The sequence below is a fragment of the Aegilops tauschii genome, chromosome 7, assembly GCF_002575655.3.
Source record: "Aegilops tauschii subsp. strangulata cultivar AL8/78 chromosome 7, Aet v6.0, whole genome shotgun sequence".
Lineage (NCBI taxonomy): Eukaryota > Viridiplantae > Streptophyta > Magnoliopsida > Poales > Poaceae > Aegilops > Aegilops tauschii.
Genome location: NC_053041.3, coordinates 612,318,743 through 612,390,831, shown reverse-complemented (window position 1 = coordinate 612,390,831; position 72,089 = coordinate 612,318,743). Strand labels below are relative to the sequence as shown.

Here is a 72,089-nt window from a genome sequence, read left to right as displayed (position 1 = left end):
AATCTCAACTTAATGAAGTTGTGATTAAGGGAGGGTGTTAAGTGTGTTATGATGCACCGCACCTGGAGGTAGTTAGGATAGATAGAGATAGGTTATTTCTTTCTCTCCATGTTCTATCTTCTCCTTGAATATCTCCCTCTCTCGTGTGTAATCTAAACCGCATTGTATGAGCTATGTGGGAGGTGCGCCCCACTATATTAACACGAATCCGTCGGCGTCAACAGGCCAAGACATTTCCAGCTATCGCACATGCAGTTTTCTCCACGCATGTCGGGCTGAACATCTAGACCTGCTAATTCGCAAATAGATATATTTTTTCTTCTCGTTTCCAGTAACAAGCTGTTAACCTTACCACTCACAGTATCATACGGATCACCACATCGTGCAGTTTTGATTCAAGTGATTCATCGATCAATTGCAAGGCAACGGGGGGCAAACTCTAGCATGCCGATGCCAATGAAGAATAAAACACAATCGTGGTCTATTTTGGTCTTCCGTTTCTGAAAATGCCCACAAGCACTAAACTTGGTAAAGTGGCAGAATATGATCTGAAATGCAACACTCATTGCTTGCTCTTTTAGCCTCTTGTTTTCATTTTTTTTCTTGCAGAATATAAGTTATCTTATTTGTGCGAGCATTAAGGTGTGTACGTAGGTGTAAATGTTGAATGCTTTTTTGGAATCGATGAGCCCAAAGTTTATGGGGTCTGCAATTGAAAATTAATGGAAAGCTGCACAACTAAAATGCCTTTAGCAAATGCATTCACGAAATGCTTAGAAGCTGTTAGGCTCAATGATTGCCTCTAAGATCAGCACAAAATTTGTCGGCTGCTTTGAGTTTTTCAGTTTGGCCTCTATGATGAATTTCATGTGATATACATATACATTTTCTCAAAAAGGAGGATAAACCTCTGCCTGCATTGAAGGATGCACACAACCATCTTTATTATATTACTCAACAAAGCCTTTCGCAAACACAGCCGCCATACCTAGAAAGTCGATGATTTCTCACAAAAAAAATCCTACAAAGTTAATGATGTGCACTGACATATACCTAGCACACACCATGTAATCCGCTGGCTTGACCAAGCCACCCGCTTGCGAGCAGGGAGCGACAACCGGTGTAGCGGAAACTCAGCACGCACTACATGCGTGCACTTTAGAATCTCCCACTGCCATCTTCTATCGTGCAATTTCAAAGAGTGATCAATGCATTAACCTTGCCAGGACCTTGTGTCGTTGACACCCCCAACCAGACAACACCATCCTCCTGCGCACGCCCATCAAATGCGTCCAACACCGAGACCCCTACTCCACCACACCATCGAGACCTGTTGCCTCGAAGCTGAAGTTGCAAAACCACTCCATCTCTTGCCCCATCTAGCTAGCACTTGCTCCAAAATGATGCCCCCACGAGGGAGAATGACACCAAAGGTGTCGTCATCGTTTGATCCAAGAGACACAGATCTTGGGTTTCCCCCGGGACAACCCGAGCATGGTGACGCAACCTGCAACTCCGATGCCTCGACAAGTAACCAACGTCGGAGACGCCGCCATCGTCTGCTATGACCGTAGTCGACACGATTTTTACTGGCAGTTGTGTGACCCCGATCTCGCCGTTGACTAGGTCCGCGCAGAGCCTCACCATAAAGACGTATGCCATCACTGTTGGTCCCTTCGGCCGGAGGTAACTCCACAAACGACGCGCGCCCTCAAGAGGGAATACGACACAAAAGCACCGCCATCGCTCGATACTAAGGAGATCTAGGTTTCCACCAGAGTTTCCCGCGTGTTCATGGACACCAGCACCTCGCCCCACACCACACGCGGGCCACCAAAGACAAATCCAGCCGGATCTAGACGTGGACCAGCTTGTACGCATCCACCCTGTGCAACAGAACATGCCTACCACGGCTCTCCTGCCACCACCGGACACCACCACACCGCTGCCGCCGGGAGCGAACTGCCGTGCAATGGAGGCCCAGATCCGGGGGGGGGGGGGCAATGGCCAGGATGCTCCGCACCACCCCTACGCAGCGAAAAGGAGGAAATCTACCGCCATCGTCGTCCGCCGTCCGAGCTTAGCCTGGTGACCTCCTCCAGCGGTGGCTTGGGTGATGGGGGGATGTGCGGCCTGGCGGATAGGGCTGGGTTCTGCTCGAGTCGCCCGAGACGGTAGGCGACGTGGGGGCCTAAACGTCGTATGAAATGCATATACATATACATATACACAAAGATGCTTCACAGATTCTCTCGGCTGAAAAGGAAAATAAATCGTATACTTCTATTCGTATTTTTTGTATCGTGTCATTCTCTATGATTCGCGTGCCATTAATATAGAGACGGGGACATGTATATTGACAACACAGAACCCACTACTGGTGAAGACAAGGTTGGAAGGTTATAGTCTTGGGTACATTGCTGGGGTACGGGTAGTTTGCGTTCGAGAAATTGGATCTTTTGCCCCACTTTACTTCTCCATTTGATAATCCCCCCCCCCCCCCCCCCCCCCCCGAGAGGCTACAAGGTGAGGCCGGGGCTATTGTCATTGAAACAACCCTGGGGCAAATCATCAAACCCCTTATAAAGTGGGGAAAATCATCCAATTCCCCGTTTGCGTTCAAGCATAAGTAGAAGATTATGCGCAGTGTCAGCGATAGTCAAGAGATGCCCCCATGACTAGCGACACCATTGTTGGGCAAGATAGGGCGGCCAGGCCCCGTGAATAAGGAGCAACGGTGCATCAATCGTCTAGAATAAAATTAGGTGTTAGTCGATGTCCCCACTTCTATCGCAACCATTGGATTGAAATTAAAGGGCTGACACTTCGTCTTTTTACCTTCAATCTGCATGGACTTTTATTTCCCCCCACCCCCCAAATTTAAATGTGTCGACCATTTGCTACAACACAAACCACCCTTGCTCGCTTCCGATGAGTTCATCCAAACCTCGTTGAAAACTACCCGCCTTGGTACCACTCGCCCCGCATTCCCCGTCTCGAGCTCGTGCTTCGTCTAATCAATTGGGGGTGAGCGAAAAGCCTCCTCCCCTCTTGCACTTTGCAGGCCTTGGACTTGCCTCCAAGCCGCGTCATCGCCGGCTTTGTTCGGCCTCGGAACTCCATCGCTATTCCTCTTACCTTCGAGGAGGCTGCACTTGGAGAAGGTGATTGAAGTCTGAAAAAATTATATATGGGTAGGGAAGACGACATGCTCGGAATGGGAGAGAGAGAGGTGTTTCAAGTTGGTTGCTGGAGGGGAAAAGCCTGATTTTATACGCCCAAAAAATTATAGTCCAAATGCAAAGAAAGAAAAAAAAAAGACCCAGCCGCCGTTCAAACAATAGAGAAGGACTCGGCCGAGTCAATCTCCTCCCTCTCTACGAAAAATTCCCCATCCCTCTCCTTTGGAAGACCTAATTTTTCCTCACTCCTCTCCCCGCGGCCGTCCTGCCGCGTGGATTCCAGATCGAGGTCGCTGCGCTGTCCACACCTCGCGCAATGGTCTCCTGGTCGAGCTCCCCTCCCTGACTGGGTGCGGGGGAGCACGGCCCCTCTAGGGTTTGACCCGCCGCCCTCGGTCACTTCCCGCCTCCGTCGACCTTCTCCGCCGCCTTCCTCCACGACGAAGGTGAGCAGCTTCGCCGCCCAAACTTGTCGCCGTCCCTATCTCTTGTCCGATGTTTTCTCTTGCCCTGCGCCATCTGCAGATTGCGCTGAAATCTCGCTTGTATTCGTGTCAACAGGCGACGGAGCACACTGACGCTGCCGATATTGCTTGTCGCCGCCGACGCTAGACTCGTCTCGCCTGGGCGGCCTATCTCTTAGGGTTATTCCTCGTGTATTTTACTTGTCTTTTTAATTGGAGCTGGTCTGAAGGAGTTATCCATAGAGGCGCGTCTTTTCAGTTGACCTTTTGTCTGATATTTTCTCCTGCAGATCGAGCTCAAATCTCACTTGTATTTGTGTCTACAGGCGAGGGAACACACCGACGCTGCCGATTTTGCTTGCCGGCGCCTCCACTGGACTTTCCTGCTCGTGGCGGCCTGTCTCCTAGGGTAAGCTCGTCTCGCCTTCCTTGTGTATTTTACTTGCTTGTCTTTTTAATTTGAACTGGTCCGAAGGAGTTAATAGTGGAGGCGGGTTTTCAGCTTGCACTAAAGCTCGGCTTGTCTTTTCAGTTGACTGGACTCGACGGAGGACGATGCCAGACAAGAAAGGCGCAACCATGCTTGAGGACCTGCCAGGGGAGATTATGGACATGATACTCATCCGATTGCCCTCCAAAGACGTCGGCCGCTGTCGAGTTGTCAACACGTCATGGCGCAGTGCCACATCCACCCCCAAATTCATGCTCAAACACCACCGCCGACAGCCGTTGGTTCCCATTGTCGATGCGCATGGGCGGGCTGTCAGTCATGTCGTCTTTGGTGACGTCGGTGGTGGCACCTCCAGTCAAGAGCTCTGGCCGTTGGTCCGGGAAGGCAATCTCAGTTTCACTCTCAAAGGCTCCTGCGATGGCTTCTTGATTATCTACCATCACACGCAACCCAGTTTCTTCATCCGCAACCCGGTCACCCGCAAGTATGTTATCCTACCGCAGCCTCAAGGGCAATTCAACTTCGTAATTGGTTTCTACCGCCACCATCCAACTGGAGAATATAGGGTGCTCTGGTTCTCTCTGTCACATGACTCGTCTAAATCCAGCGTATATGTCCTCACAGTGGGATCTGACAAGCCAAGGCGCATCATAGTAAAAATTCCAACGGTCTCATCGCCTTCTGTGGAAAATAGGTTAATGAATGAGGTGCACTTTTCATCCGGCTTTTCACCACCAGTCCACCACCGTGGCAGCCTGCACTGGTGGCTTTCTGGTTCCAGTGACATCACAGGAGGATGTGCAGACACTATTGTGTTTGACACAGAAGCCGAGTCATTCCGGTGGATGCGCAGTCCTGGCCAGCATTGCCCTAATAGCATGCTGTTTGATATGAAAGGGACGCTTGCATTCTGGGCCGGCTCGACTCCTGCTAGTTTCTCCACTATGGATGTCTGGGTGATGCAAGATTACGAGGCCCAAATCTGGGCTTTCAAGTATCGGATCGAACTGTCAACGGTGGAGGCATCACGTCAACTTTATTTAACTTCTTACAAAAAGAAAAAGAGAACACCAATTGATTCAATGGTGCAGTCGTTCAATGATATGGCTGTGTTAAATGAGCGTGAGCTACTGGTCAGGTTCAATGGCAAACATGTGTTGCACTGTGACGTTGATGGCAAATTCTTAGGTTTGGTTAAAATTGGTAAGAATCAACATTGTATGCGGCTTGCTCATTACCGCCTCCAGGAGAGCATTCTTCCAATTCCGTCCCATGAGATGCATCAAGGTTAAGACGAGGAGGCTCCGTTCTCCACAGGGCGCATCTGAATGTTCAAGGCTCCTGGTTTGCTTTGACCTGATATTTAGAGCATGTCTTTTGTTCTTAGCTCTTCTCACTTGTCATAACTACTAATAGAATATGTCATTTTGGATGGATGCTGTAGCACCTGCGATGTCATCACTTGGTGGTTGTTATTATGTCTTGAACTTTTTCATACTATTCTGGACTATGGTGTATGAATCTATGGTATTAAAACTCCTTATTACCGTTCCTCCCTACCTCCCGTATATACTTAGTTTTGGCATGGTTAAGACATGGCTATGTGCTCGTTGGCTGTTAGTTTGATCTCTGAGTTTCAGTGTGCGATCTCCCTCCAGGCTGGACCTGCTCTTTGTGTGCATATAGCTATGTGTATTACGACGTTTCACTCAGCACAGTTTTTTGCCTGACTGTCACTTCAGTGCTGTCGTGATTGGAGAATTAAACTTAGTGCTCTGGTCATGTGTTGTGGGTACTACTGCTGTATGTTGTTTGTTTCCAGATTTTATGTTTTCTTAGTGGAAGCGAATACTAAGATAAGGTATGCAAACTGAAAGATATATAACTTAATTACAAGTCACTTTGGCAGATTTAAGATAAGAACGGTCACCTTTCTTTCCATGTGGAAAACCTAGTGAACTTCACTGGCTATACTATTATGCCATCTGGATTGCTTTTATCCACTCAAACTGCAGCTCTGCTTCCAAAATTTAAGCAAATTACCTTACAGCAAATGTGATCATTCAACTAAGGAGGTGCGCCTATTTAAAGAAAAATTCAAGACATTCATTTTTTTGCACACATGAGCATAGGATTGCTTCAATCCGTCTTACAAAACTAAGTAAAATTGTGCGCAATAGGTGCAAACCTCCAATTCCATTTGCATGAAAACTGATCTCAACCGTACTTAACTATTAGCAAACAAACTACGGACCAGCTTGAACTTACTAACTAGGGAAACAGCTCTTTGCATAGAGCTAAATAGAAAGTCTAAAGCAAAAAAAAAAAAACAGCTTATAAGTTACTCATTCTAGCAGCTTCTGTCTCTCATCAGGTGGTAAATTCAGACACCTCTTGCTGCACATTTGTTTGGCGGTAGATGCTGCATTTTTCTGTACTTTGGTTTATGAGTTCCAGACCGAGAAAGTTATCAATGAGGAATCTAGAAAAATTTATCCTGAAAATGGATACTATATCTGGTTTTCCATAATGACCTGATGGCTAAAAGTTCCTACTTCTACCATCGAACTTAGCACCCATCTAAATAACTCAGCCGTGTTTGTGCCTTAAATTCAATTAGGAAACACATTTTATTGTACACCAGTCAATCTTTGCCACCGCACGGTACAAAAACAGATGACCTAAAAATTCGTTTTTCTGCATGTAACAGACATTTGTCACTCCCTATTCAGCTCCTTTTGTGCTATCTCTAGTTAAAATAATATTTTGGAATGATAGCGATGCAAACACACCTTACCTGTTGGAGTTACATAGGGACACCACATTTCATAAAAGTATATTTTACATGATTAGCTTTAAGAATTGCATATAAAGAGTTAACTGTAAGAACACCATAACTAGTTAGCTGCTAGCTTCTTGATGTAGACATCCGAAATGCACCTATATTGGTCATCTATTTATGAAAATACACATCTACACTAAATTTGGTAACAAAAAAAAGGTACTCCAATCCAATATGATCTGAAATGCATTATGTTGGTAGTTGTCTGTCCAATTTACCAAAAAGCGCCAACGTGGCAACCTCAATTATTACTATTTTATCCCCTCATCTTTGTCTCATTATATTTTTTTTTCAAAGCAACGTGCAAGTATACATGTGTTAGTCGATATATTAAATATTTCTTCCCGAATCAAGGCTGAAAATCTACATGGCAAGAGTGATACATTGAATTCTACATGTGCAGCCTGGTCATCCGCAAGCTGCTCACATGCCGATTCCTCGATTGTATAATTTCATATGTGGCCTCTACCACCATAGGTTAACTGGGGAATGTCTTAACAGTGGGATATAAGGAATGGAGGAGCGTCGAAGTCATACTGTCGTCGACTAAACTGGACCGTCCGGGTTTGTTAGCCGGTAGACTGTGGTGTCCGACGTTCCACAACCAGTAGCTCATTCTAGTGGTTTTAGTTCAAATTTGAACTAAATAAAACTAAAACCACTACACTTATTTTGGGATGGAGGGAGTACTAGATTAAAGGTTTAGTCTTAGATATGAGCTACTGGGATGCACTTATTCAGCTGGAAAGGTTTAATTTTTGATAGGCGACCAAGAGAGGCTTTTATATACAAATGGAAAAAGTGACTGACATCCAATTTCTTAGCTATGAAGTGCAACTTAGATTTGAGCACACATACACACTCTGACATGCTATCACACGATTGTGGACTCATGCAACACCTATTCAAATCATGAGTTACGGCATCGGGATTCACAAAGTCAATGTTGCCGCATGGTTAACGATAGTGCATCCCCTACCACGGTACCACCGATATGATAATCCAGTCTAGCGAGACACAACCATCCCACTAACAAATTAACCAACGGACTGTATCCTATATTATAGGGCATGAAGTATTGCTAGTACTCAGGTGTGTTTTGGCCGGCGCATTGCTGCCGCATATTAGAAAATTTTAAGTTGACTGGTGTTGATAAATTCTGATGGGCTTGACATGAAAAATAGAAGCAAAGCAACGTCTTGTTGCTTCAATGCAACATCATCAAAGAAAACAAACGAACAAGCCGTCCAACCATCAACATACACAATATGAAATGCCATGGGAAAGTTCAAGGTGAATTGTCAGTCATCAACACACACAATGTGATATGCCATGAGAAAGCTGAAGATGCATTAGTAGAGGGCAGAGCGACCATTGGGGCCCATATAGAAATTAGTTTGCAGGGACTCATGGACCTACTTTTTACTAGCCTACCCCCCTACCTACCAGCACCATGAATAATCTGGGTCATTTTTCAATGCACCCTTCCCAATATAAGACCCCTCATGAGGACGTAAATCATTCCACCCTCACTTTTGAATGAAAGACCGGGATCTCTTGAGGTGAGTCCAAGGAGTCGCAGACGACTGGGACCGATGTTGATTAGGGATCATGGGAGAGGATACCGAGGTAGTCGCAAACGATTCAGACATGTGACCAAACCCATGTTGACTCATTCCTAACATAGGATTAGGTCATGCTCCATCAAGATGACTAACCTTTTTAGAAAACATCAATGTGTCACTTTAGTACTCCAAGTAGACAACGCCCCAGGTGGGCCAACTTCCGGCCCGGTGGGCTGACTTTCGGTCTGCCGGTGTACCCCTGGTACATGGCACCATCACCACTGTTAACTTTACTTATGACAATGTTACCAAGGATACCCCTTAGTTGAACTTGTTCTCGTAACAACAACATGAGACATATGGGAATTTTTTTGGATTGGCTTCTCTATCTTCTTCGTTTACCTCAAGAGCGAATTGGCCCTGTGTATCCTTAATTATGTGAGAACCCTTGTAATCAAAGAGAATACTTAGCACCTTCCATCTTCTCTTCCCCCAACGGGTCATTTCCCAAATGCCAACACCACATTCGTTCTCTCAACCCCTTACTACCATCTCCTGTGACCAGTGGCAACATCACACTACGGCTTTGGCCCTCCCTTTCTGCTATATAATGGAGTCACCGCTCCTTTTTAACTATCAGTTGTGTATGCAATATGAGTCATACGGGAGCCAACAACTTCCACCGAAGAGTGCCCATCGACAAGTCAGCCGACAGATCTAGTAGGCCGGTCCACTCTAGAGAGATCATTGCCCTTCATCTTCATGGCCATTTCCGTCGTGAGGTCGCTGGTCATGATGGTTGTCCATTGCATCCGTCAGTGGAAGAGGAAGCTGATTCAATTCCACCTGCTATCACTCGACACGAGCATCTCCTGGTCGAGACAGTTATCGCCCACACCGAAGAATGCGACATTAGAGAGGGAATCAGTGTCAAGTCACCAATCCTTAAACGAAAGAAACAGATACCTTTCAGGAACGCTCCCACCCCTCACCGTCAGTACACTAACATGCTGTTTACGGGCACCAGAAAAGCTTGATTGCAACCACATTTTCCATCAACGGTGCATCAAGCGGTGGCTCACCATGGACATGTTGTGCCCTATTTGCAACGCCACTCACATCCAGCTTTACAGGGCTAGAGAAATACTTACTGGAAATCAAAATTTAAAATCTGAAGATTTGAGGGGCAAAACACTATTTATTCCATCTGAGCCCTCCGGATGACTCTCTAGGCTTTGTCGAAAAATATGATTTTCTAGGATAGGGGGGCACCGCCCCCTGGCTTGTATCGCTACACCACAGGATATACTTGGTGAGTTGCCGAGCATAGCTCCACCCCAGGATACATTCGGTGAGTTGTTGAGTTCTTGGATGAACACCACTTTGATTATGACGATACTTAATTATGACATACCTTTTCTTCCATTTTTAGGTGAGGCCAGTGCACTGCGGCATCGGTGCTCATCGAGCAAGGACACCGATAGCTCGGTTGCCACATGACATCGCCATCTGCAGCTCTAGCTTCCGAGTACAAGTCTAGGATCACGTTTCCTCGGACTAAAAATCCAGGGTCGAGTTGTTGTCTTATTTATTTTATTATTTTGAACAGGATCATTATGTTGTTGATTAGCATCAGTAGAGAAGCTTCTTCCTGGGTCAGTTGTAGCGAAAATTGACTATGTGTAATTACATGATGTTTTTGTATACATGCAGCTTCTCGTACATGAATCTCTCTCGGCGAAAACTCTTCACAACAACTCGTGATCAGCTAAATGCACGTGTAGTACCTTCAAAGTTTTTTTCTCTCAATGTTTGCTGATGCACAAAAGCAACTTCCGCAGGTGCTTATACACACGTTCATATATACATGACTTGGGAGTTGATCAACAAAAGTTTATATCATGGGTCAACTGAAGTACTTGAATTTAGTAATGAGCTATTTTGGTAATAAGCTTAAAGCATCATCAACAGACAAACATGCACATATTTTATAGGATTGGTCAAGTGCATGCACATGTCTTGATTACACACGCCCAAGTTGATTACACATGTCCAGGTTACACACATGGCCTGATTACACACTGGTAAAAAGAACTCATATGGCCTGCACACCTAAGACCTTTCCTCCCGGTATCAGCCAACTTCTTTTCGCATGGGAGCTTATGGAGGCATCGAGCTGACACATCCGTTGCTAGTCCACTTCAATCCCTGTACGAAATCGTGTACAACATCTAAACATCAACCAAATCGATTCAATATAGGGAAACGGCAAATCCCCAAATTTTGAAAAGCCAGAGCAACACCATTCTACTCGTCGAATCATCAGAGGATGAACCTCGGTCATTCACCAACGGCATGGTCACGCCACGCAGCCGGCACCGGCCGTGGCGGCGGATCTACTGTGCGAGGAAGAGGGCGAGAGCGAGAGCGGTGGCAGAGCAGTATGAACACGCAACACAACATTCGCTGCAGAGACACCAAATGAGTGACTAAAGGTGTGAATGGCATAGACCGCGGGGGTATGAACAACATTGTAAAAGCCATTAACTGTGTGGCCAGCTCGACAAACAAATCTGATGTGGCTGCCAGCAGGCGCAGCCGTTAACCTTATCGTCGTTGGCGTGCCAAGTTTGGGACTGCAACGCACACTTTGAAAGCTCTCGTATCAAATCGCAGCATGCGTTTCAAGTTTGGGAGCTCCATAATATAACTTTTTTTTCCTTCCTGAGCGTGTTCACAAAATCCTCCTGTTGTACGGCCAATGTTCGGGAAAAAAAGGCTAGGAGCCGTATGTTGCCCCGTCAACCGACGTACATCACATGTTTCGATAGGCGGATCTCTCGCTTCTGCTTTATTGTGGACAAAAGTTGATTTGCTGCTCTTTTATTTTACACATTAGCTACACGTAAGTTGCCTGAAAAACCACTTTTCGTCAGTAGATTTTTCTGGCCATTGATTTTTTGCTTTCAGTCACTTCCCTATAGATTTTTCTGGCCATTGAGTACTATGAGCTGGCTTAGATTTTGTTTTTTGACTGACCACATATTTGGGTCAGTCAACTTCCTACTGGGCTGAAGCCCACGTATTCCACCCAGCCCTCCCCTTTGCCACATTGTTTTTCTTTAAAAGAAATATGTTTTATGTGTTTCTTCTTTTGTTTTTTGTTATTCTTTATTAGTTAGATTATATTATTTTCTTTTGTAGGTATTTTTGGGTGTTGGGCGAGTCTAAATATATATATTCAAATGCTATACAATACAATATGCGCGAAAATTACACTGTCATATGATTGTTGTTGGTATACTACAAAAAAAAAATGCAATTTTAGTGTGAAGTTGTGTGCAAGTTTTTTTTAAATTCATTATTTTTCTTCTTAAAAAGGAATACCAATGCCACTATTTCATTTTTCTTATAAAAGTTTATTATTTTGATTTTGATATAGTTATAATTTTATTTTGTTTCTTCATTAAGGGTAATATCAATGCCATTGATCATTCTTGCGTAGGATTTTCTGGCGAAAATTTCCGCAGTACATGCTTATTCTTGCATATTTTAAACAAGCGCAATTTTGGGTATATTGTGTGCAAATTTTGTCATTGTTTATTTCAGATAATTTTTCATTTTCTTTTTACTAAAGGGTAAAACTAACCCACCAATTCATTCATTCTTAAAAAACCACATCGTCTGATTTTGTAATAGTTTGAATTCATTTTCTTTCTTCTTGAAGGGCAATACCAAAGCCAGTAATTCATTCTTTCCTAGAAAACCTCATTATTTTGATTTTGTTTTAGTATTTATTTCTTTTCATATTTCTTAAAGAGTAATACCATGCCACTAATTCATTCTTCCTTAAAAACCTTCATTATTTTGATTTTATTTCAGTTTTTGTTTCAGTTTCTGTCTAATCTAATTCATTCGTACTTAGGAAACTTCTTTTTGCGAAAATTCCACTATTATATGCTTATTTTTGCATACTATAGAAAATTGCAATTTATGTGTCAATTGTGTGCAAAATTTGTCATTATTTGCTTTACATATTTTTTCCATTTTCTTTTTGCTAAAGGGTAATACCAATGCAACAAATTCATTCTTTCTTAGGAAACCTCATTGTTTGATTTTGTTTTAGTTTGATTTCATTTTCTTTCTTCTTGAAGGGTAATACAAAAGCCACTAATTATTTTGATTTTGTTTTAGTATTTATTTCTTTTTTGTTTTTCTTAAAGTGTAATACCATGCCACTAATTCATTCTTCCTTAGAAAACTTCATTATTTTGATTTAGTTTTAGTTTGTGTTTCAATTTTTGTCTGCTCTAATGGTAATACGAATGCCATTAATTCATTCGTTTTGAGGAAACTTTTATTTTATGAAAACTCCACTATTATATGCTTGTTTTTGCATACTATAGAAAAGTGCAATTTCTGTGTAAATTGTGTGCAAAATTTCTATTTTTTTTCATTTTCTTTTTCTTAAAGGTTTATACGAATGCCACTAATTCATTCTTTAGAAAACTTCCTTATTTTGACTTTTTTATTTTTTATTTTATTGCTTTCTCCTTTAAGGGTAATAGCAATGTCGTTGATTCATTCGTTTTTAGATAACTTCCATCTTGTGAGAATCCCACCATTATATGCTTATCTTTCATATTGTGGAAAAGCGTAATTTCTGTTTAAATTATGTGTTGTCCTTATTAGTTTAATTTTGTTTAAAGGCTAATACCAATGCCACTAATTTTTTTCTTAGGAAACTTTATTATTTTGTTTTTTTGTTTTTAATTTTTACGTTACTATATTAGTATAGAGGATGAGAACACTAGAGAAAGTAGAAGTTTTTATGTTGTATTATGCTATACATAGGTGCATAATATTATTCGTCCTTTAAATTTGTGTTTTTCTAATTTAGAATTAAGAATGTGATTACGTACAACCATGTGATTGATCATTAGCACTAAGATATAAGTATTGTTGTCGTTGTGTGGGAGCATTAAGTACAGAGCTTTCACCATGCCCATGTAGTGCAAAAGCCCTGCCCCACCTATGAACTAGCCTAGTTGGAGGAACGACACAGCACGCACGTCCAGCTCCGTGAGCTGCGCGGCCTGCGTTGCAAAAAGAAAAAGAAAAATGACTGACCCAAGTTTTAAAATCAGTCACCTGACCACTAGCCGCTCCCTTTATTTTAGCTGATCACGGGAACCGACGGAGCGCCTGCAATGACGAACAGGAGAGGTGCGACCGTGCTCGACGACCTGCCCGAGGAGATCGTCATCGACCAGATCCTCATCCTGCTGCCACCCAAAGACATCGGCCGCTGCCGCGCCGTCCGCGCGTCGTGGCGTGCTGCAACCTCAACGCCGAGTTCACCCTCAAACACCGCCGCCGCCAACCGTCGTTCCCCATAGTTGACGACCGTGGACGGCCTGCTGGTATCATCGTCTTCCGCGATGCCGCCTCGCTCGCCGGCGCCGCCAATCAACTGGTCATTCGTCCCGGGCGTCCGTTTCTAGATGCACCTGCTTGGCGCCTGCGATGGCTTTGTTGTCTTCTCCGGGGAATCCCAGTTTTACATGTGCAACCCGACCACCCGCAAGCAGGCTCTCCTGCCGCAGCCTAAGATCGAGCGAGGCTTGTACAACACCATAATCGGTTTCTTCCGGCACCATCCAACTGGAGAATACAGGGTGCTCTCGGTCTCAGGGTCGCAGCACCCATGAATTACAGTTTATATGTTCTCACTGTGGGATCCGACGAACCGAGTCATGTGAAAGTCAAACTCCCAACAAAGTCATTGCCTTCAGTGGAACAGACGTTACTCCATGAGCTGTTTAGGTTCTCCTATGAGTGTCCTTCTGTCTACCACCACAATAATCTGCACTGGAATCCTCGTTACGGTGCCGAAGACATGACGGGCGGTGGCAGAGACATTATTATGTTCGACACAGAAGCCGAATCATTCTGGTGGATGCGTAGTCTGACACCCACCCAGCTGGGTTCTCATAACAGTACCATGAAGTTGTTTGACATGAACGGGACACTTGCTTTTGGGATTAGCCCGCCTCCTTTGACCACTGTGGATGTCTGGGTGATGCAGGATTACGAGGCCGGAATCTGGGCCTTCAAGTACCAGATTGACTTGCGAGTGCTGGAGGCATCAGAAGAACTTTATTTAGCTTCCTGCAAACAGAAAAAGAAGAAAGCACTACCAGGTTCAATGTTGAATTGGGTCAATAATATGGTTGTTCTCAATGACCGTGAGCTGCTGGTGGATTTTAATGAGAGACATGCATTGCGCTGTGACATTGATGAAAGAGTCCACAATGGCTTTTTTTGTGTCTTTACATCATTACTTTCCACTGATGAACTAGTTTTAAACTTAAGAATCAATCTACATAAAGAAATAAGCCCATTAGTACACATTATTGGACATTGCAAAATAAAATTATTTTGCTACTTATATCAGATGAGACCATGCAAAAATAAATGCATTTCTCTTGAGCATTAATTTACATTATGTTCACTCAAAACTGACTCTCATGATTCCTTTACAAAATTTCTTCGGAAGGTTGAATAAAGACATCTACATATTTCATTTGCACTTCTTTACCTACCATCGATATTATTTTTTCCCTTCCATCCACTAATTCTCAACACTGTCTTTACTTGATGAATAAAACAGTCACTTCCCTATGTCCCCCACCATCGTGGGAAGTCCCAAATATTTATCTAAAATTTCTTCGGTCATATTCTCCAAAATAGTGCAAACTTCTTCCTTCTTTCCAACACTTTTTTAGGGTTGCAAACACTGTGATTTTTCCACACTAATAAGCTATCATAAGACTTAGAATAGCGGTCCAACGCCCCTTTAAAGCTAGCTGCATTTTCCGTGTGAGCATTCATAAGAAATAATGAGTAGTCATCGAAGAGCGTTTGTGAGTTCTACGGGACATCGCGATATGCTTTCATGGCTATGCAAGGAACCCTCCGCTTCCCCATGTGATAATAGGCTGGAAAGTTCTTCTGTGCAAATGAGAAAGAGGTAGGGTTGAGACCCCCACCCCCACCCCCACTGCAATCCGTAGTTGGCAAAAAAACGTTCAATTTCAATGGAATTAAAATGAACCAAATAGCTTAGCGACGAGACACATCCAATTATCATATTAATTCATCCATCATCAAAGCCTATTATCTTCATCATTGGTCATAAAAGCACAACTCAGCTCTATCATATGTGTTGTGCATATCAAATTTTACCCGACATCAACCCTTCTTGCCATTCTTCTTCTTTATTCAGTCCAAGGAATCATAAGCAACAGGAATATCATCTGCTATAATTTGCCACAGGAAAAAAGCACTTTGGCATTCTACAATGATCTCTCACAAAATAGTTTTGAGTCTGTTTGCCCAATGTTAGTTTATAACTATATAGATTACGTTACAGAGACAAATTGGGCAGTACTCTGTACATTACGTATATTTTCATCCTTTGGAATCATAAAAATTATGGTATCATTCTGTTCAAAGCTAAGAAATCTTCATTGATAATTATGTTTCCAAACATTGAAGAGATTCTTTTATAAAATATTTTGTGCAACCCATCGGATCCTGACAGTTTCATGGCTCTGATGCTAAACCAAGTGTTTTTTTTACTTCTTCAACTGTATATGGCGCTAAGAGTATTTCCTTCATACCCATAGTTACACTGACATGTACTTTGTCTAGCACATCATTATTAGGTTCATTTAATTTGGAAGTACACAATTTGTTAAAATTCAAAATCATGTTTGGCAATTCATCATAGGTTCAACAACATTCCCATTTGCATCCTAAAAGCTAAGATGGTGTTCCTTCTCTGTCGCTCGCATGCATGATGCTAGAAAAACTTGTATTTCAGTCATTGTGCCTAAGCTAGTTGGTACGCCCCCGCTACCGTCACGCTTTATCTTCCTGCTCGAACAAGGATACAAGTAGTTTTTGATCTGCCAGATGCATCTTGCAGGACATCCCTTCCGCCATGTAAAACCCTCCCGAGCTGCACATAGGATTACTTCAACCTGTCTTGCAAAACTGGTTAATATTGCGATCAAGACAGTTTATGTGACCACTGAATTTATTTACCTCAATTTTGAAAGTTAAGACAACAAGGTCGCAACTTCTTTCTTTTTTAATTTGGTGCATGCCTCCCAATTTCCATTCACATGAAAACAATACTACAATGTATCCTACTTAATTATTAGCAAAGCAACTCCAGACCAGATACTTTTAAAGAAACCAAGAATTTCCCAAAGCTTAGTTGCCTTCCTGATGGTGCGGTTCTATACATGGTTCTTGCGGTAGTTGTTGAAGAGATGAGGCAGTGATGATGTGGAGCGGCTGCCCGAGGAGACGGTATTGTAATGTTAGGTTTTGTTTTCAAGGTGGCGAGACTAGACCAGGGTGAGTGCTCTTATATATCATAACAAAGCCATACACCCCTACAAGTACAGAGCGGTGTATGTTGGTGCAAGACAATGCAATGTGGCGGAGCGGCGCGCTAGCGAATCGGCAATTACAATTACCAGTTGGCCCCCGAAAGGATGAAGGAGTGCATCCACGAGTTGGCATCCTCTCAGTGTGTTGACCTGAATATGCACGTGCAGCTTCTCTAATCGAAGGTCTAATTGACCTGAACATGCACGTGCAGCTTCCCTAATCAAAGGTCCACTAGATCTTTGCCGCTCAACACACGTGAATATGATGTCATTATCGCTAACCCAACAATCCTGCTACATCGTGGGAGATAAAACAGGAAGAGGAGGTTGGGATTCCCATGAAGACAACAACATAAGCCTAGAGAAAATTTGATAGAAATTGAGAGAACTGTTGGAAATGTGCCCTAGAGGCAATAATAAATGGTTATTATTATATTTCTTTGTTCATGATAATTGTCTATTGTTCATGCTATAATTGTGTTATCCGGAAATCGTAATACATGTGTGAATACATAGACCACAACGTGTCCCTAGTAAGCCTCTAGTTGACTAGCTCGTTGATCAACAGATAGTCATGGTTTCCTGACTATGGACATTGGATGTCATTGATAACGGGGTCACATCATTAGGAGAATGATGTGATGGACAAGACCCAATCCTAAGCATAGCACAAAAGATCGTGTAGTTCGTTTGCTAGAGCTTTTCCAATGTCAAGTATCATTTCCTTAGACCATGAGATCGTGCAACTCCCGGATACCGTAGGAGTGCTTTGGATGTACCAAACTTCACAACGTAACTGGGTGACTATAAAGGTGCACTACGGGTATCTCCAAAAGTGTCTGTTGGGTTGGCACGGATCAAGACTGGGATTTGTCACTCCGTATGACGGAGAGGTATCTCTGGGCCCACTCGGTAATGCATCATCATAATGAGCTCAATGTGACTAAGGATTTAGCCACGGGATCATGCATTACGGTACGAGTAAAGTGACTTGCTGGTAACGAGATTGAACAAGGTATTGGGATACCGACGATCGAATCTCGGGCAAGTAACGTACCGATTGACAAAGGGAATTGTATACGGGATTTATTGAATCCTCGACATCGTTGTTCATCCGATGAGATCATCGTGGAACATGTGGGAGCCAACATGGGTATCCAGATCCCGCTGTTGGTTATTGACCGGAGAGGCGTCTCGGTCATGTCTGCATGTCTCCCGAACCCGTAGGGTCTACACACTTAAGGTTCGGTGACGCTAGGGTTGTAGAGATATTAGTATGCGGAAACCCGAAAGTTGTTCGGAGTCCCGGATGAGATCCCGGACGTCACGAGGAGTTCCGGAATGGACCGGAGGTGAAGAATTATATATAGGAAGTCAAGTTTCGGCCACCGGGAAAGTTTCGGGGGTTATCGGTATTGTACCGGGACCACCGGAAGGGTCCCGGGGGTCCACCGGGTGGGGCCACCTGTCCCGGAGGGCCCCATGGGCTGAAGTGGGAGGGGAACCAGCCCTTAGTGGGCTGGGGCGCCCCCATGGGCCTCCCCCTGCGGCTAGGGTTGGAAACCCTAGGGGTGGGGGGCGCCCCACTTGCCTTGGGGGGCAAGTTTCCCCCCAGGCCGCCCCCCCCTTGTAGATGGGATCCAGGGCCGGCGCCCCCCTCCCAGGGGCCTATATATAGTGGGGGAAGGGAGGGCAGCAGTACTACAGCCCCTGGCGCCTCCCTCTCCCCCTGCAACACCTCTCCCTCTCGCAGAAGCTTGGCGAAGCCCTGCCGAGTTACCCGCTACTTCCACCACCACGCCGTCGTGCTGCTGGATCTCCATCAACCTCTCCTTCCCCCTTGCTGGATCAAGAAGGAGGAGACGTCGCTGCTCCGTACGTGTGTTGAACGCGGAGGTGCCGTCCGTTCGGCACTCGGTCATCGGTGATTTGGATCACGACGAGTACGACTCCATCAACCTCGTTCACTTGAACGCTTCCGCTCGCGATCTACAAGGGTATGTAGATGCACTCCTTTTCCCTCGTTGCTAGTATACTCCATAGATGGATCTTGGTGATGCGTAGAATTTTTTTAAAATTCTGCTACGATCCCCAACAGTGGTATCAGAACCAGGTTTATGCGTAGTTACTATGCACGAGTAGAACACAAAGCAGTTGTGGGCGTAGATGTTACCAATTCTTCTTGCCGCTACTAGTCTTATCTTGTTTCGGCGGTATTGTGGGATGAAGCGGCCCGGACCGACCTTACACGTACGCTTACGTGAGACAGGTTCCACCGACTGACATGCACTAGTTGCATAAGATGGCTAGCGGGTATCTGTCTCTCCCACTTTAGTCGGAACGGATTCGATGAAAAGGGTCCTTATGAAGGGTAAATAGAAATTGCCATATCACGTTGTGGTTTTACGTAGGTAAGAAACGTTCTTGCTAGAAACCTATAGAAGCCACGTAAAAACTTGCAACAACAATTAGAGGACGTCTAACTTGTTTTTGCAGCATGTGCCTTGTGATGTGATATGGCCAGAAGATGTGATGAATGATATATGTGATGTATGAGATTGATCATATTCTTGTAATAGGAATCACGACTTGCATGTCGATGAGTATGACAACCGGCAGGAGCCATAGGAGTTGTCTTTATTTTTTGTATGACCTGCGTGTCATTGAATAACGCCATGTAAATTACTTTACTTTATTGCTAAACGCGTTAGCCATAGAAGTAGAAGTAATCGTTGGCGTGACAACTTCATGAAGACACAATGATGGAGATCATGGTGTCATGCCGGTGACGAAGATGATCATGGCGCCCCGAAGATGGAGATCAAAGGAGCAAAATGATATTGGCCATATCATGTCACTATTTGATTGCATGTGATGTTTATCATGTTTTGCATCTTATTTGCTTAGAACGACGGTAGTAAGTAAGATGATCCCTTATAATAATTTCAAGAAAGTGTTTCCCCTAACTGTGCACCGTTGCGAAGGTTCGTTGTTTCGAAGCACCACGTGATGATCGGGTGTGATAGATTCTAACGTTCGCATACAATGGGTGTTGACGAGCCTAGCATGTACAGACATGGCCTCGGAACACATGCAATACACTTAGGTTGACTTGACGAGCCTAGCATGTACAGACATGGCCTCGGAATAAGGAGGACCGAAAGGTCGAGCATGAGTCGTATAGAAGATACGATAACCATGGAGATGTTCACCGATCTTGACTAGTCCGTCTCACGTGATGATCGGACACGGCCTAGTTAACTCGGATCATGTTTCACTTAGATGACTAGATGGATGTCTATCTGAGTGGGAGTTCATTGAATAATTTGATTAGATGAACTTAATTATCATGAACTTAGTCTAAAATCTTTACAATATGTCTTGTAGATCAAATGGCCCACGTTGTCCTCAACTTCAACGCGTTCCTAGAGAAAACCAAGCTGAAAGATGATGGCAGCAACTATACGGACTGGGTCCGGAACCTGAGGATCATCCTCATAGCTGCCAAGAAAGATTATGTCCTAGAAGCACCGCTAGGTGATGCACCAATCCCAGAGAACCAAGATGTTATGAACGCTTGGCAATCACGTGCTGATGATTACTCCCTCGTTCAGTGCGGCATGCTTTACAGCTTAGAACCGGGCCTCCAAAAGCGTTTTGAGAAACATGGAGCATATGAGATGTTCAAAGAGCTGAAATGGTTTTCCAAGCTCATGCCCGGGTCGAGAGATATGAAGTCTCCGACAAGTTCTTCAGCTGTAAAATGGAGGAAAATAGTTCTGTTAGTGAGCACATACTCAGAATGTCTGGGTTACACAACCGCTTGTCTCAGCTGGGAGTTAATCTTCCGGATGAGGCGGTCATTGACAGAATCCTTCAGTCGCTTCCACCAAGCTACAAGAGCTTTGTGATGAACTTCAACATGCAGGGGATGGAAAAGACCATTCCTGAGGTATATTCGATGCTGAAATCAGCGGAGGTGGAGATCAGAAAGGAACACCAAGTGTTGATGGTAAATAAAACCACTAAGTTCAAGAAAGGCAAGGGTAAGAAGAACTTCAAGAAGGACGGCAAGGGAGTTGCCGCGCCCGGTAAGCCAGTTGCCGGGAAGAAGTCGAAGAATGGACCCAAGCCTGAGACTGAGTGCTTTTATTGCAAGGGAAGTGGTCACTGGAAGCGGAACTGCCCCAAATACTTAGCGGACAAGAAGGCCCGCAACACCAAAGGTATATATGATATACATGTAATTGATGTGTACCTTACCAGTACTCGTAGTAGCTCCTGGGTATTTAATACTGGTGCGGTTGCTCATATTTGTAACTCAAAACAGGAACTGCGGAATAAACGGAGAATGGCGAAGGACGAGGTGACGATGCGCGTCGGGAATGGTTCCAAGGTCGATGTGATCGCCGTCGGCACGCTGCCTCTACATTTACCTACGGGATTAGTTTTAAACCTCAATAATTGTTATTTAGTGCCAGTTTTGAGCATGAACATTGTATCAGGATCTCGTTTAATTCGAGATGGCTACTCATTTAAATCCGAGAATAATGGTTGTTCTATTTATATGAGAGATATGTTTTATGGTCATGCTCCGCTGGTCAATGGTTTATTCTTGATGAATCTCGAACGTGATGTTACACATATTCATAGTGTGAATACCAAAAGATGTAAAGTTGATAACGATAGTCCCACATACTTGTGGCACTGCCGCCTTGGTCACATTGATGTCAAGCGCATGAAGAAGCTCCATGCAGATGGACTTTTGGAGTCTCTTGATTACGAATCATTTGACACGTGCGAACCATGCCTCATGGGTAAGATGACCAAGACTCCGTTCTCCGGAACAATGGAGCGAGCAACCAACTTATTGGAAATCATACATACCGATGTGTGCGGTCCAATGAGTGTTGAGGCTCGCGGAGGATATCGTTATGTTCTCACTCTCACTGATGACTTAAGTAGATATGGGTATGTCTACCTAATGAAACACAAGTCTGAAACCTTTGAAAAGTTCAAGGAATTTCAGAGTGAGGTTGAGAATCAACATGACAGAAAAATAAAATTCTTACGATCAGATCATGGTGGAGAATATTTAAGTCACGAATTTGGTACGCACTTAAAGAAATGTGGAATCGTTTCACAACTCACGCCGCCTGGAACACCTCAGCGAAACGGTGTGTCCGAACGTCGTAATCGCACTCTATTGGATATGGTGCGATCTATGATGTCTCTTACCGATCTACCGCTCTCATTTTGGGGCTATGCTTTAGAGACTGCCGCATTCACTTTAAATAGGGCTCCGTCGAAATCCGTTGAGACGACACCGTATGAATTATGGTTTGGGAAGAAACCTAAGCTGTCGTTTCTAAAAGTTTGGGGATGCGATGCTTATGTCAAGAAACTTCAACCTGAAAAGCTCGAACCCAAGTCGGAAAAATGCGTCTTCATAGGATACCCTAAGGAAACCATTGGGTATACCTTCTACCTCAGATCCGAAGGCAAGATCTTTGTTGCCAAGAATCGGTCCTTTCTGGAGAAAGAGTTTCTCTCAAAAGAATTAAGTGGGAGGAAAGTGGAACTTGATGAGGTGATAGTCACCCCTTCCGAACCGGAAAGTAGCGCAGCGCGGGAAGATGTTCCTGTGGTGCCTACACCGACTGGGGAGGAAGTTAATGATGATGATCATGAAGCTTCGGATCAAGTTACTGCCGAACTTCGTAGGTCCACAAGGACACGTTCCGCACCAGAGTGGTACGGCAACCCTGTCCTGGAAATCATGTTGTTAGACAACGGTGAACCTTCGAACTATGAAGAAGTGATGGCGGGCCCGGATTCCGACAAATGGCTAGAAGCCATGAAATCCGAGATAGGATCCATGTATGAAAACAAAGTATGGACTTTGACTGACTTGCCCGATGATCGGCGAGCCATAGAAAATAAATGGATCTTTAAGAAGAAGACAGAGGCGGATGATAATGTGACCATCTATAAGGCTCGACTTGTCGCTAAGGGTTATCGACAAGTTCAAGGGGTTGACTACGATGAGACTTTCTCACCCGTAGCGAAGCTGAAGTCCGTCCGAATCATGTTAGCAATTGCCGCATTCTATGATTATGAGATATGGCAAATGGATGTCAAAACGGCATTCCTTAATGGCTTTCTTAAGGAATAATTGTATATGATGCAGCCGGAAGGTTTTGTCGATCCTAAGAATGCTAACAAGGTATGCAAGCTCCAGCGCTCTATCTATGGGCTGGTGCAAGCATCTCGGAGTTGGAACATTCGTTTTGATGAGATGATCAAAGCGTTTGGGTTTACACAGACTTATGGAGAATCCCGTGTTTACAAGAAAGTGAGTGGGAGCTCTGTAGCATTTCTCTTATTATATGTGGATGACATACTATTGATGGGAAATGATATAGAATTCTTGGAAAGTATAAAGGCCTATTTGAATAAGTGTTTTTCAATGAAGGACCTTGGAGAAGCTGCTTATATATTAGGCATCAAGATCTATAGAGATAGATCAAGACGCCTCATTGGTCTTTCACAGAGTACGTACCTTGACAAGATATTGAAGAAGTTCAATATGGATCAGTCCAAGAAGGGGTTCTTGCCTGTATTGCAAGGTGTGCAATTGAGCACGGCTCAATGCCCGACCACGGCAGAAGATAGAGAAAAGATGAGTGTCATCCCCTATGCCTCGGCCATAGGGTCTATTATGTATGCCATGCTGTGTACCAGACCTGATGTAAACCTTGCCGTAAGTTTGGTAGGAAGGTACCAAAGTAATCCCGGCATGGAACACTGGACAGCGGTTAAGAATATCCTGAAGTACCTGAAGAGGACTAAGGATATGTTTCTCGTTTATGGAGGTGACGAAGAGCTCGTCGTAAAGGGTTACGTCGAGCTAGCTTCGACACAGATCTGGATGACTCGAAGTCACAAACCGGATACGTGTATATTTTGAATGGAGGGGCAGTAAGCTAGTGCAGTTGCAAGCAAAGCGTCGTGGCGGGATCTACATGTGAAGCGGAGTACATGGCAGCCTCAGAGGCAGCGCAAGAAGCAATCTGGATGAAGGAGTTCATTACCGACCTAGGGGTGATTCCCAATGCGTCGGGCCCGATGACTCTCTTCTGTGACAACACTGGAGCTATTGCCCTTGCGAAGGAGCCCAGATTTCACAGGAAGACCAGGCATATCAAGCGTCGCTTCAACTCCATTCGTGAAAGTGTTCAAAATGGAGACATGGATATTTGTAAAGTACATACGGACCTGAATGTAGCAGATCCATTGACTAAACCTCTCCCTAGAGCAAAACATGATCAACACCAGAACGCTATGGGTGTTCGATTCATCACAATGTAACTAGATTATTGACTCTAGTGCAAGTGGGAGACTGTTGGAAATAAGCCCTAGAGGCAATAATAAATGGTTATTATTATATTTCTTTGTTCATGATAATTGTCTATTGTTCATGCTATAATTGTGTTATCCGGAAATCGTAATAAATGTGTGAATACATAGACCACAACGTGTCCCTAGTGAGCCTCTAGTTGACTAGCTCGTTGATCAACAGATAGTCATGGTTTCCTGACTATGGACATTGGATGTCATTGATAACGGGATCACATCATTAGGAGAATGATGTGATGGACAAGACCCAATCCTAAGCATAGCACAAAAGATCGTGTAGTTCGTTTGCTAGAGCTTTTCCAATGTCAAGTATCATTTCCTTAGACCATGAGATCGTGCAACTCCCGGATACCGTAGGAGTGCTTTGGGTGTACCAAACGTCACAACGTAACTGGGTGACTATAAAGGTGCACTACGGGTATCTCCGAAAGTGTCTGTTGGGCTGGCACGGATCAAAACTGGGATTTGTCACTCCGTATGACGGAGAGGTATCTCTGGGCCCACTCGATAATGCATCATCATAATGAGCTCAATGTGATTGAGGAGTTAGCCACGGGATCATGCATTACGGTACGAGTAAAGTGACTTGCCGGTAACGAGATTGAACAAGGTATTGGGATACCGACGATCGAATCTCGGGCAAGTAACGTACCGATTGACAAAGGGAATTGTATACGGGATTGATTGAATCCTCGACATCGTGGTTCATCCGATGAGATCATCGTGGAACATGTGGGAGCCAACATGGGTATCCAGATCCCGCTGTTGGTTATTGACCGGAGAGGCGTCTCGGTCATGTCTGCATGTCTCCCGAACCCGTAGGGTCTACACACTTAAGGTTCGGTGATGCTAAGGTTGTAGAGATATTAGTATGCGGAAACCCGAAAGTTGTTCGGAGTCCCGAATGAGATCCCGGACGTCACGAGGAATTCCGGAATGGTCCGGAGGTGAAGAATTATATATAGGAAGTCAAGTTTCGGCCACCGGGAAAGTTTTGGGGGTTATCGGTATTGTACCGGGACCACCGGAAGGGTCCCAGGGGTCCACCGGGTGGGGCCACCTGTCCTGGAGGGCCCCATGGGCTGAAGTGGGAGGGGAACCAGCCCTTAGTGGGCTGGGGCGCCCACCCATGGGCCTCCCCCTGCTCCTAGGGTTGGAAGCCCTAGGGGTGGGGGGCGCCCCACTTGCCTTGGGGGGCAAGTTTCCCCCCTGGCCGCCGCCCCCCCTTGTAGATGGGATCTAGGGCCGGCGCCCCCCCCCCTCCCTGGGGCCTATATATAGTGGGGGGAAGGGAGGGCAGCAGTACTACAGCCCCTGGCGCCTCCCTCTCCCCCTGCAACACCTCTCCCTCTCGCAGAAGCTTGGCGAAGCCCTGCCGAGATACCCGCTACTTCCACCACCACGCCGTCGTGCTGCTGGATCTCCATCAACCTCTCCTTCCCCCTTGCTGGATCAAGAAGGAGGAGACGTCGCTGCTCCGTACGTGTGTTGAACGTGGAGGTGCCGTTCGTTCGGCACTCGATCATCGGTGATTTGGATCACGGCGAGTACGACTCCATCAACCTCGTTCACTTGAACGCTTCCGCTCGCGATCTACAAGGGTATGTAGATGCACTCCTTTTCCCTTGTTGCTTGTATACTCCATAGATGGATCTTGGTGATGCGTAGAATTTTTTTAAAATTCTGCTACGATCCCCAACAAGGACGACATCCACGTGACTTGAAGAGAGAAAGAAGAGAGGTCAGGACATATTGGTAATTTGATAGCATTCTGAAATATAGGGGTAAATTAGGGTGAAAGGAGTCATCTGGGTTAATCTCTACTGTAATAACTCAGTCCCACGAGATGAACTGCTCCTAATTACTAATTCACGTGGCAATTTCTAGGAAGACTTCAATTAGTAGAGTTATAGATAGATAGGTATGGATAGATATAGATTTATAGATAGATATATAGATAGACTGTGAGCAATACTGTTTATATGACGGCTGAGTTTATTTAACTCAAACTTTGAAAAACAAGGTGACAAGGTCGTAGCTTCTTTCTTTTTTAATTTAAGTGCATGCCTCCAATTTCATTCACATGAAAACGATAATACAGTGTATCCTTCCAAGGGCGTGGTACTCTCGTCTCTGTCACAAGATGCAAACACTTAGATTTGTTCCTTCTAAGTCAGACACATCATTATTTATTTATAACAGATCCAATACATGCATAGTTGTTCTCATCTATGTTGATGATATCATTGTGACTAGCTCATCTGATGAGGCAATCAGAGGACTCTTAAAAGACTTGAGTGCAGATTTTGCATTAAAGGATCTTGGAGACTTGCACTATTTCCTTGGGATTGAGGTAAAGAATCATCAGGATGGACTTCACCTCTCTCAAGCAAAGTATGCAGCTGATCTGGTTAAAAAGGAAGGACTGCAAGGTTGTAAACCCTCACTCACTCCATTATCCAGCTCAGAAAAATTTTCTCTTGCAGAAGGTAAACCCTTGAGTCAGGAAATAGCACAAAATATAGAAGTCTAGTAGGAGCTCTTCTGTATCTAACTCTTACCAGGCCTGATCTTTCCTTTGCTATTAACAAAGTCTGCCAGTTTTTGCATGCACCTACCAATGTTCACTTGACAGCTGCCAAGCGCATAGTCAGATATGTTAAACATACTCTTAGTATAGGTCTTAATTTCAGCAAGTCATCCTCTACTCTTGTCAGTGCCTTTTCTGACTCCGATTGGGCAGGCTGCCTGGATGACAGGCACTCAACAGTTGGCTTTGCAGTATTTTTTTGACCTAACTTAATATCATGGTGTGCACGCAAACAGGCTACCGTATCCAGGTCAAGCACTGAGGCAGAGTACAAAGCATTGGCAAATGCTACAGCTGAAATCATATGGGTTCAGTCTATGTTGAAAGAGCTTGGTGTGAAGAGCAAACAAGCTCCGTGCTTGTGGTGTGACAACCTTGGTGCTACTTAGCTTTCTGCTAATCCTGTATTCCATGCTAGGACAAAGCATATAGAGATAGACTTTCATTTTGTCAGAGAGAGAGTTGCTCAAAGGCAACTTGACATTTAGTTTGTGCATTCAAAGGATCAGATTGCAGATGGATTCACAAAGCCTTTGCCCACACGGAGTTTTGAAGTCTTCAAGCATAATCTCAATTTAATGAAGTTGTGATTAAGGGAGTGTGTTAAATGTGTTATGATGCACCGCACCTGGAGATAGTTAGGGTAGATAGAGATAGGTTATTTCTTTCTCTCCAAGTTCTATCTTATCCTTGAATATCTCCCTCTCTCGTGTGTAATCTAAACCGCATTGTATGCGCTATGTGGGAGGTGCGCTCCACTATATTAACAAGAACCCGTCGGCCTCAACAGGCCAAGACATTTCCAGCTATGGCACATGCAGTTTTCTCCACGCATGTCGGGCTAAACATCTAGCACTGCTAATTCGCAAATAGATATATTTTTTCTTCTCGTTTCCAGTAACAAGCTGTTAACCTTACCACTCACAGTATCATACGGATCACCACATCGTGCAGTTTTGATTCAAGTGATTCGTCGATCAATTATAAGGCAACGAGGGGCAAATCTCTAGCATGCCGATGCCAATGAAGAATAAAACACAATCGTGGTCTATTTTGGTCTTCCGTTTCTGAAAATGCCCACAAGCACTAAACTTGGTAAAGTGGCAGAATATGATCTGAAATGCAGCATTCATTGCTTGCTCTTTTAGCCTCTTGTTTTCATTTTTTTTCTTGCAGAATATAAGTTATCTTATTTGTGCGAGCATTAAGGTGTGTACGTAGGTGTAAATGTTGAATGCTTTTTTCGAATCGATGAGCCCAAAGTTTATGGGGTCTGCAATTGAAAATTAATGGAAAGCTTCACAAATAAAATGCCTTTAGCAAATGCATTCACGAAATGCTTAGAAGCTGTTAGGCTCAATGATTGCCTCTAAGATCAGCACAAGATTTGTCGGCTGCTTGAGTTTTTCAGCTTGGCCTCTATGATGAATTTCATGTGATATACATATACATTTTCTCAAAAAGGAGGATAAACCCCTGCCTGCATCGAAGGATGCACACAACCATCTTTGTTATATTACTCAACAAAGCCTTTCGCAAACACAGCCGCCATACCTAGAAAGTTGATGGTTTCTCACAAAAAAAATCTACAAAGTTAATGATGTGCACTGACATAGACCTAGCACACACCATGTAATCCGCTGGCTTGACCAAGCCACCCGCTTGCGAGCAGGGAGCACCAACCGGTGTAGCGGAAACTCAGCACGCACTGCATGCGTGCACTTTAGAATCTGCCATCTTCTGTCGTGCAATTTCAAAGAGTGATCAATGCATTGACCTTGCTAGGACCTTGTGTCGTTGACTCCCCCAACCAGACAACGCCATCCTCCTGCGCACGCCCATCAAATGCGTCCAACACCGAGACCCCTGCTGCACCACACCATCGAGACCCGTTGCCTCGAAGCTGAAGATGCAAAACCACTCCATCTCTTGCCCCCTCTAGCTAGCACTTGCCCCAAAATGATGCCCCCAGGAGGGAGAATGACACCAAAGGTGTCGTCATCGTCTGATCCAAGAGACACAGATCTTGGGTTTCCCCCGGGACAACCCGAGCATGGTGACGCAACCTGCAACTACGATGCCTCGACAAGTAACCAACGTCGGAGACGCCGCCATCATCTTCCACGACCGTAGTCGACACGATTTTTACTGCCAGTTGTGTGACCCCGATCTTGCCGTTGACTGGGTCCGCGCGGAGGCTCACCATAAAGATGTATGCCATCACTGTTGGTCCCTTCGGCCGGAGGTAACTCCACAAACGACACGCGCCCTCAAGAGGGAATACGACACAAAAGCACCGTCATCGCTCGATACTAAAGAGATCTAGGTTTCCCCCAGAGTTTCCCGCTTCTTCATGGACACCAGCACCTCGCCCCACACCACATGCGGGCCACCAAAGACAAATCCAGCCGGATCTAGACGTGGACCAGCTTGTACGCATCCACCCTGTGCAACAGAACATGCCTACCATGGCCCTCCTGCCGCCACCGAACACCACCACACCGGTGCCGCCGGGAGCGAACCGCCGTGCAATGGAGGCCCAGATCCCGGGGGGGGGGGGGCACCCAATGGCCGGGATGCTCCGCACCACCCCTACGCAGCGAAAGGGAGGAGATGTACCGCCATCGTCGTCCGCCGCCCGAGCTTAGCCTGGTGACCTCCTCCAATGGTGGCTAGGGTGATGGGGGGGATGTGCGGCCTGGCGGATAGGGCTGGGTTCTGCCCGAGTTGCCCGAGACGGTTGGCGACGTGGGGGCCTAAACGTCGTATGAAATGCATATACATATACATATACACAAAGATGCTTCACAGATTCTCTCGGCTGAAAAGGAAAATAAATCGTATACTTCTATTCATATTTTTTGTATCGTGTCATTCTCTATGATTCGCGTGCCATTAATATAGAGACGGGGACATGTATATTGACAACACAGAACCCACTACTGGTGAAGACAAGGTTGGAAGATTATAGTCTTGGGCACATTGCTGGGTTACGGGTAGTTTGCGTTCGAGAAATTGGATCTTTTGCCCCACTTTACTTCTCCATTTGATAACTACCCCCCCCCCCCCCTGAGAGGCTACAAGGTAAGGCCGGGGGCTACTGTCATTGAAACAACCCTGGGGCAAATCATCCAATTCCCCGTTTGCGTTCAAGCATAAGTAAAAGATTGTGCACGGTGTCAGCGATGGTCAAGAGATGCCCCCATGACTAGCGACACCATGGTTGGGCAAGATAGGGCGGCGAGGCCCCGTTAATAAGGAGCAACTGTGCATCAATCGTCTAGAATAAAATTAGGTGTTAGTTGGTGTCCCCACTTCTATCGCAACCATTGGATTGAAATTAAAGGGCTGACACTTCGTCTTTTTACCTTCAATCTGCATGGACTTTTATTCCCCCCGCCCCCCAAATTTAAATGTGTCGACGATTTGCTACAACACAAACCACCCTTGCTCGCTTCCGATGAGTTCATCCAAACCTCGTTGAAAACTACCCGCCTTGGTACCGCTCGCCCCGCATTCCCCGTCTCGAGCTCGTGCTTCGTCTAATCAACTGTGGGTGAGAGAAAAGCCTCCTCCCCTCTTGCACTTGGCAGGACTTGGACTTGCCTCCAAGCCGTGTCATCGCCGGCTTTGTTCAGCCTCGGAACTCCATCACTATTCCTCTTACCTTCGAGGAGGCCGCACTTGGGGAAGGTGATTGAAGTCTGAGAAAATTATATATGGGTGGGGGAGACGACATGCTCGGAATGGGAGAGAGAGGGGTGTTTCAAGTTGGTTGCTGGAGAGGAAAAAGGCTGATTTTATACGCCCAAAAAATTAGGACAACGCTAACGTCCACACGTGTGGTGGAAGCCAAACCCGCCCACATGCACTATAACATACAGACTGCGCCACATCACCGCATGATGCATGAGGGAATCTTTTTGGATTTTCAGTTTTTAAAATATTTTATCTCTTAAATGAAAAATCCGATTGAAGATCCGTTTTCACCATTAAATCCCACGTGACGTGATCTTCGAAACTAGATCCCATGTCAATATATTTTGACGATTTTTTTCGGGTTAAAAGTTGCCATGTCTATTGCACATGAACTGCCATGATGTTTACACTAAAGTTGCCATGATATGTTTAAGCTATTTTCTTCTACATTTAAAAGTAAATTTTGACATATTATGAAATGTGAATTAAGAAACTAGACTTGCCATGCACCATAAACTAAATTGCCATGATACATGCACTTAAAATTGTCATGGTTTATACAAAAAAATATTTTTATGGTCAAAGTACTGGAATTGCCATTATCAGAAAACTAAAATTGCCATGTTCTACAAATTAAAATTGCCACATGGCAACTTTAGTTTAAGCACTATGGCAACTACAGTGTAAAATTGCCATGTTCTACAAACTAAAATTGCCATGTTCTACAAATTAAAATTGCCATGTACTTGCTTGTCTTTTTAATTTGAACTGGTCCGAAGGAGTTAATAGTGGAGGCGGGTTTTCAGCTTGCACTAAAGCTCGGCTTCTCTTTTCAGTTGACTGGACTCGACGGAGGACGATGCCAGACAAGAAAGGCGCAACCATGCTTGAGGACCTGCCAGGGGAGATTATGGACATGATACTCATCCGATTGCCCTCCAAAGACGTCGGCCGTTGTCGAGTTGTCAACACGTCATGGCGCAGTGCCACATCCACCCCCAAATTCATGCTCGAACACCACCGCCGACAGCCATTGGTTCCCATTGTTGGTGCGCATGGGCGGGTTGTCAGTCATGTCGTCTTTGGTGACATCGGTGGTGGCACCTCCAGTCAAGAGCTCTGGCCGTTGGTCCGGGAAGGCAATCTCAGTTTCACTCTCAAAGGCTCCTGCGATGGCTTCTTGATTATCTACCATCACACGCAACCCAGTTTCTTCATCTGCAACCCGGTCACCTGCAAGTATGTTATCCTACCGCAGCCTCAAGGGCAATTCAACTTCGTAATTGGTTTCTACCGCCACCATCCAACTGGAGAATATAGGGTGCTCTGGTTCTCTCGGTCACATGACTCGTCTAAATCCAGCGTATATGTCCTCAAAGTGGGATCTGACAAGCCAAGGCGCATCATAGTAAAAATTCCAACGGTCTCATCGCCTTCTGTGGAAAATAGTTAATGAATGAGGTGCACTTTTCATCCGGCTTTTCACCACCAGTCCACCACCGTGGCTGCCTGCACTGGTGGCTTTCTGGTTCCAGTGACATCACAGGAGGATGTGCAGACATTATTGTGTTTGACACAGAAGCCGAGTCATTCCGGTGGATGCGCAGTCCTGGCCAGCATTGCCCTAATAGCATGCTGTTTGATATAAAAGGGACGCTTGCATTCTGGGCCGGCTCGACTCCTGCTAGTTTCTCCACTATGGATGTCTGGGTGATGCAAGATTACGAGGCCCAAATCTGGGCTTTCAAGTATCGGATCGAACTGTCAACGGTGGAGGCATCACGTCAACTTTATTTAACTTCTTACAAAAAGAAAAAGAGAACACCAATTGATTCAATGGTGCAGTCGTTCAATGATATGGCTGTGTTAAATGAGCGTGTGAGCTACTGGTCAGGTTCAATGGCAAACATGTGTTGCACTGTGACGTTGATGGCAAATTCTTAGGTTTGGTTAAAATTGGTAAGAATCATTGTATGCGGCTTGCTCATTACCGCCTCCAGGAGAGCATTCTTCCAATTCCGTCCCATGAGATGCATCAAGCTTAAGACGAGGAGGCTCCGTTCTCCACAGGGCGCATCTGAATGTTCAAGGCTCCTGGTTTGCTTTGCCCTGATATTTAGAGCATGTCTTTTGTTCTTAGCTCTTCTCACTTGTCATAACTACTAATAGAATATGTCATTTTGGATGGATGCTGTAGCACCTGCGATGTCATCACTTGGTGGTTGTTATTATGTCTTGAACTTTTTCATACTGTTCTGGACTATGGTGTATGAATCTATGGTATTAAAACTCCTTATTACCGTTCCTCCCTACCTCCCGTATATACTTAGTTTTGGCATGGTTAAGACATGGCTATGTGCTCGTTGGCTGTTAGTTTGATCTCTGAGTTTCAGTGTGCGATCTCCCTCCAGGCTGAACCTGCTCTTTGTGTGCATATAGCTATGTGTATTACGACGTTTCACTCAGCACAGTTTTTTTGCCTGACTGTCACTTCAGTGCTGTTGTGATTGGAGAATTAAACTTAGTGCTCTGGTCATGTGTTGTGGGTACTACTGCTGTATGTTGTTTGTTTCCAGATTTTATGTTTTCTTAGTGGAAGCGAATACTAAGATAAGGTATGCAAACTGAAAGATATATAACTTAATTACAAGTCACTTTGGCAGATTTAAGATAAGAACGGTCACCTTTCTTTCCATGTTGAAAACCTAGTGAACTTCACTGGCTATACTATTATGCCATCTGGATTGCTTTTATCCACTCAAACTGCAGCTCTGCTTCCAAAATTTAAGCAAATTACCTTACAGCAAATGTGATCATTCAACTAAGGAGGTGCGCCTATTTAAAGAAAAATTCAAGACATTCATTTTTTTTGCACACATGAGCATAGGATTGCTTCAATCCGTCTTACAAAACTAAGTAAAATTGTGCGCAATAGGTGCAAACCTCCAATTCCATTTGCATGAAAACTGATCTCAACCGTACTTAACTATTAGCAAACAAACTACGGACCAGCTTGAACTTACTAACTAGGGAAACAGCTCTTTGCATAGAGCTAAATAGAAAGTCTAAAGCAAAAAAAAAACAGCTTATAAGTTACTCATTCTAGCAGCTTCTGTCTCCCATCAGGTGGTAAATTCAGACACCTCTTGCTGCACATTTGTTTGGCGGTAGATGCTGCATTTTTCTGTACTTTGGTTTATGAGTTGCAGACCGAGAAAGTTATCAATGAGGAATCTAGAAAAATTTATCCTGAAAATGGATACTATATCTGGTTTTCCATAATGACCTGATGGCTAAAAGTTCCTACTTCTACCATCGAACTTAGCACCCATCTAAATAACTCAGCCGTGTTTGTGCCTTAAATTCAATTAGGAAACACATTTTATTGTACACCAGTCAATCTTTGCCACCGCACGGTACAAAAACAGATGACCTAAAAATTCGTTTTTCTGCATGTAACAGACATTTGTCACTCCCTATTCAGCTCCTTTTGTGCTATCTCTAGTTAAAATAATATTTTGGAATGATAGCGATGCAAACACACCTTACCTGTTGGAGTTACATAGGGACACCACATTTCATAAAAGTATATTTTACTTGATTAGCTTTAAGAATTGCATATAAAGAGTTAACTGTAAGAACACCATAACTAGTTAGCTGCTAGCTTCTTGATGTAGACATCCGAAATGCACCTATATTGGTCATCTATTTATGAAAATACACATCTACACTAAATTTGGTAACAAAAAAAAGGTACTCCAATCCAATATGATCTGAAATGCATTATGTTGGTAGTTGTCTGTCCAATTTACCAAAAAGCGCCAAGGTGGCAACCTCAATTATTACTATTTTATCCCCTCATCTTTGTCTCATTATATTTTTTTTCAAAGGCAACGTGCAAGTATACATGTGTTAGTCGATATATTAAATATTTCTTCCCGAATCAAGGCTGAAAATCTACATGGCAAGAGTGATACATTGAATTCTACATGTGCAGCCTGGTCATCCGCAAGCTGCTCACATGCCGATTCCTCGATTGTATAATTTCATATGTGGCCTCTACCACCACAGGTTAACTGGGGAATGTCTTAACAGTGGGATATAAGGAATGGAGGAGCGTCGAAGTCATACTGTCGTCGACTAAACTGGACCGTTCGGGTTTGTTAGCCGGTAGACTGTGGTGTCCGACGTTCCACAACCAGTAGCTCATTCTAGTGGTTTTAGTTCAAATTTGAACTAAATAAAACTAAAACCACTACACTTATTGTGGGATGGAGGGAGTACTAGATTAAAGGTTTAGTCTTAGATATGAGCTACTGGGATGCACTTATTCAGCTGGAAAGGTTTAATTTTTGACAGGCGACCAAGAGAGGCTTTTATATACAAATGGAAAAAGTGACTGACATCCAATTTCTTAGCTATGAAGTGCAACTTAGATTTGAGCACACATACACACTCTGACATGCTATCACACGATTGTGGACTCATGCAACACCTATTCAAATCATGAGTTACGGCATCGGGATTCACAAAGTCAATGTTGCCGCATGGTTATCGATAGTGCATCCCCTACCACGGTACCACCGATATGATAATCCAGTCTAGCGAGACACAACCATCCCACTAACAAATTAACCAACGGACTGTATCCTATATTATAGGGCATGAAGTATTGCTAGTACTCAGGTGTGTTTTGGCCGGCGCATTGCTGCCGCATATTAGAAAATTTTAAGTTGACTGGTGTTGATAAATTCTGATGGGCTTGACATGAAAAATAGAAGCAAAGCAACGTCTTGTTGCTTCAATGCAACATCATCAAAGAAAACAAACGAACAAGCCGTCCAACCATCAACATACACAATATGAAATGCCATGGGAAAGTTCAAGGTGAATTGTCAGTCATCAACACACACAATGTGATATGCCATGAGAAAGCTGAAGATGCATTAGTAGAGGGCAGAGCGACCATTGGGGCCCATATAGAAATTAGTTTGCAGGGACTCATGGACCTACTTTTTACTAGCCTACCCCCCTACCTACCAGCACCATGAATAATCTGGGTCATTTTTCAATGCACCCTTCCCAATATAAGACCCCTCATGAGGACGTAAATCATTCCACCCTCACTTTTGAATGAAAGACCGGGATCTCTTGAGGTGAGTCCAAGGAGTCGCAGACGACTGGGACCGATGTTGATTAGGGATCATGGGAGAGGATACCGAGGTAGTCGCAAACGATTCAGACATGTGACCAAACCCATGTTGACTCATTCCTAACATAGGATTAGGTCATGCTCCATCAAGATGACTAACCTTTTTAGAAAACATCAATGTGTCACTTTAGTACTCCAAGTAGACAACGCCCCAGGTGGGCCAACTTCCGGCCCGGTGGGCTGACTTTCGGTCTGCCGGTGTACCCCTGGTACATGGCACCGTCACCACTGTTAACTTTACTTATGACAATGTTACCAAGGATACCCCTTAGTTGAACTTGTTCTCGTAACAACAACATGAGACATATGGGAATTTTTTTGGATTGGCTTCTCTATCTTCTTCGTTTACCTCAAGAGCGAATTGGCCCTGTGTATCCTTAATTATGTGAGAACCCTTGTAATCAAAGAGAATACTTAGCACCTTCCATCTTCTCTTCCCCCAACGGGTCATTTCCCAAATGCCAACACCACATTCGTTCTCTCAACCCCTTACTACCATCTCCTGTGACCAGTGGCAACATCACACTACGGCTTTGGCCCTCCCTTTCTGCTATATAATGGAGTCACCGCTCCTTTTTAACTATCAGTTGTGTATGCAATATGAGTCATACGGGAGCCAACAACTTCCACCGAAGAGTGCCCATCGACAAGTCAGCCGACAGATCTAGTAGGCCGGTCCACTCTAGAGAGATCATTGCCCTTCATCTTCATGGCCATTTCCGTCGTGAGGTCGCTGGTCATGATGGTTGTCCATTGCATCCGTCAGTGGAAGAGGAAGCTGATTCAATTCCACCTGCTATCACTCGACACGAGCATCTCCTGGTCGAGACAGTTATCGCCCACACCGAAGAATGCGACATTAGAGAGGGAATCAGTGTCAAGTCACCAATCCTTAAACGAAAGAAACAGATACCTTTCAGGAACGCTCCCACCCCTCACCGTCAGTACACTAACATGCTGTTTACGGGCACCAGAAAAGCTTGATTGCAACCACATTTTCCATCAACGGTGCATCAAGCGGTGGCTCACCATGGACATGTTGTGCCCTATTTGCAACGCCACTCACATCCAGCTTTACAGGGCTAGAGAAATACTTACTGGAAATCAAAATTTAAAATCTGAAGATTTGAGGGGCAAAACACTATTTATTCCATCTGAGCCCTACGGATGACTCTCTAGGCTTTGTCGAAAAATATGATTTTCTAGGATAGGGGGGCACCGCCCCCTGGCTTGTATCGCTACACCACAGGATATACTTGGTGAGTTGCCGAGCATAGCTCCACCCCAGGATACATTCGGTGAGTTGTTGAGTTCTTGGATGAACACCACTTTGATTATGACTATACTTAATTATGACATACCTTTTCTTCCATTTTTAGGTGAGGCCAGTGCACTGCGGCATCGGTGCTCATCGAGCAAGGACACCGATAGCTCGGTTGCCACATGACATCGCCATCTGCAGCTCTAGCTTCCGAGTACAAGTCTAGGATCACGTTTCCTCGGACTAAAAATCCAGGGTCGAGTTGTTGTCTTATTTATTTTATTATTTTGAACAGGATCATTATGTTGTTGATTAGCATCAGTAGAGAAGCTTCTTCCTGGGTCAGTTGTAGCGAAAATTGACTATGTGTAATTACATGATGTTTTTGTATACATGCAGCTTCTCGTACATGAATCTCTCTCGGCGAAAACTCTTCACAACAACTCGTGATCAGCTAAATGCACGTGTAGTACCTTCAAAGTTTTTTTCTCTCAATGTTTGCTGATGCACAAAAGCAACTTCCGCAGGTGCTTATACACACGTTCATATATACATGACTTGGGAGTTGATCAACAAAAGTTTATATCATGGGTCAACTGAAGTACTTGAATTTAGTAATGAGCTATTTTGGTAATAAGCTTAAAGCATCATCAACAGACAAACATGCACATATTTTATAGGATTGGTCAAGTGCATGCACATGTCTTGATTACACACGCCCAAGTTGATTACACATGTCCAGGTTACACACATGGCCTGATTACACACTGGTAAAAAGAACTCATATGGCCTGCACACCTAAGACCTTTCCTCCCGGTATCAGCCAACTTCTTTTCGCATGGGAGCTTATGGAGGCATCGAGCTGACACATCCGTTGCTAGTCCACTTCAATCCCTGTACGAAATCGTGTACAACATCTAAACATCAACCAAATCGATTCAATATAGGGAAACGGCAAATCCCCAAATTTTGAAAAGCCAGAGCAACACCATTCTACTCGTCGAATCATCAGAGGATGAACCTCGGTCATTCACCAACGGCATGGTCACGCCACGCAGCCGGCACCGGCCGTGGCGGCGGATCTACTGTGCGAGGAAGAGGGCGAGAGCGAGAGCGGTGGCAGAGCAGTATGAACACGCAACACAACATTCGCTGCAGAGACACCAAATGAGTGACTAAAGGTGTGAATGGCATAGACCGCGGGGGTATGAACAACATTGTAAAAGCCATTAACTGTGTGGCCAGCTCGACAAACAAATCTGATGTGGCTGCCAGCAGGCGCAGCCGTTAACCTTATCGTCGTTGGCGTGCCAAGTTTGGGACTGCAACGCACACTTTGAAAGCTCTCGTATCAAATCGCAGCATGCGTTTCAAGTTTGGGAGCTCCATAATATAACTTTTTTTTCCTTCCTGAGCGTGTTCACAAAATCCTCCTGTTGTACGGCCAATGTTCGGGAAAAAAAGGCTAGGAGCCGTATGTTGCCCCGTCAACCGACGTACATCACATGTTTCGATAGGCGGATCTCTCGCTTCTGCTTTATTGTGGACAAAAGTTGATTTGCTGCTCTTTTATTTTACACATTAGCTACACGTAAGTTGCCTGAAAAACCACTTTTCGTCAGTAGATTTTTCTGGCCATTGATTTTTTGCTTTCAGTCACTTCCCTATAGATTTTTCTGGCCATTGAGTACTATGAGCTGGCTTAGATTTTGTTTTTTGACTGACCACATATTTGGGTCAGTCAACTTCCTACTGGGCTGAAGCCCACGTATTCCACCCAGCCCTCCCCTTTGCCACATTGTTTTTCTTTAAAAGAAATATGTTTTATGTGTTTCTTCTTTTGTTTTTTGTTATTCTTTATTAGTTAGATTATATTATTTTCTTTTGTAGGTATTTTTGGGTGTTGGGCGAGTCTAAATATATATATTCAAATGCTATACAATACAATATGCGCGAAAATTACACTGTCATATGATTGTTGTTGGTATACTACAAAAAAAAAAGCAATTTTAGTGTGAAGTTGTGTGCAAGTTTTTTTTAAATTCATTATTTTTCTTCTTAAAAAGGAATACCAATGCCACTATTTCATTTTTCTTATAAAAGTTTATTATTTTGATTTTGATATAGTTATAATTTTATTTTGTTTCTTCATTAAGGGTAATATCAATGCCATTGATCATTCTTGCGTAGGATTTTCTGGCGAAAATTTCCGCAGTACATGCTTATTCTTGCATATTTTAAACAAGCGCAATTTTGGGTATATTGTGTGCAAATTTTGTCATTGTTTATTTCAGATAATTTTTCATTTTCTTTTTACTAAAGGGTAAAACTAACCCACCAATTCATTCATTCTTAAAAAACCACATCGTCTGATTTTGTAATAGTTTGAATTCATTTTCTTTCTTCTTGAAGGGCAATACCAAAGCCAGTAATTCATTCTTTCCTAGAAAACCTCATTAGTTTGATTTTGTTTTAGTATTTATTTCTTTTCATATTTCTTAAAGAGTAATACCATGCCACTAATTCATTCTTCCTTAAAAACCTTCATTATTTTGATTTTATTTCAGTTTTTGTTTCAGTTTTTGTCTAATCTAATTCATTCGTACTTAGGAAACTTCTTTTTGCGAAAATTCCACTATTATATGCTTATTTTTGCATACTATAGAAAATTGCAATTTATGTGTCAATTGTGTGCAAAATTTGTCATTATTTGCTTTACATATTTTTTCCATTTTCTTTTTGCTAAAGGGTAATACCAATGCAACAAATTCATTCTTTCTTAGGAAACCTCATTGTTTGATTTTGTTTTAGTTTGATTTCATTTTCTTTCTTCTTGAAGGGTAATACAAAAGCCACTAATTATTTTGATTTTGTTTTAGTATTTATTTCTTTTTTGTTTTTCTTAAAGTGTAATACCATGCCACTAATTCATTCTTCCTTAGAAAACTTCATTATTTTGATTTAGTTTTAGTTTGTGTTTCAATTTTTGTCTGCTCTAATGGTAATACGAATGCCATTAATTCATTCGTTTTGAGGAAACTTTTATTTTATGAAAACTCCACTATTATATGCTTGTTTTTGCATACTATAGAAAAGTGCAATTTCTGTGTAAATTGTGTGCAAAATTTCTAATTTTTTTTCATTTTCTTTTTCTTAAAGGTTTATACGAATGCCACTAATTCATTCTTTAGAAAACTTCCTTATTTTGACTTTTTTATTTTTTATTTTATTGCTTTCTCCTTTAAGGGTAATAGCAATGTCGTTGATTCATTCGTTTTTAGATAACTTCCATCTTGTGAGAATCCCACCATTATATGCTTATCTTTCATATTGTGGAAAAGCGTAATTTCTGTTTAAATTATGTGTTGTCCTTATTAGTTTAATTTTGTTTAAAGGCTAATACCAATGCCACTAATTTTTTTCTTAGGAAACTTTATTATTTTGTTTTTTTGTTTTTAATTTTTACGTTACTATATTAGTATAGAGGATGAGAACACTAGAGAAAGTAGAAGTTTTTATGTTGTATTATGCTATACATAGGTGCATAATATTATTCGTCCTTTAAATTTGTGTTTTTCTAATTTAGAATTAAGAATGTGATTACGTACAACCATGTGATTGATCATTAGCACTAAGATATAAGTATTGTTGTCGTTGTGTGGGAGCATTAAGTACAGAGCTTTCACCATGCCCATGTAGTGCAAAAGCCCTGCCCCACCTATGAACTAGCCTAGTTGGAGGAACGACACAGCACGCACGTCCAGCTCCGTGAGCTGCGCGGCCTGCGTTGCAAAAAGAAAAAGAAAAATGACTGACCCAAGTTTTAAAATCAGTCACCTGACCACTAGCCGCTCCCTTTATTTTAGCTGATCACGGGAACCGACGGAGCGCCTGCAATGACGAACAGGAGAGGTGCGACCGTGCTCGACGACCTGCCCGAGGAGATCGTCATCGACCAGATCCTCATCCTGCTGCCACCCAAAGACATCGGCCGCTGCCGCGCCGTCCGCGCGTCGTGGCGTGCTGCAACCTCAACGCCGAGTTCACCCTCGAACACCGCCGCCGCCAACCGTCGTTCCCCATAGTTGACGACCGTGGACGGCCTGCTGGTATCATCGTCTTCCGCGATGCCGCCTCGCTCGCCGGCGCCGCCAATCAACTGGTCATTCGTCCCGGGCATCCGTTTCTAGATGCACCTGCTTGGCGCCTGCGATGGCTTTGTTGTCTTCTCCGGGGAATCCCAGTTTTACATGTGCAACCCGACCACCCGCAAGCAGGCTCTCCTGCCGCAGCCTAAGATCGAGCGAGGCTTGTACAACACCATAATCGGTTTCTTCCGGCACCATCCAACTGGAGAATACAGGGTGCTCTCGGTCTCAGGGTCGCAGCACCCATGAATTACAGTTTATATGTTCTCACTGTGGGATCCGACGAACCGAGTCATGTGAAAGTCAAACTCCCAACAAAGTCATTGCCTTCAGTGGAACAGACGTTACTCCATGAGCTGTTTAGGTTCTCCTATGAGTGTCCTTCTGTCTACCACCACAATAATCTGCACTGGAATCCTCGTTACGGTGCCGAAGACATGACGGGCGGTGGCAGAGACATTATTATGTTCGACACAGAAGCCGAATCATTCTGGTGGATGCGTAGTCTGACACCCACCCAGCTGGGTTCTCATAACAGTACCATGAAGTTGTTTGACATGAACGGGACACTTGCTTTTGGGATTAGCCCGCCTCCTTTGACCACTGTGGATGTCTGGGTGATGCAGGATTACGAGGCCGGAATCTGGGCCTTCAAGTACCAGATTGACTTGCGAGTGCTGGAGGCATCAGAAGAACTTTATTTAGCTTCCTGCAAACAGAAAAAGAAGAAAGCACTACCAGGTTCAATGTTGAATTGGGTCAATAATATGGTTGTTCTCAATGACCGTGAGCTGCTGGTGGATTTTAATGAGAGACATGCATTGCGCTGTGACATTGATGAAAGAGTCCACAATGGCTTTTTTTGTGTCTTTACATCATTACTTTCCACTGATGAACTAGTTTTAAACTTAAGAATCAATCTACATAAAGAAATAAGCCCATTAGTACACATTATTGGACATTGCAAAATAAAATTATTTTGCTACTTATATCAGATGAGACCATGCAAAAATAAATGCATTTCTCTTGAGCATTAATTTACATTATGTTCACTCAAAACTGACTCTCATGATTCCTTTACAAAATTTCTTCGGAAGGTTGAATAAAGACATCTACATATTTCATTTGCACTTCTTTACCTACCATCGATATTATTTTTTCCCTTCCATCCACTAATTCTCAACACTGTCTTTACTTGATGAATAAAACAGTCACTTCCCTATGTCCCCCACCATCGTGGGAAGTCCCAAATATTTATCTAAAATTTCTTCGGTCATATTCTCCAAAATAGTGCAGACTTCTTCCTTCTTTCCAACACTTTTTTAGGGTTGCAAACACTGTGATTTTTCCACACTAATAAGCTATCATAAGACTTAGAATAGCGGTCCAACGCCCCTTTAAAGCTAGCTGCATTTTCCGTGTGAGCATTCATAAGAAATAATGAGTAGTCATCGAAGAGCGTTTGTGAGTTCTACGGGACATCGCGATATGCTTTCATGGCTATGCAAGGAACCCTCCGCTTCCCCATGTGATAATAGGCTGGAAAGTTCTTCTGTGCAAATGAGAAAGAGGTAGGGTTGAGACCCCCACCCCCACCCCCACTGCAATCCGTAGTTGGCAAAAAAACGTTCAATTTCAATGGAATTAAAATGAACCAAATAGCTTAGCGACGAGACACATCCAATTATCATATTAATTCATCCATCATCAAAGCCTATTATCTTCATCATTGGTCATAAAAGCACAACTCAGCTCTATCATATGTGTTGTGCATATCAAATTTTACCCGACATCAACCCTTCTTGCCATTCTTCTTCTTTATTCAGTCCAAGGAATCATAAGCAACAGGAATATCATCTCCTATAATTTGCCACAGGAAAAAAGCACTTTGGCATTCTACAATGATCTCTCACAAAATAGTTTTGAGTCTGTTTGCCCAATGTTAGTTTATAACTATATAGATTACGTTACAGAGACAAATTGGGCAGTACTCTGTACATTACGTATATTTTCATCCTTTGGAATCATAAAAATTATGGTATCATTCTGTTCAAAGCTAAGAAATCTTCATTGATAATTATGTTTCCAAACATTGAAGAGATTCTTTTATAAAATATTTTGTGCAACCCATCGGATCCTGACAGTTTCATGGCTCTGATGCTAAACCAAGTGTTTTTTTTACTTCTTCAACTGTATATGGCGCTAAGAGTATTTCCTTCATACCCATAGTTACACTGACATGTACTTTGTCTAGCACATCATTATTAGGTTCATTTAATTTGGAAGTACACAATTTGTTAAAATTCAAAATCATGTTTGGCAATTCATCATAGGTTCAACAACATTCCCATTTGCATCCTAAAAGCTAAGATGGTGTTCCTTCTCTGTCGCTCGCATGCATGATGCTAGAAAAACTTGTATTTCAGTCATTGTGCCTAAGCTAGTTGGTACGCCCCCGCTACCGTCACGCTTTATCTTCCTGCTCGAACAAGGATACAAGTAGTTTTTGATCTGCCAGATGCATCTTGCAGGACATCCCTTCCGCCATGTAAAACCCTCCCGAGCTGCACATAGGATTACTTCAACCTGTCTTGCAAAACTGGTTAATATTGCGATCAAGACAGTTTATGTGACCACTGAATTTATTTACCTCAATTTTGAAAGTTAAGACAACAAGGTCGCAACTTCTTTCTTTTTTAATTTGGTGCATGCCTCCCAATTTCCATTCACATGAAAACAATACTACAATGTATCCTACTTAATTATTAGCAAAGCAACTCCAGACCAGATACTTTTAAAGAAACCAAGAATTTCCCAAAGCTTAGTTGCCTTCCTGATGGTGCGGTTCTATACATGGTTCTTGCGGTAGTTGTTGAAGAGATGAGGCAGTGATGATGTGGAGCGGCTGCCCGAGGAGACGGTATTGTAATGTTAGGTTTTGTTTTCAAGGTGGCGAGACTAGACCAGGGTGAGTGCTCTTATATATCATAACAAAGCCATACACCCCTACAAGTACAGAGCGGTGTATGTTGGTGCAAGACAATGCAATGTGGCGGAGCGGCGCGCTAGCGAATCGGCAATTACAATTACCAGTTGGCCCCCGAAAGGATGAAGGAGTGCATCCACGAGTTGGCATCCTCTCAGTGTGTTGACCTGAATATGCACGTGCAGCTTCTCTAATCGAAGGTCTAATTGACCTGAACATGCACGTGCAGCTTCCCTAATCAAAGGTCCACTAGATCTTTGCCGCTCAACACACGTGAATATGATGTCATTATCGCTAACCCAACAATCCTGCTACATCGTGGGAGATAAAACAGGAAGAGGAGGTTGGGATTCCCATGAAGACAGCAACATAAGCCTAGAGAAAATTTGATAGAAATTGAGAGGACTGTTGGAAATGTGCCCTAGAGGCAATAATAAATGGTTATTATTATATTTCTTTGTTCATGATAATTGTCTATTGTTCATGCTATAATTGTGTTATCCGGAAATCGTAATACATGCGTGAATACATAGACCACAACGTGTCCCTAGTAAGCCTCTAGTTGACTAGCTCGTTGATCAACAGATAGTCATGGTTTCCTGACTATGGACATTGGATGTCATTGATAACGGGGTCACATCATTAGGAGAATGATGTGATGGACAAGACCCAATCCTAAGCATAGCACAAAAGATCGTGTAGTTCGTTTGCTAGAGCTTTTCCAATGTCAAGTATCATTTCCTTAGACCATGAGATCGTGCAACTCCCGGATACCGTAGGAGTGCTTTGGATGTACCAAACTTCACAACGTAACTGGGTGACTATAAAGGTGCACTACGGGTATCTCCAAAAGTGTCTGTTGGGTTGGCACGGATCAAGACTGGGATTTGTCACTCCGTATGACGGAGAGGTATCTCTGGGCCCACTCGGTAATGCATCATCATAATGAGCTCAATGTGACTAAGGATTTAGCCACGGGATCATGCATTACGGTACGAGTAAAGTGACTTGCTGGTAACGAGATTGAACAAGGTATTGGGATACCGACGATCGAATCTCGGGCAAGTAACGTACCGATTGACAAAGGGAATTGTATACGGGATTTATTGAATCCTCGACATCGTTGTTCATCCGATGAGATCATCGTGGAACATGTGGGAGCCAACATGGGTATCCAGATCCCGCTGTTGGTTATTGACCGGAGAGGCGTCTCGGTCATGTCTGCATGTCTCCCGAACCCGTAGGGTCTACACACTTAAGGTTCGGTGACGCTAGGGTTGTAGAGATATTAGTATGCGGAAACCCGAAAGTTGTTCGGAGTCCCGAATGAGATCCCGGACGTCACGAGGAGTTCCGGAATGGTCCGGAGGTGAAGAATTATATATAGGAAGTCAAGTTTCGGCCACCGGGAAAGTTTTGGGGGTTATCGGTATTGTACCGGGACCACCGGAAGGGTCCCAGGGGTCCACCGGGTGGGGCCACCTGTCCTGGAGGGCCCCATGGGCTGAAGTGGGAGGGGAACCAGCCCTTAGTGGGCTGGGGCGCCCACCCATGGGCCTCCCCCTGCTCCTAGGGTTGGAAACCCTAGGGGTGGGGGGCGCCCCACTTGCCTTGGGGGGCAAGTTTCCCCCCTGGCCGCCGCCCCCCCTTGTAGATGGGATCTAGGGCCGGCGCCCCCCCCCTCCCTGGGGCCTATATATAGTGGGGGGAAGGGAGGGCAGCAGTACTACAGCCCCTGGCGCCTCCCTCTCCCCCTGCAACACCTCTCCCTCTCGCAGAAGCTTGGCGAAGCCCTGCCGAGATACCCGCTACTTCCACCACCACGCCGTCGTGCTGCTGGATCTCCATCAACCTCTCCTTCCCCCTTGCTGGATCAAGAAGGAGGAGACGTCGCTGCTTCGTACGTGTGTTGAACGTGGAGGTGCCGTTCGTTCGGCACTCGATCATCGGTGATTTGGATCACGGCGAGTACGACTCCATCAACCTCGTTCACTTGAACGCTTCCGCTCGCGATCTACAAGGGTATGTAGATGCACTCCTTTTCCCTTGTTGCTTGTATACTCCATAGATGGATCTTGGTGATGCGTAGAATTTTTTTAAAATTCTGCTACGATCCCCAACAAGGACGACATCCACGTGACATGAAGAGAGAAAGAAGAGAGGTCAGGACATATTGGTAATTTGATAGCATTCTGAAATATAGGGGTAAATTAGGGTGAAAGGAGTCATCTGGGTTAATCTCTACTGTAATAACTCAGTCCCACGAGATGAACTGCTCCTAATTACTAATTCACGTGGCAATTTCTAGGAAGACTTCAATTAGTAGAGTTATAGATAGATAGGTATGGATAGATATAGATTTATAGATAGATATATAGATAGACTGTGAGCAATACTGTTTATATGACGGCTGAGTTTATTTAACTCAAACTTTGAAAAACAAGGTGACAAGGTCGTAGCTTCTTTCTTTTTTAATTTAAGTGCATGCCTCCAATTTCATTCACATGAAAACGATAATACAGTGTATCCTTCCAAGGGCGTGGTACTCTCGTCTCTGTCACAAGATGCAAACACTTAGATTTGTTCCTTCTAAGTCAGACACATCATTATTTATTTATAACAGATCCAATACATGCATAGTTGTTCTCATCTATGTTGATGATATCATTGTGACTAGCTCATCTGATGAGGCAATCAGAGGACTCTTAAAAGACTTGAGTGCAGATTTTGCATTAAAGGATCTTGGAGACTTGCACTATTTCCTTGGGATTGAGGTAAAGAATCATCAGGATGGACTTCACCTCTCTCAAGCAAAGTATGCAGCTGATCTGGTTAAAAAGGCAGGACTGCAAGGTTGTAAACCCTCACTCACTCCATTATCCAGCTCAGAAAAATTTTCTCTTGCAGAAGGTAAACCCTTGAGTCAGGAAATAGCACAAAATATAGAAGTCTAGTAGGAGCTCTTCTGTATCTAACTCTTACCAGGCCTGATCTTTCCTTTGCTATTAACAAAGTCTGCCAGTTTTTGCATGCACCTACCAATGTTCACTTGACAGCTGCCAAGCGCATAGTCAGATATGTTAAACATACTCTTAGTATAGGTCTTAATTTCAGCAAGTCATCCTCTACTCTTGTCAGTGCCTTTTCTGACTCCGATTGGGCAGGCTGCCTGGATGACAGGCACTCAACAGTTGGCTTTGCAGTATTTTTTTGACCTAACTTAATATCATGGTGTGCACGCAAACAGGCTACCGTATCCAGGTCAAGCACTGAGGCAGAGTACAAAGCATTGGCAAATGCTACAGCTGAAATCATATGGGTTCAGTCTATGTTGAAAGAGCTTGGTGTGAAGAGCAAACAAGCTCCGTGCTTGTGGTGTGACAACCTTGGTGCTACTTAGCTTTCTGCTAATCCTGTATTCCATGCTAGGACAAAGCATATAGAGATAGACTTTCATTTTGTCAGAGAGAGAGTTGCTCAAAGGCAACTTGACATTTAGTTTGTGCATTCAAAGGATCAGATTGCAGATGGATTCACAAAGCCTTTGCCCACACGGAGTTTTGAAGTCTTCAAGCATAATGTCAATTTAATGAAGTTGTGATTAAGGGAGTGTGTTAAATGTGTTATGATGCACCGCACCTGGAGATAGTTAGGGTAGATAGAGATAGGTTATTTCTTTCTCTCCAAGTTCTATCTTATCCTTGAATATCTCCCTCTCTCGTGTGTAATCTAAACCGCATTGTATGCGCTATGTGGGAGGTGCGCTCCACTATATTAACAAGAACCCGTCGGCCTCAACAGGCCAAGACATTTCCAGCTATGGCACATGCAGTTTTCTCCACGCATGTCGGGCTAAACATCTAGCACTGCTAATTCGCAAATAGATATATTTTTTCTTCTCGTTTCCAGTAACAAGCTGTTAACCTTACCACTCACAGTATCATACGGATCACCACATCGTGCAGTTTTGATTCAAGTGATTCGTCGATCAATTATAAGGCAACGAGGGGCAAATCTCTAGCATGCCGATGCCAATGAAGAATAAAACACAATCGTGGTCTATTTTGGTCTTCCGTTTCTGAAAATGCCCACAAGCACTAAACTTGGTAAAGTGGCAGAATATGATCTGAAATGCAGCATTCATTGCTTGCTCTTTTAGCCTCTTGTTTTCATTTTTTTTTCTTGCAGAATATAAGTTATCTTATTTGTGCGAGCATTAAGGTGTGTACGTAGGTGTAAATGTTGAATGCTTTTTTCGAATCGATGAGCCCAAAGTTTATGGGGTCTGCAATTGAAAATTAATGGAAAGCTTCACAAATAAAATGCCTTTAGCAAATGCATTCACGAAATGCTTAGAAGCTGTTAGGCTCAATGATTGCCTCTAAGATCAGCACAAGATTTGTCGGCTGCTTGAGTTTTTCAGCTTGGCCTCTATGATGAATTTCATGTGATATACATATACATTTTCTCAAAAAGGAGGATAAACCCCTGCCTGCATCGAAGGATGCACACAACCATCTTTGTTATATTACTCAACAAAGCCTTTCGCAAACACAGCCGCCATACCTAGAAAGTTGATGGTTTCTCACAAAAAAAATCTACAAAGTTAATGATGTGCACTGACATAGACCTAGCACACACCATGTAATCCGCTGGCTTGACCAAGCCACCCGCTTGCGAGCAGGGAGCACCAACCGGTGTAGCGGAAACTCAGCACGCACTGCATGCGTGCACTTTAGAATCTGCCATCTTCTGTCGTGCAATTTCAAAGAGTGATCAATGCATTGACCTTGCTAGGACCTTGTGTCGTTGACTCCCCCAACCAGACAACGCCATCCTCCTGCGCACGCCCATCAAATGCGTCCAACACCGAGACCCCTGCTGCACCACACCATCGAGACCCGTTGCCTCGAAGCTGAAGATGCAAAACCACTTCATCTCTTGCCCCCTCTAGCTAGCACTTGCCCCAAAATGATGCCCCCAGGAGGGAGAATGACACCAAAGGTGTCGTCATCGTCTGATCCAAGAGACACAGATCTTGGGTTTCCCCCGGGACAACCCGAGCATGGTGACGCAACCTGCAACTACGATGCCTCGACAAGTAACCAACGTCGGAGACGCCGCCATCATCTGCCACGACCGTAGTCGACACGATTTTTACTGCCAGTTGTGTGACCCCGATCTTGCCGTTGACTGGGTCCGCGCGGAGGCTCACCATAAAGATGTATGACATCACTGTTGGTCCCTTCGGCTGGAGGTAACTCCACAAACGACGCGCGCCCTCAAGAGGGAATACGACACAAAAGCACCGTCATCGCTCGATACTAAAGAGATCTAGGTTTCCCCCAGAGTTTCCCGCGTCTTCATGGACACCAGCACCTCGCCCCACACCACAAGCGGGCCACCAAAGACAAATCCAGCCGATCTAGACGTGGACCAACTTGTACGCATCCACCCTGTGCAACAGAACATGCCTACCACGGCCCTCCTACCGCCACCGAACACCACCACACCGGTGCCGCCGGGAGCGAACCGCCGTGCAATGGAGGCCCAGATCCGGGGGGGGGGGGGGGGGGGCGGGGGGCACCCAATGGCCGGGATGCTCCGCACCACCCCTACGCAACGAAAGGGAGGAGATGTACCGCCATCGTCGTCCGCCGCCCGAGCTTAGCCTGGTGACCTCCTCCAACGGTGGCTAGGGTGATGGGGGGATGTGCGGCCTGGCGGATAGGGCTGGGTTCTGCCCGAGTTGCCCGAGACGGTAGGCGACGTGGGGGCCTAAACGTCGTATGAAATGCACATACATATACATATACACAAAGATGCTTTAAAGATTCTCTCGGCTGAAAAGGAAAATAAATCGTATACTTCTATTCATATTTTTTGTATCGTGTCATTCTCTATGATTCGCGTGCCATTAATATAGAGACGGGGACATGTATATTGACAACACAGAACCCACTACTGGTGAAGACAAGGTTGGAAGGTTATAGTCTTGGGCACATTGCTGGGTTACGGGTAGTTTGCGTTCGAGAAATTGGATCTTTTGCCCCACTTTACTTCTCCATTTGATAACAACCCCCCCCCCCCCCCCCCCCCCCGAGAGGCTACAAGGTAAGGCCGGGGGCTACTGTCATTGAAACAACCCTAGGGCAAATCATCCAATTCCCCGTTTGCGTTCAAGCATAAGTAAAAGATTGTGCGCGGTGTCAGCGATGGTCAAGAGATGCCCCCATGACTAGCGACACCATGGTTGGGCAAGATAGGGCGGCGAGGCCCCGTTAATAAGGAGCAACTGTGCATCAATCGTCTAGAATAAAATTAGGTGTTAGTTGGTGTCCCCACTTCTATCGCAACCATTGGATTGAAATTAAAGGGCTGACACTTCGTCTTTTTACCTTCAATCTGCATGGACTTTTATTCCCCCCGCCCCCCAAATTTAAATGTGTCGACGATTTGCTACAACACAAACCACCCTTGCTCGCTTCCGATGAGTTCATCCAAACCTCATTGAAAACTACCCGCCTTGGTACCGCTCGCCCCGCATTCCCCGTCTCGAGCTCGTGCTTCGTCTAATCAACTGGGGGTGAGCGAAAAGCCTCCTCCCCTCTTGCACTTGGCAGGACATGGACTTGCCTCCAAGCCGTGTCATCGCCGGCTTTGTTCGGCCTCGGAACTCCATCACTATTCCTCTTACCTTCGAGGAGGCCGCACTTGGGGAAGGTGATTGAAGTCTGAGAAAATTATATATGGGTGGGGGAGACGACATGCTCGGAATGGGAGAGAGAGGGGTGTTTCAAGTTGGTTGCTGGAGAGGAAAAAGGCTGATTTTATACGCCCAAAAAATTAGGACAACGCTAACGTCCACACGTGTGGTGGAAGCCAAACCCGCCCACATGCACTATAACATACAGACTGCGCCACATCACCACATGCATGCATGTGGGAATCTTTTTGGATTTTCAGTTTTTAAAATATTTTATCTCTTAAATGAAAAATCCGATTGAAGATCTGTTTTCACCATTAAATCCCACGTGACGTGATCTTCGAAACTAGATCCCATGTCAATATATTTTGACGATTTTTTTTCGGGTTAAAAGTTGCCATGTCTATTGCACATGAACTGCCATGATGTTTACACTAAAGTTGCCATGATATGTTTAAGCTATTTTCTTCTACATTTAAAGTAAATTTTGACATATTATGAAACGTGAATTAAGAAACTAGACTTGCCATGCACCATAAACTAAATTGCCATGATACATGCACTTAAAATTGTCATGGTTTATACAAAAAAATATTTTTATGGTCAAAGTACTGGAATTGCCATCATCAGAAAACTAAAATTGCCATGTTCTACAAATTAAAATTGCCACATGGCAACTTTAGTTTAAGCACTATGGCAACTACAGTGTAAAATTGCCATGTTCTACAAACTAAAATTGCCATGTTCTACAAATTAAAATTGCCATGTACTTGCTTGTCTTTTTAATTTGAACTGGTCCGAAGGAGTTAATAGTGGAGGCGGGTTTTCAGCTTGCACTAAAGCTCGGCTTCTCTTTTCAGTTGACTGGACTCGACGGAGGACGATGCCAGACAAGAAAGGCGCAACCATGCTTGAGGACCTGCCAGGGGAGATTATGGACATGATACTCATCCAATTGCCCTCCAAAGACGTCGGCTGTTGTCGAGTTGTCAACACGTCATGGCGCAGTGCCACATCCACCCCCAAATTCATGCTCGAACACCACCGCCGACAGCCATTGGTTCCCATTGTTGATGCGCATGGGCGGGCTGTCAGTCATGTCGTCTTTGGTGACATCGGTGGTGGCACCTCCAGTCAAGAGCTCTGGCCGTTGGTCCGGGAAGGCAATCTCAGTTTCACTCTCAAAGGCTCCTGCGATGGCTTCTTGATTATCTACCATCACACGCAACCCAGTTTCTTCATCTGCAACCCGGTCACCTGCAAGTATGTTATCCTACCGCAGCCTCAAGGGCAATTCAACTTCGTAATTGGTTTCTACCGCCACCATCCAACTGGAGAATATAGGGTGCTCTGGTTCTCTCGGTCACATGACTCGTCTAAATCCAGCGTATATGTCCTCAAAGTGGGATCTGACAAGCCAAGGCGCATCATAGTAAAAATTCCAACGGTCTCATCGCCTTCTGTGGAAAATAGTTAATGAATGAGGTGCACTTTTCATCCGGCTTTTCACCACCAGTCCACCACCGTGGCAGCCTGCACTGGTGGCTTTCTGGTTCCAGTGACATCACAGGAGGATGTGCAGACATTATTGTGTTTGACACAGAAGCTGAGTCATTCCGGTGGATGCGCAGTCCTGGCCAGCATTGCCCTAATAGCATGCTGTTTGATATAAAAGGGACGCTTGCATTCTGGGCCGGCTCGACTCCTGCTAGTTTCTCCACTATGGATGTCTGGGTGATGCAAGATTATGAGGCCCAAATCTGGGCTTTCAAGTATCGGATCGAACTGTCAACGGTGGAGGCATCACGTCAACTTTATTTAACTTCTTACAAAAAGAAAAAGAGAACACCAATTGATTCAATGGTGCAGTCGTTCAATGATATGGCTGTGTTAAATGAGCGTGAGCTACTGGTCAGGTTCAATGGCAAACATGTGTTGCACTGTGACGTTGATGGCAAATTCTTAGGTTTGGTTAAAATTGGTAAGAATCATTGTATGCGGCTTGCTCATTACCGCCTCCAGGAGAGCATTCTTCCAATTCCCTCCCATGAGATGCATCAAGGTTAAGACGAGGAGGCTCCGTTCTCCACAGGGCGCATCTGAATGTTCAAGGCTCCTGGTTTGCTTTGCCCTGATATTTAGAGCATGTCTTTTGTTCTTAGCTCTTCTCACTTGTCATAACTACTAATAGAATATGTCATTTTGGATGGATGCTGTAGCACCTGCGATGTCATCACTTGGTGGTTGTTATTATGTCTTGAACTTTTTCATACTGTTCTGGACTATGGTGTATGAATCTATGGTATTAAAACTCCTTATTACCGTTCCTCCCTACCTCCCGTATATACTTAGTTTTGGCATGGTTAAGACATGGCTATGTGCTCGTTGGCTGTTAGTTTGATCTCTGAGTTTCAGTGTGCGATCTCCCTCCAGGCAGGACCTGCTCTTTGTGTGCATATAGCTATGTGTATTACGACGTTTCACTCAGCACAGTTTTTTGCCTGACTGTCACTTCAGTGCTGTTGTGATTGGAGAATTAAACTTAGTGCTCTGGTCATGTGTTGTGGGTACTACTGCTGTATGTTGTTTGTTTCCAGATTTTATGTTTTCTTAGTGGAAGCGAATACTAAGATAAGGTATGCAAACTGAAAGATATATAACTTAATTACAAGTCACTTTGGCAGATTTAAGATAAGAACGGTCACCTTTCTTTCCATGTGGAAAACCTAGTGAACTTCACTGGCTATACTATTATGCCATCTGGATTGCTTTTATCCACTCAAACTGCAGCTCTGCTTCCAAAATTTAAGCAAATTACCTTACAGCAAATGTGATCATTCAACTAAGGAGGTGCGCCTATTTAAAGAAAAATTCAAGACATTCATTTGTTTTGCACACATGAGCATAGGATTGCTTCAATCCGTCTTACAAAACTAAGTAAAATTGTGCGCAATAGGTGCAAACCTCCAATTCCATTTGCATGAAAACTGATCTCAACCATACTTAACTATTAGCAAACAAACTACGGACCAGCTTGAACTTACTAACTAGGGAAACAGCTCTTTGCATAGAGCTAAATAGAAAGTCTAAAGCAAAAAAAAAACAGCTTATAAGTTACTCATTCTAGCAGCTTCTGTCTCCCATCAGGTGGTAAATTCAGACACCTCTTGCTGCACATTTGTTTGGCGGTAGATGCTGCATTTTTCTGTACTTTGGTTTATGAGTTCCAGACCGAGAAAGTTATCAATGAGGAATCTAGAAAAATTTATCCTGAAAATGGATACTATATCTGGTTTTCCATAATGACCTGATGGCTAAAAGTTCCTACTTCTACCATCGAACTTAGCACCCATCTAAATAACTGAGCCGTGTTTGTGCCTTAAATTCAATTAGGAAACACATTTTATTGTACACCAGTCAATCTTTGCCACCGCACGGTACAAAAACAGATGACCTAAAAATTCGTTTTTCTGCATGTAACAGACATTTGTCACTCCCTATTCAGCTCCTTTTGTGCTCTCTCTAGTTAAAATAATATTTTGGAATGATAGCGATGCAAACACACCTTACCTATTGGAGTTACATAGGGACACCACATTTCATAAAAGTATATTTTACTTGATTAGCTTTAAGAATTGCATATAAAGAATTAACTGTAAGAACACCATAACTAGTTAGCTGCTAGCTTCTTGATGTAGACATCCGAAATGCACCTATATTGGTCATCTATTTATGAAAATACACATCTACACTAAATTTGGTAACAAAAAAAAGGTACTCCAATCCAATATGATCTGAAATGCATTATGTTGGTAGTTGTCTGTCCAATTTACCAGAAAGCGCCAACGTGGCAGCCTCAATTATTACTATTTTATCCCCTCATCTTTGTCTCATTATATTTTTTTTCAAAGGCAACGTGCAAGTATACATGTGTTAGTCGATATATTAAATATTTCTTCCCGAATCAAGGCTGAAAATCTACATGGCAAGAGTGATACATTGAATTCTACATGTGCAGCCTGGTCATCCGCAAGCTGCTCTCATGCCGATTCCTCGATTGTATAATTTCATATGTGGCCTCTACCACCACAGGTTAACTGGGGAATGTCTTAACAGTGGGATATAAGGAATGGACGAGCGTCGAAGTCATACTGTCGTCGACTAAACTGGACCGTCCGGGTTTGTTAGCCGGTAGACTGTGTTGTCCGACGTTACACAACCAGTAGCTCATTCTAGTGGTTTTAGTTCAAATTTGAACTAAATAAAACTAAAACCATGACACTTATTTTGGGATGGAGGGAGTACTAGATTAATGGTTTAGTCTTAGATATGAGCTACTGGGATGCACTTATTCAGCTGGAAAGGTTTAATTTTTGACAGGCGACGAAGAGAGGCTTTTATATACAAATGGAAAAAGTGACTGACATCCAATTTCTTAGCTATGAAGTGCAACTTAGATTTGAGCACACATACACACTCTGGCATGCTATCACACGATTGTGGACTCATGCAACACCTATTCAAATCATGAGTTACGGGCATCGGGATTCACAAAGTCAATGTTGCCGCATGGTTATCGATAGTGCATCCCCTACCACGGTACCACCGATATGATAATCCAGTCTAGCGAGACACAACCATCCCACTAACAAATTAACCAACGGACTGTATCCTATATTATAGGGCATGAAGTATTGCTAGTACTCAGGTGTGTTTTGGCCGGCGCATTGCTGCCGCATATTAGAAAATTTTAAGTTGACTGGTGTTGATAAATTCTGATGGGCTTGACATGAAAAATAGAAGCAAAGCAACGTCTTGTTGCTTCAATGCAACATCATCAAAGAAAACAAACGAACAAGCCGTCCAACCATCAACATACACAATATGAAATGCCATGGGAAAGTTCAAGGTGAATTGTCAGTCATCAACACACACAATGTGATATGCCATGAGAAAGCTGAAGATGCATTAGTAGAGGGCAGAGCGACCATTGGGGACCATATAGAAAGTAGTTTGCAGGGACTCATGGACCTACTTTTTACTAGCCTACCCCCCTACCTACCAGCACCATGAATAATCTGGGTCATTTTTCAATGCACCCTTCCCAATATAAGACCCGTCATGAGCACGTAAATCATTCCACCCTCACTTTTGAACGAAAGACCGGGAACTCTTGAGGTGAGTCCAAGGAGTCGCAGACGACTGGAACAGATGTTGATTAGGGATCATGGGAGAGGATACCGAGGTAGTCGCAAACGATTCAGACATGTGACCAAACCCATGTTGACTCCTTCCTAACATAGGATTAGGTCATGCTCCATCAAGATGACTAACCTTTTTAGAAAACATCAATGTGTCACTTTAGTACTCCAAGTAGACAACGCCCTAGGTGGGCCAATTTCCGGCCCGGTGGGCTGACTTTCGGTCTGCCGGTGTACCCCTGGTACATGGCACCATCACCACTGTTAACTTTACTTATGACAATGTTACCAAGGATACCCCTTAGTTGAACTTGTTCTCGTAACAACAACATGAGACATATGGGAATTTTTTTGGATTGGCTTCTCTATCTTCTTCGTTTACCTCAAGAGCGAATTGGCCCTGTGTATCCTTAATTATGTGAGAACCCTTGTAATCAAAGAGAATACTTAGCACCTTCCATCTTCTCTTCCCCCAACGGGTCATTTCCCAAATGCCAACACCACATTCGTTCTCTCAACCCCTTACTACCATCTCCTGTGACCAGTGGCAACATCACACTACGGCTTTGGCCCTCCCTTTCTGCTATATAATGGAGTCACCGCTCCTTTTTAACTATCAGTTGTGTATGCAATATGAGTCATACGGGAGCCAACAACTTCCACCGAAGAGTGCCCATCGACAAGTCAGCCGACAGATCTAGTAGGCCGGTCCACTCTAGAGAGATCATTGCCCTTCATCTTCATGGCCATTTCTGTCGTGAGGTCGCTAGTCATGATGGTTGTCCATTGCATCCGTCAGTGGAAGAGGAAGCTGATTCAATTCCACCTGCTATCACTCGACACGAGCATCTCCTGGTCGAGACAGTTATCGCCCACACCGAAGAATGCGACATTAGAGACGGAATCAGTGTCAAGTCACCAATCCTTAAACGAAAGAAACAGATACCTTTCAGGAACGCTCCCACCCCTCACCGTCAGTACACTAACATGCCGTTTACGGGCACCAGAAAAGCTTGATTGCAACCACATTTTCCATCAACGGTGCATCAAGCGGTGGCTCACCATGGACATGTTGTGCCCTATTTGCAACGCCACTCACATCCAGCTTTACAGGGCTAGAGAAATACTTACTGGAAATCAAATTTTAAAATCTGAAGATTTGAGGGGCAAAACACTATTTATTCCATCTGAGCCCTCCAGATGACTCTCTAGGCTTTGTCGAAAAAGATGATTTTCTAGGATAGGGGGGCGGTGCCCCCCTAGCTTGTATCGCTACACCACAGGATATACTTGGTGAGTTGCCGAGCATAGCTCCACCCCAGGATACATTCGGTGAGTTGTTGAGTTCTTGGATGAACACCACTTTGATTATGACTATACTTAATTATGACATACCTTTTCTTCCATTTTTAGGTGAGGCCAGTGCACTGCGGCATCGGTGCTCATCGAGCAAGGACACCGATAGCTCGGTTGCCACATGACATCGCCATCTGCAGCTCTAGCTTCCGAGTACAAGTCTAGGATCACGTTTCCTCGGACTAAAAGTCCAGGGTTGAGTTGTTGTCTTATTTATTTTATTATTTTGAACAGGATCATTATGTTGTTGATTAGCATCAGTAGAGAAGCTTCTTCCTGGGTCAGTTGTAGCGAAAATTGACTATGTGTAATTACATGATGTTTTTGTATACATGCAGCTTCTCGTACATGAATCTCTCTCGGCGAAAACTCTTCACAACAACTCGTGATCAGCTAAATGCACGTGTAGTACCTTCAAAGTTTTTTTCTCTCAATGTTTGCTGATGCACAAAAGCAACTTCCGCAGGTGCTTATACACACGTTCATATATACATGACTTGGGAGTTGATCAACAAAAGTTTATATCATGGGTCAACTGAAGTACTTGAATTTAGTAATGAGCTATTTTGGTAATAAGCTTAAAGCATCATCAACAGACAAACATGCACATATTTTATTGGATTGGTCAAGTGCATGCACATGTCTTGATTACACACGCCCAAGTTGATTACACATGTCCAGGTTACACACATGTCCTGATTACACACTGGTAAAAAGAACTCATATGGCCTGCACACCTAAGACCTTTCCTCCCGGTATCAGCCAACTTCTTTTCGCATGGGAGCTTATGGAGGCATCGAGCTGACACATCCATTGCTAGTCCACTTCAATCCCTGTACGAAATCGTGTACAACATCTAAACATCAACCAAATCGATTCAATATAGGGAAACGGCAAATCCCCAAATTTTGAAAAGCCAAAGCAACACCATTCTACTCGTCGAATCATCAGAGGATGAACCTCGGTCATTCACCAACGGCATGGTCACGCCACGCAGGCGGCACCGGCCGTGGCGGCGGATCTACTGTGCGAGGAAGAGGGCGAGAGCGAGAGCGGTGGCAGAGCAGTATGAACACGCAACACAACATTCACTGCAGAGACACCAAATGAGTGACTAAAGGTGTGAATGGCATAGACCGCGGGGGTATGAACAACATTGTAACAGCCGTTAACTGTGTGGCCAGCTCGACAAACAAATCTGATGTGGCTGCCAGCAGGCGCAGCCGTTAACCTTATCGTCTTTGGCGTGCCAAGTTTGGGACTGCAACGCACACTTTGAAAGCTCTCGTATCAAATCGCAGCATGCGTTTCAAGTTTGGGAGCTCCATAATATAACTTTTTTTTCCTTCCTGAGCGTGTTCACAAAATCCTCCTGTTGTACGGCCAATGTTTGGGAAAAAAAAGCTAGGAGCCGTATGTTGCCCCGTCAACCGACGTACATCACATGTTTTGATAGGCGGATCTCTCGCTTCTGCTTTATCGTGGACAAAAGTTGATTTGCTGCTCTTTTATTTTACACATTAGCTACACGTAAGTTGCCTGTAAAAACACTTTTGGTCAGTCGATTTTTCTGGCCATTGATTTTTTTGCCTTCAGTCACTTCCCTATAGATTTTTCTGGCCATTGAGTACTATGAGCTGGCTTAGATTTTGTTTTTTGACTGACCACATATTTGGGTCAGTCAACTTCCTACTGGGCTGAAGCCCACGTATGCCACCCAGCCCTCCCCTTTGCCACATTGTTTTTCTTTAAAAGAAATATGTTTTATGTGTTTCTTCTTTTGTTTTTTGTTATTCTTTATTAGTTAGATTATATTATTTTCTTTTGTAGGTATTTTTGGGTGTTGGGTGAGTCTAAATATATATATTCAAATGCTATACAATACAATATGCGCGAAAATTACACTGTCATATGATTGTTGTTGGTATACTACAGAAAAAAGCAATTTTAGTGTGAAGTTGTGTGCAAGTTTTTTCTAAATTCATTATTTTTCTTCTTAAAAAGGAATACCAATGCCACTATTTCATTTTTCTTATAAAAGTTTATTATTTTGATTTTGAAATAGTCATAATTTTATTTTGTTCCTTCATTAAGGGTAATATCAATGCCATTGATCATTCTTGTGTAGGATTTTTTGGCGAAAATTTCCGCAGTACATGCTTATTCTTGCATATTTTAAACAAGCGCAATTTTTGGGTATATTGTGTGCAAATTTTGCCATTGTTTATTTCAGATAGTTTTTCGTTTTCTTTTTACTAAAGGGTAAAACTAACCCACCAATTCATTCATTCTTAAAAAACCACATCGTCTGATTTTGTAATAGTTTGAATTCATTTTCTCTCTTCTTGAAGGGCAATACCAAAGCCAGTAATTCATTCTTTCCTAGAAAACCTCATTATTTTGATTTTGTTTTAGTATTTATTTCTTTTCGTATTTCTTAAAGAGTAATACCATGCCACTAATTCATTCTTCCTTAAAAACCTTCATTATTTTGATTTTATTTCAGTTTTTGTTTCAGTTTCGGTCTAATCTAATTCATTCGTACTTAGGAAACTTCTTTTGGCGAAAATTCCACTATTATATGCTTATTTTTGCATACTATAGAAATTTGCAATTTATGTGTCAATTGTGTGCAAAATTTGTCATTATTTGTTTTACATATTTTTTTCCATTTTCTTTTTACTAAAGGGTAATACCAATGCAACAAATTCATTCTTTCTTAGGAAACCTCATTGTTTGATTTTGTTTTAGTTTGATTTCATTTTCTTTCTTCTTGAAGGGTAATACAAAAGCCACTAATTATTTTGATTTTGTTTTAGTATTTATTTCTTTTTTGTTTTTCTTAAAGTATAATACCATGCCACTAATTCATTCTTCCTTAGAAAACTTCATTATTTTGATTTAGTTTTAGTTTGTGTTTCAGTTTTTGTCTGCTTTAATGGTAATACGAATGCCATTAATTCATTCGTTCTGAGGAAACTTTTATTTTACGAAAACTCCACTATTATATGCTTGTTTTTGCATACTATAGAAAAGTGCAATTTATGTGTAAATTGTGTGCAAAATTTCTATCTTTTTCATTTTCTTTTTCTTAAAGGTTTATATGAATGCCACTAATTCATTCTTTAGAAAACTTCCTTATTTTGACTTTTTTATTTTTTATTTTATTGCTTTCTCCTTTAAGGGTAATAGCAATGTCGTTGATTCATTCGTTTTTAGATAACTTCCATCTTGTGAGAATCCCACCATTATATGCTTATCTTTCATATTGTGGAAAAGCGTAATTTCTGTTTAAATTGTGTGTTGTCCTTATTAGTTTCATTTTGTTTAAAGGCTAATACCAATGCCACTAATTTTTTTCTTAGGAAACTTTATTATTTTGTTTTTTTTGTTTTAAATTTTTACGTTACTATATTAGTATAGAGGATGAGAACACTAGAGAAAGTAGAAGTTTTTATGTTGTATTATGCTATACATAGGTGCATTATATTATTCGTCCTTTACATTTGTGTTTGTCTAATTTAGAATTAAGAATGTGATTACGTACAACCACGTGATTGATCATTAGCACTAAGATATAAGTATTGTTGTCGTTGTGTGGGAGCATTAAGTACAGAGCTTTCACCATGCCCATGTAGTGCAAAAGACCTGCCCCACCTATGAACTAGCCTAGTTGGAGGAACGACACAGCACGCAGGTCCAGCTCCGTGAGCTGCGCGGCCTGCGTTGCAAAAAGAAAAAAAATGACTGACCCAAGTTTTAAAATCAGTCACCTGACCACTAGCCGCTCCCTTTATTTTGGCTGATCACGGGAACCGACGGAGCGCCTGCAATGACGAACAGGAGAGGTGCGACCGTGCTCGACGACCTGCCCGAGGAGATCGTCATCGACCAGATCCTCATCCTGCTGCCACCCAAAGACATCGGCCGCTGCCGCGCCGTCCGCGCGTCGTGGCGTGCTGCAACCTCAACGCCGAGTTCACCCTCGAACACCGCGTCGTTCCCCATAGTTGACGACCGTGGACGGCCTGCTGGTATCATCGTCTTCCGCGATGCCGCCTCGCTCGCCGGCGCCGCCAATCAACAGCTCTGGTCATTCGTCCCGGGCGTCCGTTTCAAGATGCACCTGCTTGGCGCCTGCGATGGCTTTGTTGTCTTCTCCGGGGAATCCCAGTTTTACATGTGCAACCCAAAGTTTTAAATAGCGCGCTAAGCCTCTTAGCGGCGGACCTCTTCTAAATGCTATAGCGTGCTATAGCGGAGCTATAGCGAGCTATTTAAAATGTTTGCTCAAGTGTTTGAACAAAAGACTGTTAGCGCGGGACCTTTTATAAATGCTATAGGGTGCTATAGCGGAGCTATAGCGGGCTATTTAAAACCATGGTGCAACCCGACCACCCGCAAGCAGGCTCTCCTGCCGCAGCCTAAGATCGAGCGAGGCTTGTACAACACCATAATCGGTTTCTTCCGGCACCATCCAACTGGAGAATACAGGGTGCTCTGGGTCTCAGGGTCGCAGCACCCATGAATTACAGTTTATACGTTCTCACTGTGGGATCCGACGAACCGAGTCATGTGAAAGTCAAACTCCCAACAAAGTCATTGCCTTCAGTGGAACAGACGTTACTCCATGGGCTGTTTAGGTTCTCCTATGAGTGTCCTTCTGTCTACCACCACAATAATCTGCACTGGAATCCTCGTTAGGGTGCTGAAGACATGACGGGCGGTGGCAGAGACATTATTATGTTCGACACAGAAGCCGAATCATTCTGGTGGATGCGTAGTCTGACACCCACCCAGCTGGGTTCTCATAACAGTACCATGAAGTTGTTTGACATGAACGGGACACTTGCTTTTTGGATTAGCCCGCCTCCTTTGACCACTGTGGATGTCTGGGTGATGCAGGATTACGAGGCCGGAATCTGGGCCTTCAAGTACCAGATTGACCTGCGAGTGCTGGAGGCATCAGAAGAACTTTATTTAGCTTCCTGCAAACAGAAAAAGAAGAAAGCACTACCAGGTTCAATGTTGAATTGGGTCAATAATATGGTTGTTCTCAATGACCGTGAGCTGCTGGTGGATTTTAATGAGAGACATGTATTGCGCTGTGACATTGATGAAAGAGTCCACAATGGCTTTTTTTGTGTCTTTACATCATTACTTTCCACTGATGAACTAGTTTTAAACTTAAGAATCAATCTACATAAAGAAATAAGCCCATTAGTACACATTATTGGACATTGCAAAATAAAATTATTTTGCTACTTATATCATATGAGACCATGCAAAAATAAATGCATTTCTCTTGAGCATTAATTTACATTATGTTCACTCAAAACTGACTCTCATGATTCCTTTACAAAATTTCTTCGGAAGGTTGAATAAAGACATCTACATAGTTCATTTGCACTTCTTTACCTACCATCGATATTATTTTTTCCCTTCCATCCACTAATTCTCAACACTGTCTTTACTTGATGAATAAAACAGTCACTTCCCTATGTCCCCCACCATTGTGGGAAGTCCCAAATATTTATCCAAAATTTCTTCGGTCATATTCTCCAAAATAGTGCAGACTTCTTCCTTCTTTCCAACACTTGTTTAGGGTTGCAAACACTGTGATTTTTCCACACTAATAAGCTATCATAAGACTTAGAATAGCGTCCAACGGCCCTTTAAAGCTAGCTGCATTTTCCGTGTGAGCATTCATAAGAAATAATGAGTAGTCATCGAAGAGCGTTTGTGAGTTCTACGGGACATCGCGATATGCTTTCATGGCTATGAAAGGAACCCTCCGCTTCCCCATGTGATAATAGGCTGGAAAGTTCTTCTGTGCAAATGAGAAAGAGGTAGGGTTGAGACCCCCCACCCCCACCCCCACTGCAATCCGTAGTTGGCAAAAAAACGTTCAATTTCAATGGAATTAAAATGAACCAAATAGCTTAGCGACGAGACACATCCAATTATCATATTAATTCATCCATCATCAAAGCCTATTATCTTCATCATTGGTCATAAAAGCACAACTCAGCTCTATCATATGTGTTGTGCATATCAAATTTTACCGAACATCAACCCTTCTTGCCATTCTTCTTCTTTATTCAGTCCAAGGAATCATAAGCAACAGGAATATCATCTGCTATAATTTGCCACAGGAAAAAAGCACTTTGGCATTCTACAATGATCTCTCACAAAATAGTTTTGAGTCTGTTTGCCCAATGTTAGTTTATAACTATATAGATTACGTTACAGAGACAAATTGGGCAGTACTCAGTACATTACGTATATTTTCATCCTTTGGAATCATAAAAATTATGGTATCATTCTGTTCAAAGCTAAGAAATCTTCATTGATAATTATGTTTCCAAACATTGAAGAGATTCTTTTATAAAATATTTTGTGCAACCCATCGGATCCTGACACTTTCATGGCTCTGATGCTAAACCAAGTGTTTTTTTTACTTCTTCAACTGTATATGGCGCTAAGAGTATTTCCTTCATACCCATAGTTACACTGACATGTACTTTGTCTAGCACATCATTATTAGGTTCATTTAATTTGGAAGTACACAATTTGTTAAAATTCAAAATCACGTTTGGCAATTCATCATTAGGTTCAACAACATTCCCATTTGCATCCTAAAAGCTAAGATGGTGTTCCTTCTCTGTCGCTCGCATGCATGATGCTAGAAAAACTTGTATTTCAGTCATTGTGCCTAAGCTAGTTGGTACGCCCCCGCTACCGTCACGCTTTATCTTCCTGCTCGAACAAGGATACAAGTAGTTTTTGATCTGCCAGATGCATCTTGCAGGACATCCCTTCCGCCATGTAAAACCCTCCCGAGCTGCACGAGATTGTCAGACCAAGGACCCGCCTTGCCGTGTCGGTGCGAGAACCTTCCTGAGCAGCTAGAGGAATCCGGCAACCCTGGAAACTAGGGGGAAACGATTTTGATCATTTAGAAATATCTTCTACTTATTAATGTAATGCAGAAGCTATCCGCCCATTGATCAGCTATAGTAAAAGGGGTCCATTGCTAAATAGTTATGCTCTTTTTGACTGCAAACTGTTGTGGCCTGACGTGTCACTATCATATTACAAGAGTAAAACATGTAAGTGGTCATTTGACTTGGAAAATGTGCTTATTTATAAAATTGAAAATTCTCTCGAATTGTTTTGGATCGACCGTTTATGTTGATCCAATGGGTCGGCTATATATTACCTCGTGGATGATAAAAGGGGGCACATTGAGCTTTTTGGTTCTCTACAGATCATTACTTTCCAATATGAACTAGTATTAAACTTGAATTGCAAGAACCAATCTATGTAAAGAAATAAATCTATTAGCACACATTATTGACCATTGAAAAATAAAATTCTTCTGGTACTTATATCATATGAAGACCATGCAAAAAGAATGTATGTATCAAGCAGTAATTTACTTTGGGTTCACTCAAAACTAACCTTTTGAGAGAACATCATGAATTAAGATCTAAAAATATCTCGAACTATTCTTATTGAAATGAAAATAATACTTTATGGAATGGTTTCATACTTTTGAAAAACTAACTCTCACATTTCTATTGGGAAGTCGGTTTTGTAGTCTGCTCCAACATCTTGCGTCAAACTATTACGAAGTTTCTTGTCAAACTGACATGCAATACATACTCAACGTAAAGTCTATGGCTTGCATACAAAGACACCATCTAATCAAGAATGCGGACAATGATTGAGGCCTACCAGTCATTCATGGATGTGCAATTAAGCGTATCTTGACTTATGGTGTATATCTAAAAATCCAACATACTAATAAATCCTAAAGTACATGGATGTGTGATTACTGTAGCATATTGCGTGATATTTATCATTTCTGATAGAAAGAGTTGTGCCTAATTAATACATTAGCTACTAGCGTGTTATCATTTACTCCCTCGGTTTCAAAATAGATGACTCAACTTTATACATTAGCTACTAGCTAGCGTGTTACCATTTACTCCCTCCGTTCCAAATAGATGACCTTGTTAGCATTCTTTGGTTTATGGACATTACTAAATGTCATGAATCAACAATCTAGATTTAAAATGAATCTTACCATTAGAGGTAAGATGGAACATCTTAAAACAGCTCACCAATTATTTCTTTGGAAGCCCATTCTCTGTTAAACAGTAATGTAAGTCGGTACAAATTTACATTTTCCAATAAGGTTCATAAACGCCAACACACATGATAGAGCTGGCTGAACATAGGATTACTTCAACCTGTCTTGCAAAACTGGTTAATATTGTGATCAATACGTTTATGTGACCGCTGAATTTATTTACCTCAATTTTGAAAGTTAAGACAACAAGGTCGCAACTTCTTTCTTTTTTAATTTGGTGCATGCCTCCCAATTTCCATTCACATGAAAACAATACTACAATGCATCCTACTTAATTATTAGCAAAGCAACTCCAGACCAGATACTTTTAAAGAAACCAAGAATTTCCCAAATATTAGTTGCCTTCCTGATGGTGCGGTTCTATACATGGTTCTTGCGGTAGTTGTTGAAGAGATGAGGCAGTGATGATGTGGAACGGCTGCCCGAGGAGACGGTATTGTAATGTTAGGTTTTGTTTTCAAGGTGGCGAGACTAGACCAGGGTGAGTGCTCTAATATATCATAACAAAGCCATGCACCCCTACAAGTACAGAGCGGTGTATGTTGGTGCAAGACAATGCAATGTGGCGGAGCGGCGCGCTAGCGAATCGGCAATTACAATTACCAGTTGGCCCCCGAAAGGATGAAGGAGTGCATCCACGAGTTGGCATCCTCTCAGTGTGTTGACCTGAATATGCACGTGCAGCTTCTCTAATCGAAGGTCTAATTGACCTGAACATGCACGTGCAGCTTCCCTAATCAAAGGTCCACTAGATCTTTGCCGCTCAACACACGTGAATATGATGTCATTATCGCTAACCCAACAATCCTGCTACATCGTGGGAGATAAAACAGGAAGAGGAGGTTGGGATTCCCATGAAGACAGCAACATAAGCCTAGAGAAAATTTGATAGAAATTGAGAGGACGACATCCACGTGACATGAAGAGAGAAAGAGGAGAGGTCAGGACATATTGGTAATTTGATAGCATTCTGAAATACAGGGGTAAATTAGGGTGAAAGGAGTCATCTGGGTTAATCTCTACTGTAATAACTCAGTCCCACGAGATGAACTGCTCCTAATTTCTAATTCACGTGGCAATTTCTAGGGAGACTTCAATTAGTAGAGTTATAGATAGATAGATAGATAGATAGATAGATAGATAGATATGGATAGATATAGGTTTATAGATAGATATATAGATAGACTGTGAGCAATACTGTTTATATGACGGCTGAGTTTATTTAACTCAAACTTTTAAAAACAAGGTGACAAGGTCGTAGCTTCTTTCTTTTTTAATTTAAGTGCATGCCTCCAATTTCATTCACATGAAAACGATAATACAGTGTATCAATCCTACTTAATTATTAGCAAAGAAACTCAAGACTAGATAATTTTAAAGCAACCGAGAATTTAGCAAATATTGTTTGCCTTCTTGACTGTATGATTCTATTTTTGACAAATAGAATATATTAATATAGCGGAGATACCAATTACACCTAGCCTGCACCAACCAAATGTCCAAAAGACATTACAAATGCAAACAACCATCAAACAAAAAGAAGATGAAGAAGAAGAAAACAAAAGTGCAGCTACAGTGATCAATTCCTTGCAGCTGCAACATAAACCACCACCAAGGACAACATCCGGAGTCCATATTCTCAAAAAGCGATGCCTCCAAGAAGGAAACAATGCAGTAGCATCGTCGTCCCCTGATCAAAGATCTTATGTTTTCACCCTGGAGAAAGTCCACACTTTCAAAACAATGCCTTCAACAAGGCCATTGCTAGGTAAAACCAATTAAGGTCGGACCTTGAATTTTCACCCTGAAAGATAAGACTTTGTACTCCTCCAGTGTTGCCACCTCCATTTGTCGATGCCTCTGATAGAAGTCACGATACACCAAGCAAATTCTTCATAGACTCGAAGCAATTACTATTCATCAAACCTCTGCTGACATTCTCCGTCAATGTCTACACCATGGAAATGAAAGACCGATATGTCCCACAATGTCAACATTCAATGGAGCTTCGCTCCACGCCCTCCTGACACCGCACGGGCTGAAATAATGACGCACATGACCGGATCCCGTCCGATCGAGCAATCTAGAGGCATCATCATACGCCCAAAGGATATCTCCGGCGGAGCATCCTGAGACTCATCAATGGACAGACAAAGGAGGACAGGAATCAAGCAGATAACTGCCTTGGCACGAGAACAACCTCAGGACCGTCTCCTTATTCAAGCAAATCCAGTAGGCAACCATGACGCCGATCAGATCAGCGAAGGAGAAGGCGGCCGCCGCTCCGCAGGCCCGCACAGACTCACAAGGCCCAGATCAGACCAGCCGCTGTCGGAGCGTCGCAGCCCGGACGTTGAGCCGAACGCCTCTGCCTTGCCTCTCCGGCTAACACCATGGCCCCAGCTACTAGGGTCACGACATCTTGCGCCTCGATCTCCTGAGGCAACAAGGCAGCGGAGAGGTTCGTCCATGACATAGGTTTTCTATGAGGATCCTCTGAAGGCAACGAATAGCGCCTCCTCTGCCAGATCCTTGCCACCTAGGAAGCTCACCGCCACCACCCCAATGTAGGAGCGCCGCCCTGGTCGCCCCCCATCGACGATTCCCCGCCGCCACCCCAGTAGCTCCCGTGGTCGCATCCATTGCCCACCCGCCCCAGACTACCTTCGGCAGCTGGGCCCGCTGCCGCCGCATCGAAGGCCGGTGGCAACGGCGGCGAGGGGTGTCAGAGATGGGGGAGGAGGCTGGCGGCACGAGGTGTCGCCCTGGGAAGCGACACAGGAGGGGAGGGGAGGGGAGGGAATTGCAATATTTTTGTTGATAGCTTACCAAGCTATACATGGTTCTTGAGATAGTTGTTGAAGAGATAAGGTAGTTATGACATGAAACCGCTGCCTGCGGAGACGATGTTGTAATGTAAGAGTTTCATTTTTCCCGTGGCGAGATTAGACTGGGATGGGGGGAACTTATATATCATAACAAAGGAATGCAGCAAAGCGACACGGTAGAGAATCACAGGGCATCCGTGAGTTGACGTCCAGTAAATTTGTGTGTGTGTGTGTGTGTGTTGGGGGGGGGGGGGGGGGGGGGGGGGTAGGGCTGCTATGGAGGGGGTGTGAGTTATTTACCTAAAAACACCACACTTTGGGCTAGAGTAACCATTTGGTACCAGATTGAAGGCAGAAAAAAAACACACCAGAACTGTGCCTAATGAGTAGCGCGGAGCACTGATGAATTTGACCGTGAAAATAGTGGATCTGACCGATTAGGCCCACCTGTCAGCCCAATGTGGCATGCCTACATGGAAAATTTGCTGAGGTGGCCAAAGGCCCCATCTGTGGGCCTCTCTCTCCCTTGAAGCCATCTTCTTCCCCATGACCGCGACCACAACCAAGCCAAAACCCGCGCCACCGCCGGAGCCTTACCCGGGCAAGCCTCCCCCCAGCTAACTGATGTCCGCCGCCATAAGCCACTGGATCGCGTGGGATCTAACCCCAACCGCACATCCAGCCCTTGTTTCACCCGGATCCGACAAGGATCCGCCCAGCTGCCCAGCATGTCAGACTCCAGCAGAAGGGACAACTGCGCGACGGCTCGGCGGGAGCGCTTCGGCACCCTTCCAGCAGTGCAAGACGGCGGGCTTGTCCGGCTCGTCGACCGCGCGTACGTGCATGACCAGAGATGATGGCGACGCCGCAAACAGTGGGTGCACGCAGAGGAGCTCGGTGGGGCAGCACGGCGGGCATTCGCAGCGCCGCACCTCCTCCTGCCAAACAACGACGACGGACACGTATCGGATGTCCGTAGGAGAGCTCTACGGCGTCGCGCCGCACCCAAGGCATCTTCCGTACGGGACCTCCTGCTCGGGCTCGGACGTATGGAGATTCTTGCGGGGTCACACCCCGTGGGCACCCCGGCCATACACAAGCACAAGTGGTGCTATGTACGGCGACCGGCGGCACCGCGGTGGTGCACAGTGAGGCCTTGGCCGCGCCTGTGTCAAGTCCTCGCTGTGAGCCCATTGTCGCCTTCACAGCAACAAAAGACTACCAGGGGCGCCGCATCAGTCCTCTGTGTTATGCATTAGGCGTAGAGTTGGTGGTTTTTTGTGCCCTGCCTGTGATGTGGTACCAAGTTATTCCCCTAGCCTCAACTGTGGTGGTTTTTGGGTGGCGTGGATTTGAAAAACGAGCAGAGGGGATATACGGAGAAAGTGAAGCCATTGCAAAAAATATTATCTACTCCTTCCGTTCGTAAATATAAGTTTTTTAAGATTTTAATATATGAACATTCAAAGCAAAATGAGTGAATCTACACACTAAAGTATATCTATATACATCCGTATGTAGTCTATATTAATACCTTTAAAAGACTTATATTTAGAAACGGAGGGAGTATTTGATATAATTTCTCTTATTAATTCCGGCAACTGATTAATGCTCATCCAAAGGATTGGTACACTCAACCGCAAAAAAAAAGAGAGGAGTGATAGACTCGTCATAAGAGATCACGGAGAACTGCCGAGTGCAGGCTGCAGAGGCAATAATTGTTTCTCATTTCCAGATCTCACCGGCGCCTTATCAGATCGTGTCCGCCTCCCCAAGGCGAAGACTTCTCCTCCTAGGTCTCCGGTCGTGTCGCCTCCGCTGCGCGAGACCTTCTCCTCTTGGGAAGGCGATGAAACAGTAGCACGGCCAGAGTGCCCTAATTCTTTCTCCGCTCCCGGATCAAGTTCGCCGGTGCTCCTCACTGCCACCCGCCTCATCAGATCGTCTTCGCCTCCTTACTCCGACACCATATTCTGCTGGGGATCAAGCACGGAGCGCCTTCTTCCCCAACACAGCTACACAGGTACGGTGAGCAGCTTCTCCGCCCAAAGCCCCAAACTAGTCGCGGTCAGATCTCTCCTGTCCGACCCGTTTTCTTCGTTTTCCCCTCATCTCCGTTGGCGCTCAGATCTCGTCTGTATTACTGCAGAGAGGCGACGGATCACGCTCGCCATGCCAACATAGCTCGACTGCCGTCGACCCGTCGTCGCTGCTGGATCTGCGCGTCTCCAGTCCCAGGTAAACCCGTCTTGACCGTCCTCCTGTACTTTTCTTACGCGTTTCCTTAATTCCAGGCGTTCGCCGGAGCAGTTAGCTGTTGACGCAGACGCTCCACCCTCACCTGGTTTCTTGGCTTGTACTTACTAAATCTTTCTGATTCATTTCAGCCGACGGAGCACCATGCCGGACTGGAGAGGTGACACCCAGCTCGGGGACCTTCCCAAGGAGCTGATTGACAGCATACTCGTCCTGTTGCCGTCCAAGGACGTCGGCCGCTGCCGGGCCATCAGCAAGTCGTGGCGCAGTATCACCTCCACGTCTGAATTTATGCTTGAACACCATCGCCGCCAGCCGTCGCTCCCCATCATCAATGGGGAGGGCTGGCCTTCGAGTTTCGTCCTCTTCCGCCAGGCCGGCACCAGTTCCTCCAATCAAAAGCTCTGGCCATTCAACCCAGGCACCAGATTCCATTCAGATAGTTGCCTCCAGGGGACTTGTGATGGCTTGATCATCGTCAACTGGGGATCCCGGTTATACGTCTGCAACCCGGTCATCCGCAAACATATTCTCCTACAACAGCCTCAAGCTGGGCAGGCCTACAACCGAGTAAGCGGTTTCTACCGGCACCATCCAACAGGAGAACACAGGGTTCTCTTGGTCTCAACTCCATGTCAGGGTAAATCCAACTTATATGTCATCACGGTTGGATCTACCGATCCGAGACATGTCACAGTGAAAATGCCAATCGTCCTGTCATCTTATGTGGAACATAGGTTCCTGGTTAGGCTGCTCCCTGGGTCCTATTGTCCGCCACCAGTCCAGCACCGTGGTAGCCTACACTGGTGCCCTCCTTGTGGTACTGGTGATATTCCCAGAGGCATTGGAGACATTATTGTGTTTGACACAGAAGCCGAGTCATTCCGATGGATGCACACTCCTGCCCAGCCATACTCTGATAAGAAGTTGTTTGAGATGAAGGGGGAACTTGCTTTCTGGGGCGGCAGATACTCCAGCTCGAATATCGGTTTAACCGTCATCGATGTCTGGGTGATGCAGGATTACAAGGTCGGAATATGGGGTTTCCAGTACCGGATTGACCTCTCAACGTTGGAGGCATCACGGCAACTATATCTATCTTCTCACAAAAAGAAAAAGAAAATACCACTTCATTCAGCACTACAATGGTTCAACGATGTGGTTCTGCTCAACGAGCGTGAGCTGCTGATAAGGTTTAATTCAGAACATGTGCTGCGTTGCGACACTGATGGTAAGTTTTTAGGTATGGTGAACATTGGGAAGAGTCAATATCGCATGATGCTCACCCAGTACTACCTCA

The 72,089-nt window shown here is 43.9% G+C and overlaps 3 protein-coding genes and 1 pseudogene across 4 annotated transcripts in view; all 4 read left to right on the top strand.

The window, feature by feature from the left end:
- Positions 1-3,998: 3,998 nt before the first annotated feature.
- Positions 3,999-5,640, top strand: LOC109776474 (F-box/LRR-repeat/kelch-repeat protein At1g09650-like). Its single transcript, XM_020295053.2, has one exon. It carries the CDS (start codon positions 4,202-4,204, stop codon positions 5,387-5,389), a length of 1,188 nt encoding a protein of 395 aa, XP_020150642.1. The 5' UTR covers positions 3,999-4,201; the 3' UTR covers positions 5,390-5,640.
- Positions 5,641-31,379: 25,739 nt separating this feature from the next.
- Positions 31,380-32,925, top strand: LOC109738126 (F-box protein At3g61340-like; annotated as a pseudogene).
- Positions 32,926-51,716: 18,791 nt separating this feature from the next.
- LOC109767346 (putative F-box protein At1g76830) lies at positions 51,717-53,260 on the top strand. Its single transcript, XM_073503108.1, has 2 exons — positions 51,717-52,437; positions 52,476-53,260. The coding sequence occupies exons 1-2, from the start codon at positions 51,874-51,876 to the stop codon at positions 53,055-53,057; spliced, it is 1,146 nt and encodes a 381-aa protein (XP_073359209.1). The 5' UTR covers positions 51,717-51,873; the 3' UTR covers positions 53,058-53,260.
- A 17,011-nt stretch (positions 53,261-70,271) lies between these two features.
- LOC109767340 (F-box protein At5g18160-like) overlaps positions 70,272-72,089 on the top strand; it is a 2,157-nt gene continuing 339 nt past the window's right edge. Inside the window, exons 1-3 of one of the 2 annotated variants that reach the window (XM_020326105.4) lie at positions 70,272-70,556; positions 70,683-70,771; positions 70,921-72,089. The exon at positions 70,921-72,089 is cut by the window's right edge and continues 339 nt beyond it. In XM_020326105.4, the coding sequence (XP_020181694.1) occupies positions 70,934-72,089 (1,156 nt within the window). In that variant the 5' untranslated portion in view covers positions 70,272-70,556; positions 70,683-70,771; positions 70,921-70,933. Of the gene's footprint in view, positions 70,772-70,920 lie in introns of both variants that reach the window. The other variant, XM_045231063.2, reaches the window with a different exon arrangement.

Coding starts and splice junctions, on each gene's coding strand:
- LOC109776474 (XM_020295053.2), top strand. CDS start 4,202: ATGCCAGACAAGAAAGGCGCAACCATGCTTGAGGACCTGCCAGGGGAG.
- LOC109767346 (XM_073503108.1), top strand. CDS start 51,874: ATGCCAGACAAGAAAGGCGCAACCATGCTTGAGGACCTGCCAGGGGAG. Junction 52,438..52,475: donor TCATAGTAAAAATTCCAACG/GTCTCATCGCCT, acceptor TTAATGAATGAG/GTGCACTTTTCATCCGGCTT.